Below are 72,089 nucleotides of genomic sequence, written 5' to 3'. Positions count from 1 at the left end.
AGGACCAGGACATAGGCCTATAGCCTGTCATGTTTAACTCAACAATGTTCCCTTCTGTCAGTTAGGTGCTATATACTGTAGCATATGTGAAGATATGTTATGGGACCAGACCTATACAAGACCTCAACACATTAGAACATGTTTCACATTACCTCTGCATGCCTCCCATTACAATGGCTTAACGATGACAGAAGCTGTAAGCAGGACATTTATGACGAACAGGCTACACATTTGGATACTGTATGAACTGAAGGGTGTTTTCTCTACCAGAACCATAGTATTTGCTCGCATTTGTACCAATTCTTTACTTAGGTCTGGATAGTGAAACAGAGCATTATACGTTTTGGATTCCAGGCTATATAGCTCTGCTCTGGCTATATTTAACCATAGTATGAACTTTCTTCTTTACTTGATTCCCATTACCTGATGCCTTAGCGACCACTAGTCTTCCTGAGGTCCACAAAACTAGGCTGGGAATGACCCTAGGTAGTGGCCATGAATAGTACCAGATCTCTATCTTAGTCTTTCTGTCTTGGCAACCTTAAGCTTTCGCTTGATTACCCGACTGTAAGTTAAGTGTAGCGAATGGGCTAATAATGTGTCAGATACCCCAGTCAGGTACAGAGCACCATTGTTGTCCAGCAGATGTTGACCAAGACTAATTCACAGAGCTGTTGGGTTTGTTTGTGTTTCTCTCCTTGTTGCCTTTTGAATTGTGTTGTTGGCACATGGAAAAGTCCATGGACAGAAACCAGCGAGACTAGGGCCACTGCGTACGTCTTACTGGGACCACAGAGCTACTGGTGGCTAATCAGATTAACAAAACACACACACAATTTATTCAAGCTCTATTTTACTCACTGCTTGTGTTTACGTAGAAGACTCATTATGGTAGTCAATGTAACAAATCCAAATACAGTGCCTTCAGAATGTATTCATATCCCTTGACGTTCCACATTTTGTTGTGTTACAGACTGAATTCAAAATGGATTAAATATATTTTGAAGGCCATCTACACACAATACCCCATAATGACAAACTGAAAACATGTTTTTAGACATTTTTGGAAATACATTTTATCAGGGCGTCATACTGAGATGAGACTAAGGTTTAATTTTACACATGAATGACATAAATTACAGAAAATACACGCATCAAAATATAAATACAAAATGCGAGCAGAAAGAAAACCATTTTGAAGATTGAAAATGAAATGCTGAAATATCTCATTGACATAATTATTCACACCCCTGAGTCAATGCATTATAGAAGCACCTTTGGCAGAGATTACAGCTGTGAGTTTTTCTGGGTAAGTCTCTAAGATCTTTCCAGACCTGGATTGTGCAACATTTGCCCATTATTCTTTTCTAAATTCTTCAAGCTCTTTCAAATTGGTTGTTGATCATTGCTAGACAACCATTTTCAGGTCTTGCCATCGATATACGTAGATTTAAGTCAAAACTGTAGCTCTGCCACTCAGGAACATTCACTGTCTTCTTGGTAAGCAACTCCAGTATAGATTTGGCCTTGTGTTGTAGGTTATTGTCCTGCTCAAAGGTGAATTCATCCCCCAATGTCTGGTAGAAAGCAAACTGAAACAGTTTTTCCTCTACGATTTTGCCTGTGTTAGCACCATTCTGTTTATTTTTTATCCTGAAAAACTCCCCAGTCCTTAACGATTACAAGCATACCTATAACACGATACAGCCACTACTATACTTGAAAATATGGAGAATGATACTCAGTAATGTATTGGATTTGCCCCAAACATAACACTTTGTATTCAGGACAAAAACAAATTGCTATGCAACATTTTTTTGCTGTATTATTTCAGTGCCTTGCTTACAAACAGGATGCATGTTTTGGGATATTTGTATTCTGTACAGGCTTCTTTCTTTTCACTCTGTCGTTTAGGTTAGTATTGTGGAGTAACTACAATGTTGTTGATCCATCCTCAGTTTTCTCCTATCACAGCCACTCTGTAACTGTGTTAAAGTCACCAATGGCCTCATGGTGAAATCCCTGAGCAGTTTCCTTCTTCTCCGGCAACTGAGTTATGAAGAACGCCTGTATCTTTGAAGTGACTGGGTGTATTGATACACCATCCAAAGTGTAATTAATAACTTCACCATGCTCAAAGGGATATTCAGTGTCTTCAATTTTACCCATCTACCAATAGGTGCCCTTCAGTGTGAGGCATTGGATAACCTGTGGGGTACAGAGATGAGGGAGTCATTCAAAGATCATATTAAACAAAATGATTAGTCCATGAAATGTATTATGCGACTTGTTAAGCAAATGTTTACTCCTGTAATTATTTAGGCTTGCAATAACAAAGGGGTTGAATATTTATTGACTCAAGACATTTCAGCTTTTCATTTTTAATTAATTTATAAAAATTTTGAAAACATAATTCCACTGATGCTTGAGTGCCGGAGGTTTGACAAGCCAGCGTTGGATTATTTGTCTGGTCGTAGGATGGAGCCACAGCCTGCAGCTACTGCAGATGTCAAGTGCAGCCAGGACATTGAGGCCTCTCCTGCCCTGTCTGCTAGCACTGTGCTAGTTCCATCCCTGAGGGTCCTGCTACCTCCAGACCTTCCAGATCTTACCTCTGGGAACCATATGGACATCACCTTGGGTGACCGGAAGTCACCCCTAATCTCCCCCCTGACCTAGACATCCAATTTCCTGCCACCACTGTAGGGTCAGAGTTCCCTTCCTTCACAGTAGGGTCAGAGTTCCCTTGCTGGTAGGGTCTGAGTTCCCTTTCTTCCTGGTTGAGTCAGAGTTCCCTTCCCTCCTTTTAGGGTTAGAGTTTAAGTTTCTTGCTTACCTGGCAGGTGTAAAGTGTCCAGGCTTTGAGTGTCCTCCCCCAGTGTATCCTGCCCCTGTGGTAGGTCTAGAGTTCCCTGCCTTCCTGGTAGGTCCAATCAATCCTGCATAATTATAATAATTTTCCTTGTCAGGTCCAGAGTCAGTTTCCCTGTCAGGTCCAGAGTCAGTTTCCCTGTCAGGCCCAAAGCTATCAGCTCTAGTATGTCAGCCATCAGCCATTTTAGCTTCGCTGTTTCCAGCCCTAGTCAGCCCATGGTCCGCTGCTCTGCCAGGCTTTCGGTTACCTGCCCCCCTAGGTCCACAGGCTCTGCCTTCAGTTGGTTAGCAGCCCCCAGCCTCAGTTGGTAAGCAGTAAGCTCTCTTAGTGCTACACGTCAAGTCCCCTGCACTAGTTCCAGGCCCTGGATTTCCTGTTCAGCTAGGCTCTGCGTCAGCTGTTTAGCTAGGTCTGCAGTCCCTGCCCCTAGTCTAGCATTTCCCGAACTCGGTCCTGGGGACTTCAAGGTCAAATAATCAACTCGCCATCAAGCTTGAATATTTGAATCAGCTGTGTAATGGAATGTGCACCCCTTGGGGTCCCGAGGACTGAGTTTGGGAAACACTGCCTTACCCAGTTCACAAAGTTACCTAATCAGCTTTGTTCACAGTCTACTGCCATACTTGGCTCTAAGCCTCCAACCTTAGTAGTCAGATCTAAATCCCCAGGGGGACCGCCCGCCTCCTGCACTGGAAGACCCTCCAACACTTGCACCTGGGAATCCACCTGACCTTGTCTCTGAGGCCCAACCTGTCACTACCTTCAGATCCCTGATGAGCCTCACCCAGGGCTTCCCACCTGCTCCACCGTGAGAGCCATCACCTTCAGCATTCAACTGCTAACGACAGTTGTCGCCGGCGTGCCACATTCCTCCATCGCAGTAGGCGAGCCATCTCCTCCAGCTGTGGCTAGCCTCCGGCACTGTACTCAGAATCCAAGAATGTGACCTGCACCAGCTGAGCACCCTGCACCAGCTAGTCCAGAGGATCCTCCTCCACACCCACATCCATGGGTTGCCCAGGACTGTCCTTGTGTCTCCGTGCACCTCCCTCATTGGGCTGCCTCTAAGCCCCTTGTGTGCACTGGAACCGGCACCCTACTGGTCCCCATGGTCCTCTAAAGAGACCTTAGTAATCAACTGCTCCTCTAGTTCGGCCAGATGCACACTAGGACTAGACCCCACCTTGTCTGGTCCCTTTGCTGCTCTGCCCTTTTTCCCTCCTGTCCTGTCGGATAGGACTAGGCCCTTTCAGGACTAAGCCCCCATTGAGGCCTTTTATGATGTGTAGATTTCCAACAGAAATCCAGAGGCCCCCCTGACATCTCACGTTAGTGTGTGTGTGTCCATGGCATCGCAAGAAGAAGAAAGTGTTGTGCCTACGGACTGTTCACGTGCTGTTTTCTAACCAAGGTGTTGTGTGCGTCCATTGAAATAAGTAATGCCCTGTTTATATTGTGATGTATTTCATTATGCTGTACGTTATCTTCCCGGAGTCTTGCCCCGTGATCTCTCGTCAGAGATTGCATTTCTTTTGGGAGATTGCAATATATGACTTTTTCATTCAAGACAGGATATTTTGTTTCAGGTGATAATAAAACATGTTTTGTTGACTTACTTTTTCCTCAACTTGTTACTCTAACTTTATAGCAAGTCAAGCTTGCACTGCAGAGCAGCTAGCTAGCTAGCTAACTGAAAGATAGGCTAGTTTGAAGATACCACTGTATCTAGTGACCTTCACCTAATAATTATTATCAAAAACAAACCATCCCAATAAACGGGAGGCAACAGTCATATAATACAATTGGCTTAACTTCTAGTTGCACACAATCCCGGATCCGGGAGCACCCTCATCAGTAAAAAAGCTGACTAGCATAGCCTAGCATAGCGCCTCAAGTAAATACTAGCATCTAAATATCATTAAATCACAAGTCCAAGACACCAGATGAAAGATACACATCTTGTGAATCCAGCCATCATTTCTGATTTTTAAAATGTTTTACAGGGAAGACACAATATGTATTTCTATTAGCTAACCACGATAGCAAAAGAGACAACTTTTTTTTCCACCATTTTTTTACTGCATAGGTAGCTATCACAAATTCGACCAAATAAAGATATAAATAGTCACTAATCAAGAAACAACTTCATCAGATGACAGTCTGATAACGTATTTATTGTATAGCATATGTTTTGTTCGAAAAATGTGCATATTTCAGGTATAAATCATAGTTTTACATTGCAGCCACCATCACAACTCTCACCAAAGCAACTAGAATTGTCACGTTCCTGACCTATTTATGTTAGTTGTTATGTGTGTTAGTTGGTCAGGACGTGAGGTTGGGTGGGCATTCTATGTTTTCTGTTTCTATGTTGGTTTTGGTTTGCCTGGTATGGCTCTTGATTAGAGGCAGGTGGTTTGCGTTTTCCTCTAATCAAGAGTCATATTTAGGTAGGGCATTCTCACTGTTTGTTTGTGGGTGATTGTCTCCTGTGTCCGTATGTATGTTTCGTACCACATGGGACTGTAGCGTTTGTTTGTTCGTTTTGTTTCGATGTCGTCTGTTGCCTGTTCGTGAGTTTACGTTTCAGTTATGTAAGTTTATGTTCAGGTTTCGTTCTACGTCGTTTTCTTGTTTTGTAGTTTGAAAGTGTTTTGTATTTGTTTTCGTTTTGCCATCGTATATATAATAAAGATGGCTTATTTCCCACAAGCTGCGTTTTGGTCAGAAGATCCTTCTCTCCTCACCTCATCCGAGGATGAGGAGAGCGTCACCCGTTACAGAATCACCCACCACGCTAAGACCAAGCGGCAAAGGAAAAATAAACGGAGTAAGGGACAGGAGGAAAACAAGGATTTCTGGACATGGGAACAGATAATGAATGGAGAAGGTCCCTGGGCTAAGGCAGGGGAAAATCGCCGTTCTCAGGAAGAGAGGGAGGCAGCTAAAGCCCAGGAGCGGTGGTTTGAGGAGGCAGCAAGGAGATGTGGCTGGAAGCCCGAAAAGCCGTGGGAGCAGCTGGAGGCACTGAGGAGAGCAGAGGCTACCGGGGAGAGGAACCGGAGCTATGAGGGAACGCGTCTGGCACGGAAGCCAAAAAAGCCCGTAAGTAATTCCCAAAAATGTCTTGGGGGGGGGCTAGGAGATAGTGGGCCAAGGGCAGGTAGGAGACCTGCGCCCACTTCCCAGGCTTACCGTGGAGAGCGGGAGTACGGGCAGGCGCCGTGTTACGCAGTAGAGCGCACGGTGTCTCCTGTACGAGTGCATAGCCCAGTGCGGGTTATTCCACCTCCCCGCACTGGTAGGGCTAGATTGAGTATTGAGCCGGATGTCATGAAGCCGGCCCTACATATCTGGCCACCAGTGCGTCTCCTCGGGCCGGTTTACATGGCACCAGCCTTACGCATGGTTTCCCCGGTTCGCCTACATAGCCCGGTGCGGGTTATTCCACCTCCCCGCACTGGTCGGGCAACCGGGAGTATTCAACCAGGTAAGGTTGGGCAAGCTCAATGCTCAAGAGTGCCAGTACGTCTCCACGGTCCGGTATTTCCGGCACCACCTCCCCGCCCCAGCCTAGTACCTACAGTGTATACACTACGCACTAGGCTACCAGTGCGTATCCTGAGCCCTGTTCCTTCTCCACGCACTCTCCCTGTAGTGCGTGTGTCTAGCCCGGTGCCTCCAGTTCCGGCCCCACGCACTAAGCTACCTGTGCGTCTCCAGAGCCCTGAACCCACTGTATCTTCTCCCCCTACTAATCCTGATGTGCTTGTCCTCAGCCCGGTGTCAACAGTGCCGGTACCACGCATCAGGGATAGAGTAGGCTTTGAGAATACAGTGTGCCCTGTCCCTGCTCCCCGCACTAGTAGGAAGGTGCTTATCATTAGCACGGTGCCTCCAGTTCCGGCACCACGCACCAGGTCTACAGTGCGCCATATCCGGCCAGAGCCATCCGTCTCACCAGCGCCATCTGAGCCATCCGTCTCCCCAGCGCCATCTGAGCCATCCGTCTCCCCAGCGCCATCTGAGCCATCCGTCTCCCCAGCGCCATCTGAGCCATCCGTCTCCCCAGCGCCGTCTGAGCCATCCGTCTGCCAGGAGCCTGCAAAGCCGCCCGTCTGCCATGAGCCTGCAAAGCCGCCCGTCTGCCATGAGCCTACAGAGCCGTCAGCCAGACAGGAGCCGCTAGAGCCATCAGCCAGACAGGAGCCGCTAGAGCCGTCAGCCAGACAGGATCTGCCAGAGCCGCCAACCAGACAGGATCTGCCAGAGCCGCCAACCAGACAGGATCTGCCAGAGCTGCCAACCAGACAGGATCTGCCAGAGCCGCCAACCAGACAGGATCTGCCAGAGCCGCCAACCAGACAGGATCTGCCAGAGCCGCCAGCGAGCCATGAGCAGCCAGAGCCGTCAGAGAGCCATGAGCAGCCAGAGCCGTCAGAGAGCCATGAGCAGCCAGAGCCGTCAGAGCGCCATGAGCAGCCAGAGCCGTCAGAGCGCCATGAGCGTCGAGAGCCGTCAGCCTGCCATGAGCGTCGAGAGCCGTCAGCCTGCCATGAGCGTCGAGAGCCGTCAGCCTGCCATGAGCGTCGAGAGCCGTCAGCCTGCCATGAGCGTCGAGAGCCGTCAGCCTGCCATGAGCGTCGAGAGCCGTCAGCCAGCCATGAGCGTCGAGATTCGTCAGTGAGCTGCCCTTCAGCTGCCCTTCAGCCTGAAAAGGCTAAATACCCAGAACTGCCCATCAGTCCAGAGCTGTCTCTCTGTCCGGAGCTGCCTTTCAGTCCGGAGTTGCCCCTCTATCCTGATCTCCCTCTCTATCTTCATCTACCTCTATATTCTTATCTATCCCTCTATCTTGATTTATCTCTCTGTCCCGGTGTTATCCTTATTAGGTATATTATTAAGAGAATTGTGTGGGGGAAAAAAGAGGGTGGACATTCTTGGAGGGAGGAAGTTAGGATGGATTATGGTGGGGTGGGAACCGCGCCCGGAGCCTGAGCCACCACCGTGGTTAGATGCCCACCCAGACCCTCCCCTAGACTTTGTGCTGGTGCGTCCGGAGTTCGCACCTTGTGGGGGGGGTACTGTCACGTTCCTGACCTATTTATGTTAGTTGTTATGTGTGTTAGTTGGTCAGGACGTGAGGTTGGGTGGGCATTCTTGTTTTCTGTTTCTATGTTGGTTTTGGTTTGCCTGGTATGGCTCTTGATTAGAGGCAGGTGGTTTGCGTTTTCCTCTAATCAAGAGTCATATTTAGGTAGGGCATTCTCACTGTTTGTTTGTGGGTGATTGTCTCCTGTGTCCGTATGTATGTTTCGTACCACATGGGACTGTAGCGTTTGTTTGTTCGTTTTGTTTCGATGTCGTCTGTTGCCTGTTCGTGAGTTTACGTTTCAGTTATGTAAGTTTATGTTCAGGTTTCGTTCTACGTCGTTTTCTTGTTTTGTAGTTTGAAAGTGTTTTGTATTTGTTTTCGTTTTGCCATCGTATATATAATAAAGATGGCTTATTTCCCACAAGCTGCGTTTTGGTCAGAAGATCCTTCTCTCCTCACCTCATCCGAGGATGAGGAGAGCGTCACCCGTTACAAGAATAATTACAGAGAGCAACGTGAATTACCTAAATACTCGTCATAAAACATTTATGAAAAATACACAGTGTATACAGCAAATGAAAGACAAAGATCTTGTGAATCCAGCCAATATTTCAGATTTTGTAAGTGTTTTACAGCGAAAACACAATATAGCATTATATTAGCTTACTACAATAGCCAACCACACAACAGCATTGATTCAAGCCAACAGTAGTGATAACGAATAAACCAGCAAAAGATATACATTTTTCACTAACCTTCTCAAACTTCTTCAGATGACAGTCCTATAACATCAAATTACACAATACATATATAGTTTGTTCGAAAATGTGCATATTTAGCGGCACAAATCGTGGTTATACAATATGAATAGTAGCCAAACAACAAACAAAATGTCGGGAGAAATCTTGGGAGAGGCACCTAATCTAATCAATAACTAATCATAAACTTGACTAAAAAATACAGGTTGGACAGCAAATTAAAGATACATTAGTTCTTAATGCAACCGCTGTGTTAGATTTTTAAAATTAACGTTACTACGACATACAGCGTGCGTTAAAGCGAGACCGCACCGAAATTAATGGCGGAATAATAGTTTCACATTTTTCAACAGAACAACGAATTAACATCATAAATAGTTCTTACTATTTGATGAGCTACCATCAGAATCTTGTGCAAGTTGTCCTTTGTCCAGAATCATCGTTGCTCGGTTGTAGTTTGTTGTCTTCAACTTAGGAATTAGCAGCAAACATTAGCTATGTGGCCCAGACGTGTCCAACTCTTCATAACGCAGCACAAAGAAAATTGCAAAAATCGCAATATACTGATATAAACTGATATAACTCGGTTTAAAATAACTACATTATGATGTTTTTAACACCTATATCGAATAAAATCAGAGCCGGATATATCTAAGGCCTATAACGAGAGCTTTTCAGAATGCCATCCTGAGGTCTGCTTTGCGCCATGACGAACGTTGAAAAGAGTGCACCCCCCGTTCCAAGAGCCTTTATACTGCCTCAGATCTACCTAGCAACCCCATTCCAATTCTCACTGCTTACTGACATCTAGGGGAAGGCGTATGCAGTGCATGTCGGCCCATAGATTACATGCAGATTTATAAACTGACCCTGGAACAGAGCCCCAGATTTCAGATTTTTCAGTTCCTGACAGGAAGTTTGCTGCAAAATGAGTTCTGTTTTACTCACAGATATAATTCAAACGGTTTTAGAATCTAGAGAGTGTTTTCTATCCAATAGTAATAATAATATGCATATTGTACAAGCAAGAATTGAGTACGAGGCAGTTTAATTTGGGAACGAATTATTACAATGTGAAAACAGCACCCCCCTATTGAGAAAAGGTTCAGACAATGTGTATTATTTAACATTACCATTACAATAGTACTCACTTATAGGAATATGTAATAGTTTACAAGTTGCTATCTATCCCATAAAGCCATCATATTTTCATCTTCTTCTGTGGTTTGGTAACTTCTGTTCTTCGACGGACTCTGTCTGGACTGAAGACAACGTAAAGTCTCGCAACGGAGCCTTCAACCGAAAGGGGGCATTGCGATTCCACTCCATTGTGGATGTATCCATTGAAATGCATGACATCCGGCGCAACGTAACAGAGTGCTTATGGGTAATGTGAACGAAGTTAAGTGTTGGAAATGTTAATGGAATAAGATTAGATGTAATCTTAGTGAGTGATGGCTACCTTACTGTGCAATGTAACTGTGTAGATAAGTTTGTAAGTAAGAGGTTTGAATTGTTGTTGCTAGCTCTGAGCTAATGGTAGCGCTGTCTGGTTATAAGTACCCTGTGCATGCTACCTCATCCAGTTAATACTGTTTATTCATTATTACAAGAGTGTTTACTGAGTGCAGCTAGCTTACTCAGTATTAAGTGTATTAACAATGGTTATATTGTTTACATGCTACCGCTGCGAAGTATAGCCTCACTCGTGCCCCCACACGTGCAGTTGTTAATTGCCTCAGATAAGATCTGTAGCCAGGCCATAGAGGGCCATACATCTTAATATCCCTAGACTCAGTTCTCTTTCCCTCTCTGCCAATATGTTTACATTGCTGATGTGTGAATAACCCTGTGTTAGCCTGTACAATTATTGCATTCGTTGATATGTTTTTAATCAGGTCAAATGTTAACACTTCCCGATCTCCGTTTAGAGTTTGCATGTCTGTTGTGTTGCGTCTATTTGTCTCAATAGCCTCCTGTGAGTGGATCCTAATGATTGTATTGCTCTCCCTTTTTAGAACCACACTTACATGAAACCCTTCTAATGGAAGCAGCTGTTTCCGTGTGTGTTTGTGGCGGGCCTCAAGTAATGGACCTCAACAGAACCAAAACCTTGGCAGAACCAAAACCAAGCAGCAGTAACTAGCGGGTGAGTGCATATCCAGCCAACTGACGTTCCTAGTTCTCGCCGGATTTCTCTCAAAGTGTATGGCTTTGGTTTTTACATTGTGTTCCTCTTGAAGTTAGATTACACACTTACAACATTTCAGGCTGTTAGTGTGCTAGACGTCATGTTTACACGACTAAAGGAGCCGTCGAGGAGATGACACCCATGTGGATACACTTTCCTGAGCAAAGAGAGAAAAGTGATTTGGCTGTTAATGTTGAAAACCTTGGGAATTGTCTCTCTATACACTGTGAGGCTATTGAGTTGAAGTGCTTTGCCCGCAGTGTGATGAACATGATTTATATCATAGTAAGTGTGTGACTGTTACTGTAGCCACGTTTACAGCTGCGAGTAGTTAACTCGAGAATATCAGGCTTGTCAATATTGATTCCCCAAAATGTCATAGACAATACTGAACACCGATAGATATATAAAATACTTCTGATATTTCTCAGTAATAACATTGTAATAACTTCCAATACAATGCTAGATTATGTTTGTGATCGTGTTATGGTTAACACACACGTGAACTTTGAAGAACAGGTCCAACTAGCCTGCCAAATAGCCCCTCTCCAGTGCTACCCTTATCTCTGTGTGTGTACATTTGATAATCCTCTGCGTTTGTCTGAGCTGTGATTGGCTAGGTTTGGGTTGGTCCATTGCCTGACAGCACGCCTGTCATGTGGCCTTGGCAGTTGCCTGCCCCCCGCGGTGGACGGTGCATTCCCCAGGAACCCTGGGAACTCTGAGAACTCAGGAGCTTGCCTTCCCTTAACCAGCCAGGCTAACTTTGATGTTATGAAGCCATACGGCTGAGAATGAGACTATTATCCCAGGCTGCACCTCCATGTTGTGCATCCCTGTAGCACAGCAACCACATCCCCTATCCGCTCGTAAAACTTTACACATCCCTTGCACGGTCTTCACATTTTGCTGCCTTAGAACGTCTTGATTGCGTATGTCTTGGATGCACTTTTGGCAGCCATTACAAGGTGTGAATCATTCTCAATAAGATTCTACCAACTTTGCACAACTCTTAGGGCAACATTTATCCAATGTTTTTTGTCAAATTTGCTCAAGCTCAGTACATTTGGTTGTGAGTCATGGATGGACAGCAAACCTTGTCTCTGATTTTCAAGCACATTTTCAAGTCAGATCTGAGTCTGGACCACTCATAAATACCCAACACCTCTTCGAAAGCCATTTTGGTGTGTCTTTGGCATACATGTCTTTGTAATTGTCCCACTGAAAATAAAAACTCTTCCCCAGGGTTAGGTTTTTAGAAAACTGAGGCGGGTTTTCCTCAAACTTTTTACCTGGGCTTTGCTCTTTTCATGTTTCTTTTGATCCTGATAAACTCCCCAGTCCATGCCGGTTACAAGCATACCAATAATATGATCCTGCCACCCACAATACAGAGGTTTTCACTCTGTTTTGTGTTGTGTTGGAGTTGACCCAAGCCTGTATTTTTTTTATTTGGACCAAAAAGTTCATTTCTTTGTCTTGTAGTATTACTACACATCCTTGTTGCAAACATAATGGATGATTTGGAGTGTATTTAAAAAAAAAACAGGCGTCATTCTTTTAACTTTGCCATACAGGCCAGTAATGTGGAGTGAATGCAATGCTGTTGATCCTCTGTATTTTCAAGTATAGTGGTGGCAGCATCGTGCTATAGGAATGCTTGCCACTGCCAGGGACTGTGGAGTTTGTCAGGGTCAAAAATAAATGTGACGAAGAAAAGATCAAAAGTTAAAGGAACCCTTGCCATAGGCTTCTGAATACCGAACCCTGGGATAGAGTTTTTCAGGGCTGAAAATGAGACAAATGTTAATGCAAAAGACACCCCAGAATGGCTTTCCAATAAATGTTGAGTGTTCCTGAATGGTCAAGTCTCAGCCCTGACTTAAATCTGCTTGAAAACCAGAGACAGGGTTTGAATATTGCTGTCCATCAATGACTCCCAACCAAATTCACTGAGCTTAACAATATGGATGTATGTTGAATCTTTTTCAAAATGTTTTGTGGCTGTATTCTTCATTTATTTTTTTTTTAATTAATTTGGAAAGCTTTACATTATTTTTTTGTTGATTTTGGAAATGTGGAGTAGGTTATGCACATTGGCAGATTTTCATTTTTTGATGTAATCCATTTTTAGATAAAATGTAAAGGCAGCAAGATGTGAAGCTGTGCAAAGGGTGTGTAGACTTTCACGAGGCGCTGTATATCTATGCTATCCATTAGCTTGGTATGCATTGCTAGCATATGCTGTACATTACTAGCATGCTATGCGTTAGTAGTAGCAATAGCAATGCTATCCGTTAGCAGTCACAGTCTCACTATGCTACCTCTGCATGTCTTTTCTGAAATCTGCTCTGTATATTCCTCCCGTCTGTGTTTACTAACCCTGGGCTCGGAATGCTAACCAGATATGTCACACACACATGCCCAGAGTGGAGGAGAAAAGGAATTTAGGGTTTGTGTTTGATAAACAATTCTGAGAAAATAATTAGATGAAAAGACACCACTTTCATTAACCGCAGGGACTCCAACTTCATATATCGCCTACAACCAGTCACAGTTAAAAGCCTGCCTAATATTACCATACCATATTCATTTTTAATCAATTAAGGACCTATAGGGGTAAATTAGAAAATGCAGATTTACTCCACTGGGATTGTGGGGGCAAGGACAATTTTTTTATATTTGCATATGGCTCATATTTACACTCATGTATACAGTGATCTGCAGTATATACAGTTTGAGTGGCTGTCTAATACCCTTTCCATACTAGTGAGCCAAGCCAAACTGTATGGTGCTGGCCTGGTTACGCATTCACCGTAGTTGTTGGAACTGGACAATGTTAAGAGAAAATATCTGAGCCAGCACAGTATGGTTCCACTTGGCACGATTAGAGAGTGGTTGTCTGCCATAAATGATGCGCCTGCCACTGCCGCTGCCTGACTGATGTTGATGTGTGGAGCATTGGCTTCTACACTGATAGTGTAGATGGGTCTACACTATCTTCTCCTTAGTGGGGGAAAGGTGCCAGAAAAGACTGTCTGGGCCTGAAATGCTGTGTCTGTCAGAGAGAGAGGGAGAGATAGAGGAGGAATAGGGAGCTGGCTGGTTTCTGGGCCCACTCCATGTTCTTACTCTCTACTTCTCTCTCTCATTCAATAAACAAATATGTGGAGTATTTCTCCCTCTGGTGTTCTTATGTTTCTGTTCTTTCTATCTCTTCTCTCTGCGGCTGGTTTGTGACACCTGAGAGTTGACCTGTATTAAGACGTCAAGAACAGCATGACGGTTAAAAGGGGCTGGTCTTAGTGCATATCTTCAAAAGCTTGTTAAAGAGGAAAGCTTTGGCAGTGATTTAGGGAAATCTGCTATTACAGTTTTAATAGGGTTCATCTAATCCATGCTGGCAGATTAGAGCTGTCTGGACATGGCCCAAATACTTGCTGCTTCACTTAATGTCTCCGTCTTCACGCGAATGCATTTATGAGCTGTATAGTATTCACTAAGGCAACCTGTTTCTGTCTCATCGGATGAATGAATCTCCAGAGCCAAGATCTTTCGAGTACTACTACACTGCTTTCCAAGTAACCTAATGCATTCAAGCAGCTTGAGGTAACGTTGTTATTGTGGGGGGGCCACTATCGAGATTTAAAAGCTCAATTTCTCCTCTCCTTTGCTAATGGGAGCCTATTCAGGGATTGTGTTTTAAGATCCTTGCGTTGACATCTGTCTATTAGGCCACTACAAATTGTAGTCTATCCTTGTCTCTCTCTCCCCTACCTTGTGCTTTGTAAACTTCTTCACGCTTATGGGAAAATGGGTTTCTTTCGGAATGGTTTAGCCGGTGGCCATCTGACAGTGATTTGCTGATCCTGTGCAATTTCATGATGGCTTTCATCCTCGGAGGCCACAGGGCCCCGGAGAGGCAGCCAATGACTGGCCTCGCATCCTGTGCTGTGTGCAATTATAGGTTAGTGTGTGTCACAGCATCATTGTTGTCAGTTTTTTTAATGCTTTTGTGCCCTGTTTCCCGCTGCATTCAGTTATATGTTTATTCCCGTTCTATTTTGACTGGGAAGACATCCAGTAAGGACATGGCCACTGTACTCAAGTCATTGTTGTGTGATGTGTTTTTGGAATACCGCTGAGTTACAAAGGGAACTGGGGGAGGGAGAAGCTGAATGGGTTTTCGTTGTGATGGGTTTTTCCCCCTGTTATTTTAAGGACTGTCACTGTCCCATTCTTTCAACTTGAAGCTGCCCATATAACTTCCTTATAGCTGCCCTTCCAGTCAATTTGCACTGTTGGCAGAAAAAAAGGACGAAAAAACACAAAAGTTTGGTCAAAAAATCACCCTAAATATTGCTGACAAGCCCTGCTTCGGCCCCTTAAAGACGTGGCCTCTTAATTAATTGGCCCTAACAAGATAATGGCACGGCAATGCACCCTCTGAGCAGCAGCAACATGTTTATTTAAATGTTGTTTTGGGATTGGGTGGGCTGCTGTGTGGGTGAGGGAGAAGGGTTTGCTGGTGTGAGCTTCAAAGGTATTCATCAACGGTCTTTCTAGGGCCCAGGATGTGCTATTGTCATCCAGCAATCTCTACCATGCACACAACTGATAACCTTCGCTTTTTTGCGATCTGACTTCCTCCCTGCCCCTATGTTGGTGCTTGCATGTGTTGCCTCTGGGATGTATAGATAGGCCTGTTTCATGGAACTCAAGGACAAACGGACACCTCAAATGTTGTTCTTGTCTATTGACGTGTCATCCTGCTGACAAACAAACCATTGAAAACCAGCAAGTGTTAATCTTACAAGACTCCCAATAACAATAGAAAACACATCTATAAAAGGTTATTTGGTTATTTTAAACATGACAGTACAGCAGAAGGCCTTGCTCCATTTTGCAATATCACCGGATCCCCCTATGGGACTGTGTTTACTGCCAGAAATGTACACGTAAAGATTGCAGCACTGTGTGCATCGGCCTCCAACGACCTCAGGCCTCTCTGCACACCACTCCTCCGCTATTCTGACCACAGCTGACGACCTCAGGCCTCTCTGCACACCACTCCTCTGCGCTATTCTGACCACAGCCGACGACCTCAGGCCTCTCTGCACACCGCTCCTCCACACTATTCTGACCACAGCCGACGACCTCAGGCCTCTCTGCACACCGCTCCTCCACACTATTCTGACCACAGCCGACGACCTCAGGCCTCTCTGCACACCACTCCTCCGATATTCTGACCACAGCTGACGACCTCAGGCCTCTCTGCACACCACTCCTCTGCGCTATTCTGACCACAGCCGACGACCTCAGGCCTCTCTGCACACCGCTCCTCCACACTATTCTGACCACAGCCGACGACCTCAGGCCTCTCTGCACACCGCTCCTCCACACTATTCTGACCACAGCCGACGACCTCAGGCCTCTCTGCACACCACTCCTCCACACTATTCTGACCACACCGCTCCTCCACACTATTCTGACCATACCTATCCTCCACGCTATTCTGACCACACCTCTCCTCCACGCTATTCTGACCACACCTCTCCTCCACGCTATTCTGACCACAGCCGACGGACACACAGAAAGAGACCGTCACCAACAGCGGCCTATGTCTTGGGAAGGTATTGTCATTTTTCCAAATGCCCCCCAAATGTGCTTTTAGACAAGGCCTGGGGAAGGTGACTTTCTCTGTCTCCTCTCATCACAAATGTGTAACAATGTAATGATGGGAAAGGTGCAGTATGACCCTGAATACGTTAGCCTATGGGCCAGTGCACTTGCTTTGTTCCCAGCCTGCGATGTAGGGCTAATGTTGCTGAGCCGTAAAGTGTGCGGTTTAATCCTGGAGGACAGTTTTGGCTCAGTGACGAGGGAAATTAGTTCAATTAAAGGTGCAACACTACCCAACATCCCCCACCGCATTCTCACCATACCTTTTTAGAAGTGCTCTCTAACTTCAATGGAACTTGGGATGATATCATAAGACACTCTCTACAGTACATACCCATTGGAGGGAATCTGCACCTTAAAGGTAGACTCAGCAGTATAACATCATTATGTACCGCTGGGTGACTTCCTCCTTAAGAAATCAACAACAACAATATTCCAATCTTCAAAGACTGCCACTAAGAAATTAAGATCACTTTATTGGTAAATTGCACACAAGTTCCAACCAAAATGTTACTTTTGTTTTTAACCCAACCCCTCTGAAAGACACAGGTTTTGAGAGTAGTGGGGAGCTGTTGTTGTGGGGGGTTAAGTGCCTTGCTCAAGGGCATAACAGCAGACAATGCATTTAGGATTTGATACCAGCTGCCAGCTCACTTCCTGACAGAAATAACCTGCTGGACCCGGGATTCAAACTGGTAACCCTCCGGTTGCTGGCTCGCCTCTTTAACCACTAGGCTACCTGCCACCCCATTGGCTATACCCAATGTGGACATTCCCCAAAGGAAAGATTCAAATTAGGAAAAGCTGTGGCAGGCTTGGCATATTTGATTTCGGTTGATGTCTGTAATTAAGAAATCGGCCCTTTTTTATTATGATGTCATATTGTTGTCTCCCTTTAACAACAGAAGGAGTCAGAAGTCACTCTCTCTCCCAGTCTCCCAGTTTCCTCTCCCCTCCCCACTCCCCTGGCTGTCCTGTGTTTGCACTGGCCTTGTTTTTATGACCACTCCAGTGACCCGTGGCCCGCTGCAGAGGCTGCTGGTATTACCACAGCTGAGGTGAATTAGACAGACTGTTGTTCCTGCCTCTTACCTGGCTCCAGGCTCTCTGCTTGCAATGCGTAGTGTTTTCCTTCCATCTCAGAGCAGTTGGAGATACAACACCACCCCTCACCACATCCAAGTGGCATCTCTCACAGGCTGTTGTGCAGTTAATTGCCCGTGGTGTTGTGTTCTCTTTAGTTCCCCTTGAATTTTTTACCTTTGAACCAGTGCCTATCCAGCAGCGAGCAGTGTGGCCAGATCCACTTGATCACAATTTAGTGAGATCTTCAATCCAGTCCAGGTGAGCAAAATAGAGCCTTGGACTGGATAGAATCCACCAGTATTTGATTTGTCATTGGTTCTGAGGGCTTTGTTGGTGGTATAATGGGCCAGCCAACTGCAGTAAAGGGGTTTTAATAATGTGGCAGAAGAAGTGATCCTGGGACTCAGTGCCAAAAGCAGTACAGATGTTTTGCCTCCTGCAGCCTGTCTCCTCTGTGCTCCATAGCTAGCTAGGCACAGCACACTGTGTGCCTCTCCTCCACAGTTGATTCCCCGGCTCTCCCTCGCTTGCCGTGGGGATATTGTCAATAATTAAGAGAGCCACAAGGGACTCAGTGTCTGACACTTATTTCCCATGGTGCCTTGCTCCTCATATTCTCCGCCTCAAACCTTTTTCTCTCCCAACTGAAGCGGATGCACCTTTCCTCCCCCTCTTCTCCCAGCCCCCTCACAATTTCTGTGATTTGGAAAGCAGTGGCAGTGACATGCATTCCAGCAATGACAGTGAACAGACTGGAGCCGCTCTTTGTACTGAACCTTTAACCATTCAAAGGGGCCGTCTGGAGGCTGTAACGCCCCATTGGCGACGCTCTCTGCGCCGCACTGCACTGTAACTCTATAGCCTCATTGTCACGCTCCGTGTCGCCCCAGTGACCCCCAGCCCAATTATACAGCTGACCTGGGGTTGATGACATAACCTTGGGCGGCTTTTGGGGGTACCGCAGCACAGAGGGGGTACCTCCTGTCTGTCATGCCGTGTCAACTCTGCATGCTAACAAGGCCCTTCCCACAGTGGTTCCACTGGATGTAGTGGAACCAGAACGCAGAACCTTAGACATCTACCTTAACTTATTCACCCACACACTCCCTTCAGAGGTCTTTTCAAAGATTCCTTTCATGATAGGTGAGACCATAATAGACACTTGAAGAGGGTACTTTGTAAATTCAATTTGACATTCTGTTCCTCTTTTGGTAGGACACTTCACTTAGAGGGTTAATGTAGTCACCTACGTTCCAAGTCAATTTGATAGAACTTCACTGGAGTCAGTGATGTCACTTTAGTTTAGATATTTTTAAAGAAAATACTAGAAGTAAACCCTTTATTCTTGTGATAATAGACAATATTAATAGGTCTATGTGTTTATGTGGGTCAATTAAAGGACAGCGCCAAAGTAGGGGTTAGCGATGTAGGTGGTGATATAAACTAATCTCAAGACGTTATTGTTTTTATAAGCTAGAAGAGAGCAGCTTGAAGCCTGAGGCGACTGTTGAATAATGTGCGGATATTTCACGGAGAAAGAGAAATGTTATGACTCTATATGTCAACTGTAATTGCTTGAGCTGGATTCCTTTAAGATTATCCAGCAGCTGAGTGTAATCTTAGATTCAGGGGGTCCTGTGTAGCAATACGTTGCATGATTGCTAAATGCTAATACAGCTGGACTTATCCGTGATATTCATACTCAGCAATTATGCTGTATTAATGTGCATTATGCTTAATACGGAGTTGAAGCTATAGGAACCTGTTACTTGATGGTCATGGGTTTGATATAGGATTCCAACGGAGATGTGGGTGGAGTTCTTTGCATGTGTCCTATTACTTGGCATTGGCTATAGCCACGTTTTATACCTGGTTCTAACATGCGTCCTTTGTCATGATCTTGTCCTCATTTTGATTGTGCTCACATTTTTAGACAGGTGTAGATGATTAAAAGATGCATTGTGAACTGATTTTGATCAGATATTGTAAGTGTAAATGGGCAAGATCGGGACAAGATAAGGACACATGTTAGTGGCAGGTATAAACGGGGCTTCTGACAGCCTTCTCTTGGGACCAAAGTTAGTTATTTTCTATAGCAGAGTTACAAGACTGGTAAACACGGGCATAAGAGCTGATGACAGGGCTGACTTGAATAGCTGTTGAATGTCAAATGCAAATATACATATTATAATTGTGTTATAATTTAATGTACACTACCGGTCAAAAGTTTTAGAACACCTACTCATTCAATGGTTTTTCTTTATTTTTAATATTTTCTACATTGTAGAATAATAGTGAAGACATCAAAACAAATTTCCTCCATGTCTAATGTTCATTGCTCATGTTTCTTGGCCCAAGCAAGTCTCTTCTTATTATTGGTATCCTGTAGTAGTGGTTTCTTTGCAGCAATTCAACCATGAAGGCCTGATTCACACAGTCTCCTCTGAACAGTTGATGTTGAGATGTGTCTGTTACTTGATCTCTGTAAAGCATTTATTTGGGCTGCAATTTCTGAGGCTGGTAACTTATCCTCAGCAGCAGAGGGTCTTCCATTCCTGTGGCGGTCCTCATGAGAGACAGTTTTATCATAGAGCTTGATGGTTTTTGCGACTGCACTTGAAGAAACTTTCAACGTTCTTGACATTTTTCTGGATTGACTGACCTTCATGTCTTACTTCAAGTAATGATTGACTGTCGTTTCTCTGCTTATTTGAATGGTTCTTGCCATAATATGAACTTGGTCTTTTACCAAGTAGGGCTATCTTCTGTATACCACCCCTACCTTGTCACAACACAATTAATTGTCTCAAACGCATTAAGAAGGAAATACATTCCACAAATGTACTTTTAAGAAGGCACACCTGTTAATTGAAATGCATTCCAGGTGACTACCTCATGAATCTGGTTGAGAGAATGACAAGAGTGTGCAAAGCTGTCATCAAGGCAAAGGGTGGACAATTGAAGAATCTCAAATATAAAATAGATTTAAATTTATTTAACACTTTTTCGGTTACTACATGATTCAATATGTGTTATTTCATAGTTTTGACGTCTTCACTATTATTCTAAAATGTAGAAAATAGTCAAAAATTAAAAAAAACCTTTGAAAGAGTAGGTGTTCTAAAACTTTTGACCGGTAGTGTACATACTTTAATTATCACACCCAGTGTCCTCTGCAATAATGCTGCAATGTTATCAATTGCTTTCAGTAGTAACACCCATTAACATGCCTCGTTTCGGAGGGACCAACGCAAAGAGGACAAAACACAATAGATTCTTAAAATAAGATTTTTTTAATATGACTTATTATCATAAAGATATATTTACACACTTTACAGAAATAGAAAATAAAAACACAAAGCTACGCGTGAAAGGAAAAAATAAAATAAGTACTCCAAGAGCTAAAGCTTATATTTTATAAATTAGAAACCAAAAGTTCAAATATGTACACAGTATTTCAACCATTTCTGACACACTTGTTTTCTTCATTTATTTGTTTAATTTTTGCCCAGTTTAACATCAAAACAGAGACAGGGACTGTACAGTTGGCCTGGTGAGTAATATGAGCACATACCTTCGACAGTAGTAAAGAAGTTCAGGTGTAATCGTCTTTTTAACTGCAGTTTGCTTGTGACCTAGTAAGTAACACTGTTGCAATGGCATTTCAGCCTAAACACTCTGGAGCTCCCTCAACTACTTTGAATGGTATTGATGGTGGACCCAGTTTGCCATGTAGATGGAGAACATTGTCATAATCAATGGGAGGAGGGGCCTTCTCTATTCTGGGGTATGAAGGACTCATTTGAGGCAGCGAGATAATGACAGATAATTTTCATCTCCCGCGGGAGATCAAATCTAGTTATCCTTTGGATTGTCCCGCCTGTGGAATTGTGTGACTGCATCGGGATTGAATCTTAGCCACTTGATCCTGCAGATACCCCCACTCTGTGTGTGGGGTGTATGACGGGTTTAGATGCATAAGGTAAAACCATGGAATGTATTGCATGCTAGCTAAGTCGTTTTTCTTGGTGGGTCGTGTTACGTTTGGAAAGGAGTTTTACTGGAGCTTGTCAAGAGCTGAGAGAAAGTGACAGCGACATCAAAGATTAAAAACCTAGTGGTTTTGATTGACTCTTTGTGGGGACTGCCTACAGCTCGAGCGAGACAGTGACCCATGGTTAAGCTGCAGTTATCATCACTAGCTTGCTAGACTCCTTTCTCCACCAGTCATACACATTTATCCCTACTCCATACTCCATACACACTCCCAGCCAAGTGCACATTTCTAAAAGTGGAAAATGAGCTGAGCACAAACATGGTACGTTCTTCTCGGAACAAACAAACCAGTGAAAACATGCTAACATGTGCATAGGAACATTACTCAGGCCTTGTGATGTAACAAATAAGAGGATTGAGAGGAAACAAAATGAGAGGATGGGAATCGTTTCTCTTGCGTGAGCTTTGCTGGAAAAGACCATTAAGGAAAACGTATTGGTTTCCCATTTCAGTTTGAGCCTGGATGTGCTTGTCCTTCTACACCACAAGCTCCATTAACCTAAAATGGAGGCCTGTGGGGTATGTTGTATAGGAGAAGAATGCGTGAAGCTCTCACCTGTCTACAACATATTGTACTGCAGACAATATGTTCTATTATTGTTTACGACCACGAAATATACAGCTGTATTCCACACTGTATTTAAAAAAAAGTACGCTTTGGACAACCAGCTAGACAAGAATCAGACGACCAAAAATTGTCACAAAACACTGGCGAGCCATTTTATACCAAGGGTTTTCAGTTTTTTTTTTTACCAGCAGCATAATGGAATTGCAAAAGTGCAGCCTAGCTTGCCCGTACAAAGAAGTCTTGGAGCAAAGCCAGGTGATTGATATTTGGCTTTGGAAGTTTGGATCCAACTGATAACCAACCAGGGTGGACTAGCAGTGATTTGGGGAGACCAAGACTCAAATTGTACTCTATACATAAACATTGGGTCTGCATTTGGAGGGGCGGCTCGGCTGGTGCAGAAGGTGGGGGATACATTCATGAAGAACAGTGCGGATACAGACGTTGCTCTGCTCCCTTAACACTAGCTTCTCAGACCGGAAAAGAGTGATTTTTAAACCTATTATTTTGAGCCAATCCAGCCCAACTCTTGTGGCTTAGAATGTCCATCCCCAGCTCCTATCTCCCTACTAGCTACCTCCCCCCATAATAATACGTGAGCAAAGATACTGAGCAAACACTGTCTTTATTTAGAAGGAGCAGTAATGAATGCTCTGTCTGAGAGGGTATGAAATAATCATGGTGCGACTGAAATTATGATTTCACAGTGCCCTTAAGATTGAATACATTTTTAATCAAATTGAGCTCGGCCGGGCGAGTTACCACTGTGATTTGAGATGCTCTCTTATTAAGAGCGTCTCATGCTGGGAGGCAGAGGTGCCGGGAAACTGCTTTTAATTCTAATCTCTGGGTGAGAAACAGTAATGGGGGAAAGATAACATATTGGATTTCTTGGTTGAAACCAAGCAGGTTAAAAAACAACCTTACAATTTCCTGTCTTGGTCATGTGTAAAAAAATAAATAATTGGGGGGTGATTGTTAACAGTCTAGTAGTGAAAGCCATTTTTACTCTAGGTTGAAACCAGATTTGGATTAAGAGACCAACCGAAGAAACAGATTTCCCCCATCCCTCCACATCTAATAGCAAACTGGATGCTGATTGGATGGCATCTGCTCCACATGTCCCAATTGTAGCATGTAACATAAATCAACAGGGGGTTTAAGGTTGTAGAGGGGGGGGGGGGGGGTTCCAATCTCCGCCAATTTGACAATCAGCTCAGCCTGTGAGTGGCCCCTGCCAGCCTATGGGGAGGCTCATCTGAGAGAAATTAGCCATGGGATTTGATGAACATCATGATCAAAGCCATGACCACCTGTGCTGTGGAAGCGCAAGCTAAAAAGGCAACTGTACCCAACAGAGGCATAAAGAACCATAATGACTTAGCAAGGACTGAATCTGGATACATGGCTATAGTGGTGTTATACATAGGCAGGGAGAGTAAAGATACAGTATACGTCAATATGCTTATCATATATAAATGTTTGTGTGTCTTAAATAAATGTGCAAAATAGAGACTGCTCTGGCACAAGCTTCTATCACAGCACCCTGAGAAAAAAAGAAATGAAAATAGAAACAAAAATCTGAACAAAACAGTAATATATTCCAGTATGATGGAAAGGCATAGCACATTCCATCAATCAAAGATCTCGGTCAAAGGGTCGAAACAGCCTCACACTAAACAGTCAGAGAAGAGAGCACTATTGGTAGGCTGAACATGGTGGTAGATTTACTGAGCTGACAGCAAGTTTGCTTGAAACGTGTTTTTGGTCTAATTTAACTGGACTCCTTGCTACCACTGCCTGTAAAATGGGATTTTTCTTGTTGTCTAGAAATGTATCATAATGCATATGTGTCAGTGTTATCAAGACTTCAAACGAGAGGTAATGTGTTTCTCATTTCTCTCTTCCTTTCGTTCCTTCGTTCCTGGCAGCATTGTGGAGTAGTTTATTATTTGGCACTTCATTAAAAGGCAAGGGAGTCTGTCGTTCAGAGAGCAGACCAGACCACCCCTGCCAGTTAACAGTCGTGTAGAGAAGCTACCGGGGGCTTCAGAGTGGCGAGGAGGCTGAGGATTGGGAATTGGGATCAGAGGACTCTTATCTCAGGTGGGACAACGTGTCTGTAACGTTGGGAAAATTGCTTAACCCCCACCGAGGTGTTAATGGGGTTAGTAACATGTAAAGAGCTTTGGATTAAAGAATCTTTCAGGTGAAGTAATTATCATGATTGTTTTGACTACATGTGCTGTTTCAAATGGTAAAATGGCATCCTCACTCGGGTCCAATTTTTGTTTACTTCTTTTGCTGAAATTATCATGAAATAAAAAGGATAACGATTTTATCCTTTCTCTACTTTCTGAAAGGAAAACCTCGGATTGAGTTTTGCTGCAGACAGGTGAGAATGCCTTGAGTGAATTTGCTAACCTGGCTTTAATGGATCTGCGAAACCATGTTGTAGAATAAATGCAGTCAACTTGTGGAACTCTGCCCCTGCCTTTCCTCACTATCACCACCCGTTTACTAGTAAAGCCAGAAGCAGTTACACGGCAATGGAACTAATGGCTGTGGTCACCTTGGATCTGAGAGGATGGGAATACCACACCATGGAGAAGTGACGCTTTAAGACTAAGACTGTTTGGAACCAGGCTCCCTGTCAACCACACATCATGCAAAGTGGGCAACACCGACGAGACCAGCTATGACAGGGCTCTAGAAAGCAAATTATAGAAAACACGTGGGGGAGGAGACAGAGATAGGGAGCAAGGGAGTGAGAGAGAGAGAGCGAAATAGAATCTGATAGCTTGGGCTCAGTACCCCCCACCCCCCCTTTCCCTGCCCCCAATTCTTCTTAGAGCTGAGGGTGAGTGGCTTGTCCTGATTGTTTTGTGGACAGAGAAGAGTTGCTTGAAGAACCAGCAGGTGCTATGGGACATCACTCTTCAGGCTGGGCAAGCGTAGGCCCATCGTTGCAAGGCCCCCCAAGGCAAAGGAAGAGCATAGAAATCAGAACTTGGGGGTGGGCGCTCGAAGCAGTGCCTGCAAAACAAAAACAGAGACGACAAAAGTGCCGTAAGTCGAGGGAAATTTTCATGAACATTTATGTGAGTCATGCAGCCATTTTATTTCCCCCTTTACAATAGAAAGCCCTCTAGGATTCAGTGTTGGTTGGTGTAATTTTCACAACATTTGTTCTTGAGTTAAATAATGCAATGTTTGATTGGAAATAGTAATGTCGACTCAAATCGCCCTCAAACACAAAGATTTATCCAGCTGATTAAAACACAGAAATTGCAGTTTACTGTCTGAAGGGATAAAAAAAACAATTTAAAAAAACCATTGTGGTAAAGAACACTACTTGTTTCTATTGTACTATGCTTATGGCTAGGGATGCCGTCTGGGCCGGCAGCCTTGCGAGGGTTAACACGTTTAAATGCTTTACTCATGTTGGCTGCGGTGAAGGAGAGCCTGCAGGTTTTGGTAGCGGACCGCGTCGTTGGCACTGTATTGTCCTCAAAGCGAGCAAAGAAGTTGTTTAGTTTGTCTGGGAGCAGGACATCGTGGTCCGCGACAGGGCTGGTTTTCTTTTTGTAGTCCGTGATTGACTGTAGACCCTACCACATACCTCTCGTGTCCGAGCCGTTGAATTGCTACTCTACTTTGTCTCTATACTGACGCTTAGTTTGTTTGAATGCCTTGCGGAGGGAATAGCTACACTGTTAGTATTCGGTCATGTTTCCGGTCGCCTTGCCCTGATTTAAAATCAGTGGTTTACACTTTCAGTTTTGCACGAATGCTGCATTCAATCCACGGTTTCTGGTTGGGGAAGGTTTTAATAGTTGCTGTGGGTACAACATCACCGATGCACTTGCTAATAAACTCGCTCACCGAATCAGCGTATTCATCAATGTAATTGTCCGACGCTATGCGGAACATTTCCCAGTCCACGTGATCGAAGCAATCTTGAAGCTTGGAATCAGATTGGTCGGACCAGCGTTGAACAGACCTGATTACAGGCGTTTCCTGTTTTAGTTTCTGTCTATATGCTGGGAGCAACAAAATGGAGTCGTGGTCAGATTTTCCGAAAGGTGGGCGGGGCAGGGCTTTGTATGCGTCGCGAAAGTTAGAGTAACAATGGTCCAAGATTTTTTCCACCCGGGTAGCGCATTCGATATGCTGATCAAATTTAGGGAGTCTTGTTTTCAGATTAGCCTTGTTAAAATCCCCAGCTAAAATGAACGCAGCCTCAGGATATGTGGTTTCCAGTTTACATCGAGTCCAATGAAGTTCATTCAGGGCCATCGATGTGTCTGCTTGGGATATATACGGCTGTGATTATAATCGAAGAGAATTCTCTTGGTAGATAATGCGGTCGACATTTGATTGTAAGGAATTCTAGGTCAGGTGAGCAAAAGGACTTGAGTTCCTGTATGTTGTTATGATCACACCACGTCTCGTTAATCCTAAGGCATACCCCCCCCCCCCGCCCTTCTTCTTACCAGAGAGATGTTTGTTTCTGTCGGCGTGAAGAAACCAGGTGGCTGTACCGACTCCGATAGCGTGTCTCGAGTGAGCCATGTTTCCATGAAACAAAGAACGTTACAATCTCTGATGTCTCTCTGGAAGGAAACCCTTGCTTGGATTTCGTCTACCTTGTTGTCAAGAGACTGGACTTTGGCGAGTAGTAAACTCGGGAGCGGTGGGCGATGTGCCCGTCTACGGAGCCTGACCAGAAGGCCGCTTCTTCTGCCCCTCCTGCGGCGCCGTTGTTTTGGGTCGCCGGCTGGGATCCGATCCATTGTCCTGGGTGGTGGACCAAACAGAGGATCCGCTTCGAGAAAGTTGTATTCCTGATCATAATGTTGGTAAGTTGACGTTGCTCTTATATCCAATAGTTCCTCCCGGCTGTATGTAACAAAACTTAAGATTTCCTGGGGTAACAATGTAAGAAATAATACATAAAAAAACGAAATACTGCATAGTTTCCTGAGAACGCAAAGCGAGGCAGCCATCTCTGGCGGCGCCGTATGTTATCCTCGGCGTACACATCACGGACAAACTGAAATGGTCCACCCACACAGACAGCGTGGCGAAGAAGGTGCAACAGCGCTTCTTCAACCTCAGGAGGCTGAAGAAATTCGGCTTGTCACTAAAAACCTCACAAACTTTTACAGATGCAAAATTGAGAGCATCCTGTCGGGCTGTATCACCGCCTGGTACGGCAACTGCTCCGCCCACAACCGTAAGGCTCTCCAGAGGGTAGTGAGGTCTGCACAACGCATCACCGGGGGAAAACTACCTGCTCTCCACGACACCTGCACCACCCGATTTCACAGGAAGGCCAAAAAGATCATCAAGGACAACAACCACCCGAGCCACTGCCTGTTCACCCCACTATCATCCAAAAGGCGAGGTCAGTACAGGTGCATCAAAGCTGGGGCCGAGAGACTTAAAAACAGCTTCTATCTCAAGGCCATCAGACTGTTAAACAGCCATCACTAACATTGAGTGGCTGCTGCCAACATACTGACTTGATCTCTAGCCACTTTAATAATTAAAAATTGGATGTAATAAATGTATCACTAGAGTCACTTTAAACTATGCCACTTAATATAATGTTTACATACCCCACACTACTCATCTCATATGTATATACTGTACTCTATACCTTCTACTGCATCTTGCCTATGCCGTTCGGCCATCGCTCATCCATATATATTTTTATGTACATATTCTTATTCATTCCTTTACACTTGCGTGTATAAGGTAGTTGTTGTGAAATTGTTAGATTACTTGTTAGATATTACTGCATGGTCGGAACTAGAAGCACAAGCATTTCGCTACACTCGCATTAACATCTGTTAACCATGTGTATGTGACAAATAAAAATGGATTTGATTTGATGAGTTCCTGTCAATGGGACAATCTTTTATCTTTCCCTGGCCTTTTATTATGTTTTGAGATGGTTAGTGCTCTCGGTGAACTTTGTTGCTCGACAACAGGGTTCATTGATTGACGAGAGCCCGTCATTTTTTCCAGATGGCATATTTCTGTGGTTGTGTAATGAATCTACTCATCCTCTGGGTAATTGTTTGTGTCTGTACTCTATTGTTTATTTGATCTGTGGTATGATATCAGTATGGTAAGATTCTCTGAATGTATTAGATAGTCAGTGTCAGGGGTGCAAAGTGCAGATTGACAAAGTGTAGCGAACTCTATTCTTTGGGCAGAAGAGTTATCATTTCTTGTTGCAAAAAGGTCAAGAGGTATGGTTTATGTGAGACAACGGCAAGATTTTTCAGTAAGTCTGACCGTCATCACAATCCACCACGGCAGGTGCCTGTTAGCGTGCTAGCTAGAAAAGTTATTTTGTGCTAGCCATATCCAAGAGGTAAGTTGAATGAGAACTTTCAATAAATAAATAAAAACATTTTAGCTTGATTGCGAGCTTGCTAACTAGCAATATTTACTCTGAATAAGCATATTTAACAAATCATTTTTGGACAAAAAGTCGCAGACAGTCTCTATATTGTTTTGATAGAGAGCTAACTGTACGACTCATTTGCCCAATTTATGGAGACTCCCTAAGGAACTGTTGAAAACTTGCTTCTGTTGCAATACTGTCGTTCAACATTTTTGTAATCCTGTAGCACCTTCTCAGCTTGGAGACTCAACAGCATCTCAAAGGGATGACCCGGGTCTCAGTCTCCTCTCTAATATTTCCGCACATCTCGTTTGTGTAACGTGCTAAAAGTCAAGTTCACCTCCCTCTTGCCTGAGGTGTCAGAATATAATGGATGAGCTGCCTTTGACAATGAAACGGAGGGAGGTGGAGGTTTTGGATCTGGTGTGGTTTAAGTAGAGTGATGGATATTGTCAAGTGAAGCACCTTCCCTACTCACAACGTACACTAATTAGGGCCAATTATGACTAGGATCCATATTCTGGCATATTGAGAAATCTATTTTCTTCTCCAACTCGTGCCTCCGTTGAACTTGGTTGAGCTTAGATCTTTCCTCCAGGGTAAAACAATGTGCTGCAACAGCTTTTTCTCAAGACATGCATCCTACCATCAGAAAAAGAAAAGAAAGGAGGAGACAAGAACAAAGACAGTGGTTTCAATGATGCCTGCCGGCTATATCCCTGCTGGTTATCAGGCCTCGTGAAGAGATAATTCCCCAGACTGCACTCAACTGGGGGAGAATGTTTCATTTATTCTCTGGTTCAGTTGAACATGTTGATAAAAGAAGATTCTTTTTTTATGAAGGGTTTTGATGGTTTTATCATGGAGTCAGTGGAGGACAGTAGACAATGGCATCCTCCTATAGGGTCTCCTAACTTTCTCAACATTCCAACCAGGGCAAATTTAATGGCTTGATTGGCATGCTGGTCAGGTTGAGCTAACTGGAATGCCTTGTTAGGAGGATGCATTCAGAAACATAACGTTAACTTTCACTGCTATGCAGATGACACACAGCTGTACGTTTCGAGGAAACATGGTGAAGCCCCAAAATTGCCCTCCTTGGAAGTCTGTGTTCCAGACATAAGGAAGTGGATGGCTGCAAATGTTCTACTTTTAAACTCGGACAAAAGAGAGATGCTTGTTCTAGGTCCCAAGAAACAAAGAGATCTTCTGTTGAATCTGACAATTAATCTTGATGGTTGTACAGTCGTCTCAAATAAAACTGTGAAGGACCTCGGCGTTAATCTGGACCCTGATCTCTCTTTCGACGAACATATCAAGAGCTGTTTCCTGTTTCAAGGACAGCTTTTTTTCCATCTACGTAACATTGCAAAAATCTGAAACTTTCTGTCCAAAAATGATGCAGAAAAATGTATCCATGCTCTTGTCACTTCTAGGTTAGACTACTGCAATGCTCTACTTTCCGGCTACTCAGATAAAACACTAAACAAACTTCAGTTTGTGCTAAACAAGGCTGCTAGAATCTTGACTAGAACCAATCTTGACTAGCCTGTGACAGGGGCTGAGTCACAGGCTTACTAGTGCTCTTCCATGCCGTCCCTAGGAGGGGTGCGTCACTTGAGTGGGTTGAGTCACTGACGTGACCTTCCTGTCCGGGTTGGCGCCCCCCCTTGGGTTGTGCCGTGGCGGAGATCTTTGTGGGCTATACTCGGCATTGTCTCAGGATGGTAAGTTGGTGGTTGAAAATATCCCTCTAGTGGTGTGGTGGCTGTGCTTTGGCAAAGTGGGTGGGGTTATATCCTGCCTGTTTGGCCCTGTCCGGGGGTATCGTCGGATGGGGCCACGGTGTCTCCCAACCCCTCCTGTCTCAGCCTCCAGTATTTATGCTGCAGTAGTTTATGTGTCGGGGGGCTAGGGTCAGTCTGTTATATCTGAAGTATTTCTCCTGTCCTATCCGGTGTCCTGTGTGAATTTAAGTATGCTTTCTCTCATTCTCTCTCTCTTTCTATCTTTATTTATTTTTATTTCTCTCTCTCGGAGAACCTGAGCCCGAGAACCATGCTTCAGGACTACCTGGACTGATGACTCCTTGCTGTCCCCAGTCCACCTGGCTGTGCTGCTGCTCCAGTTTCAACTGTTCTGCCTGCGGCTATGGAACCCTGACCTGTTCACCGGACCTGCTTCCTGTCCCAGACCTGCTGCTTTCAACTCTCTAGAGACAGCAAGAGCAGTAGAGATACTCTGAATGATCGGCTATGAAAAGCCAACTGACATTATACACCTGAGGTGCTGACCTGTTGCACCCTCAAACTGCTGTGATTATTATTATTTGACCCTGCTGGTCATCTGTGAACATTTGAACATCTTGGCCATGTTCTGTTATAATCTCCACCCGGCACAGCCAGAAGAAGACTGGCCATCGCTCATAGCCTGGTTCCTCTCTAGGTTTCTTCCTAGGTTCTGGCCTTTCTAGGGAGTTTTTCCTAGCCACCGTGTTTCTACACCTGCATTGCTTGCTGTTTGGGGTTTTAGGCTGGGTTTCTGTACAGCACTTTGGGACATCAGCTGATGTAAGAAGGGCTTTATAAATACATTTGATTGATTTGCAGGGAAAAAAGCTCTAAATGAGGTGAACTATGAACTTAGCAAGGCGAGAGGAGCCAGAGAAAATAGAAATCATCGTCTTGTTGTGATTGAAGTGATGTTAGCGGTGAAAGCATTGTGAGTGTAACGGGTGTCCTCCTCCTCTTCAGACGAAGAGGAGGAGTAGGGATTTGACCAAAACGCAGCGTATGTGGAATCCATATAGATTTATTTACAGACGAAAACGAAAACACGAAAAACACTTGAATAAACTACAAAACAAATAAACGATGTAGACAGACCTGACTATGAGAACTTACAATAGACGAAGAACGCACAAACAGGAAACAGACTACATACATGAACGAACGAACAAACCGAAACAGTCCTGTGTGGTGCAACATACACAGACACGGAAGACAATCACCCACAAACCAACAGTGTGAAACGCCTACCTTTATATGGTTCTCAATCAGAGGAAAACGTCCAACACCTGTCCCTGATTGAGAACCATATAAGGCTAATTACACCTGACCTAAACATAGAAACCCAAAACATAGAATGCCCACCCCAACTCACGCCCTGACCAACTAAACACATACAAAATAAACAGAAAACAGGTCAGGAACGTGACAGTGAGTCAGTGAGCCGTTCTCTTCTATAGAGCTCTACCAACTTCCTGAAGTTTCCCTCATTGTGCGGCCGCCATTCTGACAGTGAAAACAAGCCATTGACCGCACAACGCTACATTTTTTTGGGCTACGCAGAGCATTGAACCTTCGAGGTCCTGTGTTGTCGCACGAGCACGTGTGCCCTAGTTTGGTGCTTGTTCCTTGCGTGCACCTTTGTGCCACTGTATCTGACGTTCCCCTGGGCTTGGAGAGGAAAGTCTAAATAATTCTCTCTCCAAAAATGCTACATATAACAATAACAATCCATAATTTTCCATAGATTGTAAAACCCATGTGGGGACAAAAGAAAGTGGAGCTTCTCACCTTCTAGGGCATTTATCCACTTCCCTTTTAAACTGATTAAGCATGCCTTAAGGGGAATGACACATCTGCCTCATCCCAAGCCTCGTCTATTACTGGGATTCATTTATGGCAGGCTGGCGTTGTGTGGCTGGCACCTCCTGCAGGGATGTTGTATCCTGCCAAGCTCCCCCTGTATCTCATGTGGTCTGGGAGAGACATGTGTCTCATGTGTGACAATGGGTCTTGGGTTCCTCAATTCATGGCAGTTCTTGCACATGCCTGGGCGAATGGCCCTCCATTCAAGACCATCATGGTAGAACATACACTACTGTTTAGAAGTTTGGGGTCACTTGGAAAAGTCCTTGTTTTTAAAAGAAAACACATTTTTTGTCCATTTAAAATAACATCAAATTGATAGGAAATAGTGTAGAAATTGACAATGTTGTAAATGACTATTGTATCTGGAAACGGCTGATTTTGAATGGAATATCTACATAGGTGTACAGAGGCCCATTATCAGCAACCATCACTCCTGTGTTCCAATGGCACGTTGTGTTAGCTAATCCAAGTTAGTTGGAATAGCCTTCACTTCTCAGAACAAGAATAGACTGACGAGTTTCATAAGAGTTCTTTGTTTCTGGCCATTTTGAGCCTGTAATCGAACCCACAAATGCTGATGCTCCAGATACTCAACTAGTCTAAATAAGGCCAGTTTTATTGATTATTTTATCAGCACAACAGTTTTCAGCTGTGCTAACATAATTGCAAAAGGGTTTTCTAATGATCAATTAGCCTTTTAAAATGATAAACTTGGATTAGCTAACACAACTTGCCATTGGAACACAGGAGTGATGGTTGCTGATAATGGCCCTTTGTACACCTATGTAGATATTCCATTCAAAATCAGCCATTTCCAGCTACAATAGTCATTTACAACATTAACAATTTCTACACTGTATTTCTGATAAATGTTATGTTATTTTAATGGACAAAAAAATGTGCTTTTCTTTCAAAAACAAGGACTTTTCTAAGTGACCCCAAACTTTTGAACGATAGTGTACCCTCACCAGTACTATCGGTCAACAAGAGCACACTGAGGCTTTCGAATTACAGCTCTGATTACGTATATTAACCACGTGCACTGATTGTCTGCTCAGATGCTAGCTGTGGCGTTGTGTGATTTTCATGAGTGCTATTTTTCCCATAAACCTGCTTGGAGTTAATTGAATGACACGGTATGTTTTTGTAATAGCATTGAAAAGTGTGTGCAGACATTGCCGGTAGAAGGTGAAAAGACAATATTTTCACACATTTTGGGATGAAAGACGTTTCTCACAAAGTCTTGTTTTTCTTGACAGAAAGTAAAATATTCTTTCATGTGAAAGATACACTACTGTGGCACTGCTACGAACTCAACCCCGCTAAGTATTATCTTTTATTTTAATTGACATTATCAGATTGAAGGCAAACGTTTGTTCCTCTAGAGTTGACTCACCCAGATTATGTTTCTGAGTATAATCGACCTCCCTCAAAAAGCAGTATATTAGCTTTCACTGTGTCAACAACCCTTCTGGAGTAAGATGAATACATTAAACCAGTAGGCTTTGCCTGTGCCAACAATAACGTCCCTGTGTTGTGATTAAGTTGAGAGGGGAGGACGTGATAGCCATTTACAGATGTCCTTTTCTTCCTGTTACAGTTTAACTTTTCCACACACTGACTAAACATGCTGAGTGATACGTCCAAGAGAGGGATCAGTCATGAAGGCTGGATCTCACACTAGACCTCCGTTTTCATCATCAGCCCTGATGACCAGATAACGGGTAAGATACTCTCTTGAAAGGGAATGAACTTTGGCAACAGGGGCCTATGCATCGAGACGTGTGGTGCGGTATGGAACTCACCTTGCTCTAGAATGGCATGGGCCCCTTGTGGGAGAGACGGGGTCGTGGGCGTCTCCTCTTCCAGCCGGCCGGTCTGTGGCTCTGGCCACCCCTGCCGGGGTTCTGCTGGACCAGCCTTCTCACGGCGCCCGCCTCTTCTAGTGCTGTGCCATGCTCCGTGGAGGCCATGATGGGACCTGTAGAATGACAAACTCTTGTTAGCACCCCAAAATGGCCACCACTACACACATGTACTTTATCAATGAGTTTTGCTACTTCTGTAGGACCAGAGGTGATGCATGTTAGCACCCTAAAATGGCCTCCCTGTAGACATGTACTGTATGTAGCCTATCAATGAGTCTCACTACTTCTATCCTCAGCTAGATTGATCCTCATTTTGATTGTGACTTCCGTGATCTCACTCTCAGTCATGTGTACATAAGACACAAATATGGATAAGAGCTATAGCGGATGAGGCCAATCGAAGATATGCCAAGGTAGCATGTGTGTGGGCCTCTCTTAGCCCACCCATGCATTGAAGTTCATCAATTCAATGTGGTGGAACCAAAACACAGCAGATGTAGCTCGACCTCGGTGAGAAACTCAAACCGTAGTGTCTCATGTCCCGTGTGACTCACTTCAAGATTACAGATGTCTCACACACCAGGTTTGGTGAAGGTACATACCACAGCACCCTGTGTTTGACCCAAGATTAGGGACAGGCTAAAAAGTAGTATGCGTCCCACAGTGTGTGTGTGTGTGTGTGTGTGTCAGAGAGTGAACCCAGATGTTTCTAGTCATTTCTCAATAAGTGTGGCTTGATCTTTTAAGCCTCTACTCCAAATGGTTTGATCCACCTCAGTGTCTCCGTAACCTCTTCGACCTTTTTGCAAACTCAAAGACGTTCTTGAGAGAGTACAGACTTTCAAGTTTTTTTGTTGTTGAGTATCTCGATACCATTATATGATATTTAATGTGGGTGATCTTTCACACAACCCCCTTAATTGCTTTAGTCGCATAAAATGTCAGTACTTAGTTTAGTTGGAATTTTTGTGTGAGCCTGTCAAAAAGATTGAATGTCTCACAGTGGAAAATTCCAGTAAGGCTTTGTTAAAAAATAAATAAAAGAAAAAAACTATAGTAACTAATAGATGGATGAAATCAACTCTTGTATGCAATTAATTTACAATTTGCTAACCTAATTAACTGAACAAGTTGACAACCTCGTAAAACACGTCATCCATCAATCACAACCCTTCCTAGCTAGCGTATAATGTTCTTAGAGCTTGGTGAAAGCGTGGTTGTCCTATGTGTTATTTTGCATACAACCTTCCCACAATTGGAAATGGTGTAGGATAGTAGCTTGACTTTGGAACATTCTCAGCACATTTTAGGAACTTGACAAGTAAATGTTATTTTCTTAGTATTTCATGACTTTTACAGAACTTTTCCTAAAAGTTCAAACATGGTTACATTTAATCACAATTGTGGTAATGTTCTAGGAACGTTCTCCAACTGGTTGGACATTGGGAATTTTCTTAAATAGTTCAGAGAATGTTAAGAAACAACATTCCTCTGTGGGAATTTCAGTACTTGACGATAACATTGCCTACACAGGTTTCCTCATGGTTCTATTTAAAGTCATGTTCTCAAATTGTTCCGAGAACATTAAGAAACCTTTCCATAAAAAAACACACAAAAACTTTTGTAACGTTCTAAGAATGTTATTTAAAAACCTACATTCCGTTCTCAGAACGTGAAAAAAACGTTCTATAAAAACCACAAGAAAACTTTTGTAACATTCAGAGAACGTTCTAAGACTGTTATTTTAAAACAGATACATTCCGTTCTTAGCATTAACAAAACCGTCTATCCTCTATCTTGTTAAGTGTGTTCAACTGTGTTGGCCACACCGACTGATTGGCCACAACTGATCTTAACTCAACACTGAAGTTGGAGACATATCTCCCTCACTAACTTTAAGCGTCAGCTGTCAGAGCAGCTTACCGATCGCTACAGCTGTACACAGCCCATTTGTAAATAGCCCATCCAACTACCTACCTCATCCCCACATTTGTTTTAGTTTTTCTTCTCTTTTGCACACCAGTATTTCTACTTGCACATCCTCATCTGCACATATATCACTCCAGTGTTAATTGCTAAATTGTAATTACTTCGCAACTATTGGCCTATTTATTGCCTTACCTCCTTACTTCATTTGCACACACTGTATATAGATTTTTTCTATTGTGTTATTGACTGTACGTTTGTTTATTCCATGTGTAACTCTGTGTTGTTGTTTGTGTTGCACTGCTTTGCTTTATCTTGGCCAGGTCGCAGTTGTAAATGAGAACCTGTTCTCAACTGGCCTACCTGGTTAAATAAAGGTGAAATAAAAAATAAAAATAATAACTTGTAGGAATTGGTCTATATGGATACAAGACTGAATCCAAACATTACATTTTTAAAATTTTATTTGCGTTTTACATTTCCTGTGTGAAAATACTCTGGATACATTAAGTAACATAAAAATATTATTGAAAAACTTGGGGTAGGTGCAACATGAGACACAAGAAATGACAAAGGTTTGAGTTAGAGGTCAAACTGGTGTCTCCAAGTGTAATTTCATGCACTTTTATGACTCAAAGAAGAGTCTTCGACCATAAAGCGCTCTCCTAGCTGTGCTGTTGAGGAACTAGAGCAATCACTGCATCCCCACCATCACACAAGTACTGTTGTTGTTTACGCAATCCAAAAACGGTCCATTTATATTACATTGATTTTGAGATATGGAAGTTTGAAGTGCTCATTCGGCTTGTGTTTGGCTTGCTTTCAAAGTACATTCAGTCCTCTTAATTTACAGCATTTCCCTCAGTCAGACAAAAATATTTGCAAAAGTTGCCAAATTTGTGGGAGTGATGGGGGCAGAATGTCTGTCAGTCAAAACCCACACAGAGCTGTGAAGCGGAGAACCTGAGCTCTGACGTCATGTATAGCATGTTACCGTACAGCCATTGCCTTTCAGTTTAGGCACTTGTCAGTGTTCAAATCTGCCATTTTCAACCCGTATACAGGTACGAGTGTAAAGGGTTAATGAGTGCTTGTTTCCTTTTGAAATGTGGTCTGTTTGAATATAGAAACATTAACAGCTTTGTATGGCGCAGTGGATAGAGAACAATGTCAATGATGCCGTGTCACAATAAAAAATAAATGTGTTTGCATGATTAACGCCTAAGGAAATTCATTTCCATGTGTCCTATCTGTGCTTGGAGTTCAAAAAAGTCAACCCCAGATAACCTAGCAGTTGTTATGAAAAGTCTTGTTGAAACATTCAGTGAACGTTTTAAGGAACTTATTCAAACACCTGCAAATAACCTATCATTTGCATTCTCAGAGCGTTAATAAAACCTCCCAGGGAAACCTTCACGGAATCACAGTAAAACCTTTTAAGGACCTCCTCTGCAACCTAACGAACGTTCCCAGAACAGTTCAAAATGTTCACTTCTGTTTTCAGAACGTTTAAAAATCTTTCTGTTTTACCGGTCAAGAAACATCTGGCTTCATTCCCACAACCAATGTGAAACCAAAAACATAGTATGTTCCCAAAACGTCCAAGGAACCAAATGTGCTAGCTGGGTTATTTCCGAGACCCAGTGAATATTTTTTGCATTTTAATTCTAAGCTATACTTCGTCTATCAGAATTCGTCACACATTTCCGTTCTCAACTTCACGATGCGTGTGCGTTCCTAAAAGAGGCATCTTTTGCTGAGAGACACATAAATACCTTTCCTGAAAAATAAACAACAATTCCCATTAGGCTTTTCCTGTCAAAAACCAAAGTGACATCACTCACATGGTGTCATGACATTCCAGGCTCCTCCCATAGGCGAGACTGGCAGCATTTTTAGAATTCTCCTGGGAAGAACCTTCCTTTTAGGTTTTATGTCTTCTCCTAAAACTGGACAATCATCCACATCCTCCCGTACAGGTGGGAAAAGGAGCGGAGATACTTAAGGGCTGCAATAGAGCAGTTGTCAAAGTCATGATTACGTTAGCCTCTAGTGATTCTCCTAATTGACTAGGTTTATGGAAAGTGTCTGGAGACCATTCCTGTCTCCCCATGTCTGCTTCCTGTATCCAGCACAGCAAAACACAACTGGAGAAACTGAGGCTGATGAATAAACTAGCAAGGGCTGTCAATGGGGTGGTGAATGGTGGATCCTCATTTTCTGTTAAGGAGCTTTCAGACTAGGGTTTAATTAACATCTCTCCGCTGCACACATGCGGACCCCTTCTCCAGCTGACAAGGTAAACTCATTTGAATGGGGAACAGCTTTTGCCTGAATTGAATTCATTATCCACATGCCATCACAGTGAAAGCACACGTATCAGCAGACATATCATGTACATTGGTTGAACCCTCACCATGTTTTGACACTTTATATTCATTGATTATGTTCTAAAAAGTTTAGAATAGCATTAGAATCAGGAAATCGAGACAGCGCCACGATTTGAATGGTTTTACACAATGGTGAATTACTGTTATTGTACCAGAAGGCAAATGTAATTAAAAAAAAATGTTTTCCATGTATATCCCCATGAAATGCCAGACGTCTCAAGTTTAATTTCCTGGGCTAGTCTTCTTCTGGGCACATATAGCATATTTGCAGGAAACAGTGGGCTAATTCATTTGCACCGGGGAAAAGGCTCTGCTGCGTATTTCAGCATCTAAAACAGCATCCCCCCACTACGGCTGATGTGTGAAGGCTGTGCTGTTGGAACTGGCACTTTGACATATGCGCACACGTACACACACACACACACACACACACACACACACACACACACACACACACACACACACACACACACACACACACACACACACACACACACACACACACACACACACACACACACACACTGTAATTACACCTGGGCCGGCTGTGCTGAACACAACTCATCACCCGCTTCCCTCCTCTCTGGGTCGCTCAGTCTGTCATAACCCGGATCTGTAATGAGACAATTTAGATGTTTCCTGCCACGGCGAGCTGTCAGCCGCTGCTCAACTCTGGGCTCTGAGGGGAGCACATCTCCTGACAGATCTCAGCCCTACCGCCCGTCTGGCCACAGGAAAGAAAGGTGTAATGAAAGCTTCTAAAAATAAGCCAGGGCCCAGTGATAAGACTGGCAGTTATGGATTGACTCTTCCCACCAGGAGAGAAGGTATCAAGCTGGCCCAGACATGATATAGCAACTTCCAGTTCCAGGCATATATCTTTAGCCATATCTGGATAGATGGGATGAGAAGGCAGCCATCCAAATGACATAAGACCTTGTAATTGAGGCCCAACTCAAAGTAATCATTTGTTAATGCACATTTCATCTCCATAAACAAAACCCACTATACTATCGTATTGCTGTGAAATTGGATCCAGCATATGTAGCATTCCATTTGATATTTTCCCACGGTGGGATTCCCACAAACATGATAAGCGGGTAAGGAAGCAATATGGCAGAGATGAGATATTTCTCATGATACCACTCCTCCTTATCTCAACATCTGACCCCAGAGCCCAGGCCCTCATCACAACCAAAGGCATTTCTCCCCCTTCTGGTAATTCCCTAAGTAAACTCGAATTAATAGGGAATTTCTGGAATGCCGGAAATATTGCAGCTACCGCTACCAGGCCTATCTGAGAGGGAAGTGGTGAGAGAGAGGGAGAAAGAGAGCGAGAGCAAGACTGAGAGAAGCAGAGCTGTGTCACAAACTGGCCTGCTTCCAGGCTTAATGATACATGGCCAGGCGGCTGCTATCTAATTCCCCTTCCTTTGTTTCACCACACTCCTCAGGTGCCATCCATTACGTTGCCTTTTTCACTTTATCTCATTTCAGAACCGGCCGATACACAGCGTTTCTGACAGCCCTTCCCTGTCAATGCCCCTGCAGCCCCATCAACCGGGCAGAGTTGTACGTCTCCCAGCGCTCGCCGTTCTGTCAGAGAGAGAGGGGAGTAGTAGGGAGAAATGGATGCCTGCTGTCTGGTGCCAAGTCTATCGATCGATAGCCGCATGGGTAAATTGGATATCACATTGCTTAGACGTGGCACGCCGATGGAGGAAGCACACAGGGAATGGAGAATGAGGAGCACTGTTTCTTTTGTAGAGAAAAGCTGATTTGTGTAGGATGCCAAGAGGCCCACATAACATATCTCTGGTCTTGTACATTTCCCAATGGCTTTAGACTTAACTCGGTCGCCAGGAAATATGACATTTTCTCTCTTTCCAGGACGATGAGTAAACCAGCAACAGGTGGGAAGGTTGAACTGGTTATTTATGGATTGATACAGAATCAACAAGGTTCCTCAAGCGTGTCGCACTGAAATTGAATCCTTGCAGTGTTTCATTTTCTGTGCGTAAAAGCGAACTAATACATCGTTTCAACTAATCTTATCTGTTTCTTAACTGGAATAGTCTTTGCTCATTGCTCAGCTAAACTGATTATAAATCAGTGCACTGTCTCATCGATTATCTTTCACGGTTCACAGAGCGATTGGAAAACAATCCCTCTTGCTCTGTTTTCTCTCTTTCTTCATCTGTCCCTCCATCCCTCCTTCCTCCTGCTCCTCCACACCCTACATCTTGCTCTCCGTTCTATCCTTCCACGAAGCAGAGGATGAGGCAGCTTGAGTGGCCCTTGATGTGTAAACAAGCAGCTGCCATAGAGTGGAAACGAGAGCATCGGACTGGAACTGGGCTCTGCTCTGTAGTAACCATGGCGAGAGATGAGGGTGGAGGACAATGAGAGAACAGGAGAGAAGAGAGTGGAAGAAAGAGGAGAGGAGAACAGAAGAGATGAGAAGGGGAGGGACCAGAAGGTAGAGGAGAGAACAGGAAAGAACAGAAAAGAAGAGAACCTGCATCCTTGCTTGGTAAAACACTGGCTCCAGTGCCTCGCCGCTTGATGCCACATCTACCATGGGGCATCATCAGGCTCCTATTTGATGCTGGCAACGGCTAAGTGCCTCATGTCACAGGTGACAGGGACGTGATAATGAGCTCCATTGATTCAGACAGAGATACATTTTCTGTTCAAAACCGACTGAGCCAGAGGACCATGGTTCAGTGCAGCTTACAGTACAGCATGTCCCTTTTCCGTGGAAGTAATAAGCCATTAAGTAATAACCATTAACATCATCTGCAGCATTTTATACACATCATTGTATATACATAGTCTGTAGCTGTATATACAGAACATTGAGACAGTTTGCTTTGTACCTAATTCCGTGCATTTGCCTGGGTGATCCGTATGGGTAACACTGCTAGGGATGTGTTTGCGTGAGAGTAAGAGCAAACACCCTAGTGAGTGAAGCTATGGTTATTAGTGTGACGTACGGTAAGAGGAGTGAGCCCACACTGTCTCCATCACATGCTTCCCTCATTCACTAAAACAAGGCATGGACCAGTGATTCCCTGTGTGTTTAGTACTCCCACAGACACACTAACCCACAGACCCAGACACACACAGACTCACCCCACATACTGTGCCCAGGGATGCACCCTCCAGGAGGCAGAAATGATATTTAGGCAGAAATGAGACATGTTAATCATGCAAGTACATACAGCACAAGCCAACCCGTTTTCCTAGCGTCGCTATTTTAGCCCTAGCATGAGCAAAGCTTCTGCTGATGCTGCTAAAGTATGGTGGTGGATTTGCTAGCCGTCTGCTAGTCTAGCTTTCGCCTTTGCATCTACCACTACCTCAGATATGGAAATGCAGTGGAAGAAGCAGACACCCCTGCCCTGTTCAGCATTCAGAACCCCCATTTGGAAATGTTCTGCCTGTTGAAGCCGGAGTCTGTCAGTGTGCTGCTAATCGCATGGCTACCAGTAACTCTGGGCCTAGGCAGAAACTGGTGCCATTCCCTAGCGGACTTTCAGACCCACGTTACCATGGCAGCCACTGTGAAAGGCACTCAGGGAGCAAAAAGAATGACATTGTCAGTTGGAATGGATCAGGTTTCACCGTTTACAAATTTCAGCGCATAATTAACCTGACTGGGCAGCTTATTTTTTTTTCAACCGTTTCCCCTGGGCGAGAGGGCTTGGGTCCTGTATGTGTGTGTCAGCCCTTTGCTTTCATGGCGAGCAGAGTGTTCCAAGCAGTGTGTTCCACTGCTGCTCGGCCCTGTTTGATATGTAGTATTGTGGTACTTGTCTGTGGTAATAATGGGTTGTGGGGGTGAAATGAAGGCTGGCTTTGTCCCTAACCACTCCCTAGAGGAAACGGAAGTGCATTAAACATAGCGCCCGCTGCATATTCCCAGCTCTAACGTAACCCCCTTTCTAAACTACGCTAACTATCGCTCACTTAAGTTGAGGGCTCCGAAAAATGTGAACAGATTTGGCAGACCGCTCTGTTTCTGCAGATGTCCCTTTGAGCATGACCTTACCCCCTATGTCGGCTGTGAAGTTGCAGCCCTTTGAGTGAACTACACATGCTCCCAAATTAGTGAGAGTGTTTCGTGATGAGGTGTGAGACGGGGCAGCCTGCTCTGGTAGCTATGATCAGAGCTCTGCGTGTTCAAAGGGCCTCGGGCGGCGGCAGCGACGCTGAAGGGCCAACTAATGAAGCAATGGAGTCCACCACTGGACCGCCTGGCTGCTTTCATTCATCCACCATCCAACTCAATGGATTGGTGTGAATCTATGGCTAGGAGTTTACTGCATTTTAGGGTCTTTTAAATGCAGGCAAAACCAGAGAGCCGATCATGCATAGCATTTGAAGAGAGATTTCTCCCTGAACTGGCCTCCAGGACGGTAGCAGGCTGCTGTCTGAAAGAGGATTTAAAACCCCAAGTAGGAGACTGGAAGTAGCAATAGGCGAATGGCGTTTTAGACCTGGATATTCCAGTAAGCAGTAGTGGGCTGAGGCCCAGCACGTCGGTCGGTATGTAGACTAATCAGCGAGGAGGTGAGGTGGGTGTCGCCTTAATCTCCAGAAACAGCGTGGCAAGGGCAGAGGGATCCTCCAACCGCCCGTTTCCATGGGCACGCTAATCAAATGTGAAGCACCAGCTCTATCCCCTCCCCTCTTTTGTGTCATCACTGCCCCCCTGCTGTGAACTGACGTGCCCTCTCCCATGTTATAGGGGAGGTGTGTGTGTTTGTGTGTGTGTGTGTATGTGAGACGCCAAAGGTTCACTGCAGCTCTGCTACTTTAGGGATCAGTGCTTCTCCCATAGGGTAGGATTTAAAGGACAATAGCGTCAACATTGCATAAGGCTGTTTCTCAGCTAATGAGGGCATTTTGACGTCATGGTTAGGTAAACAGCAAACGCACACATAGGTGAACAGCCAAGTCAGCTACTCTTACCTGACTGGCAGACATCCTAGTAGTAGTAGGACTTATGCCACCTGCATTTATAACAACATTAGTATAAACGTTCGAGTCAAGGGGTAATGCTTTTCTGAAAGGGTTTTATATACAAACTGGTATACCTGTCAGATACCTGTCCCTTGGGTCACATTGTGTCACATAAAACTGAAATATATAAGCTTCTTAAGGCGTTTTGTTGACAAATGTACTGCACATGCTAACCTGTGTGTGTTTGTCCTGAAGCATCCGTGAGATGTTCCGCCGCTACTTGACTCAACGTTCTGCCTGAGCGAGATATATGGTTATGTATCCCGCTTCTTGTTTTCCCCTTTCACAAACATCTGTTCATGGTCAGGGGCCAGCAAAGAAAGGAGGCAACCTTTCTCTCTCCTCATCAGTAAATGAGATCGAGAAAGAGGCACTGTGGGAGGTCCAGCCCTACACCAAATATAGCCATTAGGACACATATTGAGAGATTCCACCTATCAGTCACAGGCTGATTGACCCACATTGTGGCTCTCTCTTTTGCATGTGTGGAATAGTCAAATATCATTAGTTAACAAACTACGCACAATGGCAACTTCCCCCCGCCATGAATAACGTATTGTTTCATAAATGAATGATTCCACGTGTAGCCCACTTGGGTATAGGAAGGGAAAGTGATCTAATGGTTTCTAGTTCCATGCATTTCATTTCAATCGGGAGGGGTGGGGAGAGAAATGACTTGACTTTGTATGTGTGTCTTTGAGAAAATAAAGAGGTATAGCCGCAATAAGGATATCCTGTGGTCTAGGGCCTGGGAGGTAAGACTAAACACGGTGGGGGCACTGGTAAGGGGCACTGGTAAGTGTTCCCAAACTCTGCTAAGCCCCCTTTGCATGGCCCATCGTTCCAATGCATGATCCACTACTTCAGAGTTCGCATGAATCTCCCCAGTCCTCCTTATCTATAACAGTCCCTAACAAGTGCCAGCTGTGTCTTGCTTTGGACCAGGTGTCCGTAATGAATGTACTGTACGTGGTTTTAGCATTAATAGGGATACAAAGTTGCCTTTGGTTATATTTTCATTCCACTCTCTTTCTGTTTTACCTCATTCTAAAGTGATGTCCAGCTGCTCCTATATTTCCATGCATTGAATTATGGATATCTGTCATGAAAGAACGAGATGAAACAAAACAATGTTTGGCCACAAGAAATGATGGGAAATGATATCTGTGACCACCACTGTTCAAGAGTAATATTTTCCCATTCCATGTTTTGCGTAAATTGACCGTGTAAGTAATTAAAGCTCCATTCATTCATTCCAACGACTCCAGAATATTTATTCAGGGGTTCTTGGTGTGCTGTTAATAAAAATGTCCACTCCGATCGTATCACAATTGACACCCACTTTAAATGTAACACTTAATGTTTGAACAGGGAGTCATAAATCACGTTAATATTGAGCCCCTGGTGGAGCTAGCGCAGGTTTTGAAAATATCTGGCTTTGATTAAGCTATTGGGTGCGAGAATGGGAGTAACCTGGGCCTGGGGATAGGGATCTGGTGGTGCTCAGAAGAGGCCTGGCTAGCATGGTGGGTAACCCCAACCATCTGCCCCAGGGCAGCATTCTCATAGCTCTCATATGAGGGAGACAGACTAAGGCCCGACTCCGGAACAGCTAGGGCCACATAATGGATTCAGGGTCAGGCAGAGGCAGAGAGCGTTTCAAGACTAATTGTTTTACTACCGTTGCATGCCACCTTTTATTGCTCTTGTTCGTCCACCTGCAGAAATTTGGGAAGGCAAGTGAGACCACCAGCTGTGAAGTTTTTAGAGGCTTTTTAATATTTCAGTGTCGTGCATGGCGCTCCCCTCGCCACTGAAAGCTTAAACGACCCTTGTGCTCCAAGATGGCCGCTCTCTCTCTGTCTTTCCTTTCTTTTTTTCTATTTTTCGCTCCCTGTGTCTTTCTCCTTATGCATAGGCCTACACTTCTGACCGATGTTCTAAGTGAGTTGATTTATTCATTCAAAGGATTTCTGAATTACATTACAGCGCCTCAGCAGTCGCATATGCTAACGTCTTGGAGCCTACCAATTGACTTACGATTTCCCCCCACAAATCTCTTCCCTCTCCTCTAACGCAATTGTGGACGGTTTATATGAAGTCCACGGTGAGTGGGAGTTATACCAATGTACAGTATAAAGTGGCTTATCACAAACAACATTAATAAAGTCCCAAGACTTTATTATTGAAGTCAACAAGACCAGACTGTTTTTTCAATACAGTAAATCGCAGGCTATGGGTTTTTACTAGGGATTTAGGACTTTATTTCGGTTTCTCCATGTTTGTCATTCATTTACATGGCAGAGTGCAACAAGTAGTTAGCAGTTAGTAGAGATTGCTAATAAAATAATTAGCTCTTCCTGATTTGGGGGTTGAAGAATGAAACTAGGCCTACATGATGTGTCCATTCAGGATTGCCACCATGCACCATACTATAGCCAATGGTCAAACATTCTTGCTGTCTATTGAGCATGTCTGGTTGCCTCTGTAAAGAGACAGAGCCGTGAGTGTCTGTGTCGCGTCTCTCAGACTAGCTGTCCTATCTCGAAACTGATGGTTTGGCTCTGATTCTCTGCCAGCGTTGCGAAGAGAGGAAATCCAGGTTATTCACAATGTGTTATTCTTCATGTGTATCTGTGTGTGTGGGAGAGAACAAGACAAACCCAGCTGCCACTCACTCGCCCAACTAAGCTAGCCCCCGTGCCTCAAAGACCCTCTGAATGATTCCCCGTAATCCCCTAATAACCTAACTACTGCGCCCACTCTGTCGCAAATGTTTGCCTACCATTATTATGTTATTGCAGGACATCTGGAAAAGTTTTCCTGTTTCTGTTCTCTCTACGGCCCATATAATCACTGCAGCAACAGCGGACACAAAAAAACTCTTTACATGACCAGAGCCAATGTGAAGGAGCTGGGATTATGATTTAAGGCTTCCTGGGTACTGTTAGCATAGGTCCCATTGATGTTGTTTCACCAAATATCCTGGCTTTTCCTCGCCGCCTCCCTTTTCCCTTTTTTTATTGTTGAAAAGAAACATTGTGTGGATGTAGGTGCCTTAATGAGGGCCTGTATTTATTTTCTCCGGCCTCTCTGTGGCTCTCCCTGACCCAGAACGCACCACAGGTGCAGCTGAGTTGGGACTATGCTGGTGCCGAATCCCGAGAACCGACAATACATCAAAGTTTCACACGGAATAATAGCATTGCTGACAGCTCACGGGAAATTGCCTCCCTACTGTAAGGCAGATGATTTCTCCCATATATAATTCCAGTAAGAGGAGCCCCCCTATCATGCCCACCTCACAAAACCACCAACCACCTCACCTGTTCAAATGTGCCTGGGTCTCAACCCGGAGTCAACCAGGCCTCTAACATCACACACCTCAGAAGCATTGTGCCTTTTGAGAGTGTGTGTGTGTGTGTGTGTGTGTGTGTGTGTGTCAGCATCTGTTGTTTTCCTCCTGTACAACTCTCTGCATTTAGGGATTTGGGCGGAGGTGTTTCCGGGCCTGTGAAAGATGGGGTTTTGATATCTCGGCTGACAGGCCTGAGAGGCCAGACTGTTTCCACAATACGGATTGTTTACATACCAGCCCTTAAGAGTTAGAGGGGGAGGAAGACAAGTGATCGCCTTCAGAATGAATCATGAATACCACATCTGAGGCTTTGCCTGCTCTCTCTTGCTTTCAAGGTAGACTGTGCCTTTTTGAAGATGGGTAATTGAGGTACGGTATGCTGTTCAGGGATGGTGATATAGAACCAGCAAGGCCACTGTAGTGCTACTGAATCTACTCAGTGACACCGAAGGACTGCCGGAGGGGAGTGTTAGATTGAGGTTCTGTCGCCTGTTGCACCATGAGCTCTGACTGACAAACACACACGCACAGGCACACAAGCAGGCACATACACACACAGGTCCCCACCCTTTCTCTGCCTGACCATGCCAGTGCTTCAGCCTACACACACACACGCCTGAAAACAGATAACCCGGGAAAACTCCTGGTGAACTGGAAAAAGCATTTGTCTCGAGATGAAAGGCTTCACACCCACTTCCTACACACAGAGCCTTCTCCCGACACCTTCCCGCGACAGCACAGCGCATATAGCAGAGGCTGGTGCTGCACAGGCACAGACACAGACTCCAGCTCGAACTAGCAGCATCCATCTCTCCCCACACCCACTAACGCTGCTATACAGTAGCCTCCCCTTTCTCCCTCTCAATGTAGACAATACTACAGTACCAGCTAGGGAAACAGGCAAGGAGAAAGAGCAGATACAGGCAGCATGTCCTGAAAGACGTAGAATCATTTGAATAAGCATTTTTGAGCCCACACAGCTTCTTTTCCTCCGTCATCAGAGCACAGGGAAGGGGAAGTGTAGGGCGGTGCTGAGCTCTCGGGCGTCGAACATGGTCAGACACACGCAGGGGCTGTGAAAAAAAACGACACTGACCGTATAATGCAGGATAATTGCTTCCCATGTACTCGTGTGGCCAAGACAAAAATAGCACGTCACACACCGTAATGAATGCACCGCTTGGAAGCATGGGAGACGATGAGCGTCTCACTGCTGCACCTTGTAGTTTTATACGCCAAGTGTGGCCAGTACACCTCACAGATGCATGTACAGTCAGGCACGTAATACAAGTAGATATACACAGATACACAATTATGAACACGCACGTGCCGACCAGCAGTGGTTAATAGATAGATGTCGATCCTCAGAGAGGTAGCTAGAAGCATTAACACAAGACCCACTGTTGTGTTTTCACACACAACTGTTACCTGCACCACATCTGCAGGCTGGCCAACGGTCAGCTAACTGCCCCCCCCCCCCCCCCCCCACCCCTCCCACATCACTAAAGGCTCCTACTCCCATGAGCCACCACTGAGAAATACCTCTAGACACCATGCTCCACGTTCGTTGTGGCTTGTTGTAATTTGTACGCACAGGGATTCTCATTTCACACCCGAGTCCAACACAATGGCTCCAGAGCTGCGGCAGCACTTTACGGAAATGTACTGTGACAAAGGAGCACAAATTGAGCTCCTCAAGAGACCATCCAACCATGCATCTAGGATTATGTGCCTCCCCCATAGACATTCTAAATACAATCCTCATCAACAGCACACCAAATGAATCAGAGCATTGGATTACCACGGGAACAGGCATGCTGTTGCTATAATGTGGTGAAAAACAATACACTAATACATTATAAATGCATTTAGTCAGGTGGAATTAGGATTGTACAACCAGTTATGCCTCTACCAGCTATGGTTGATTTATTTCCCCACACTACCTTGCAGTACATGTGCCATGTCCACTGTCCATTTCATAACAGTCACAACAGTCCTATAGCAACACAGCCTTGACAACACTCAGCCACAGCACTCAGCATAGACAGCAATGACCAGCAATAAAAGCCCCTAAATATTTCATATGAGCCACAATCTCTGCTGTCCCTCAAGCCGAATCAAGTGAAAAGCATATGACCTAGAGCACCTTATACACTTCAATACAAAATACAGCCCCAGCAACAATAACATGGAAACCACTGCACTGCAGTACTATACACAGTCAGGTGCTGAACAGATATTCCTTCCCTTTTAGTGGCACACAAGGCTAATCACACTGGGTAACTGATCAACTACAGCTGCCTTAGCCGAGCCTTAGGGCCGATAACGAGGGAGAAAATAGAAAGCATAGGGAGGCTACAGGCAGAAGCCCGAGCGAGCCCTGTACTCACCAGCACTGGCAGAACACAGCAGAGACACCAAGAGCACAATCACCAGCGTCAGGATCTTCACATTCATTTCTGCACTCCCCTCTGGCTCTCCGGTAGTCGCTAGCTGATATACTGTAGTGTTGTGTGTGTGTGTGTGGATGGGAGGGAGGGAGAGAGGCAGAGAGAGCGACTGAGCGAGCAAGGGAGAGAGAGAGGGAGAGAGGGAGAGAGCAAGACTGTTTGCTTCTCTCTCTGTGTGTGTGTAAGAGTGAGTGTGCGCGTGCCTCTGTATGCACCCTGGTGCGTGCGTGTGTTTGTGTGCCTGGGAGTGTGTCTGGATGCCTGCCTGCCTGCCTGGTGCGTGTGTGTATTTCTGTATGTGTGTGTGTTTCTAAATGCGTATTTGTATATCAGTGTGTGACAACGCCACTCCAAGACTGAACGCAAGTCTTTATCTGAGCTCTCCCACAGAGGTGTGCAGTTCTTTTTTCCTTCTCGGAGAACAGGGCAGCCAGTGCCAAGTTCAGTAGAGCTGTGAATGCGCTGGGAGTCAGCTTGTAGTTCGAAGAAGGTCTGTCTGGCTGTGGGTGTGTGCAAGTCCTCTGTTTGCCTTGGATAACAGGAGCCCAGTCGGTCATGTGGCTTATGTATCATTGACTCTGTGGGTCCTGGAAAAGGGGGCCACTCCACCCACAATGTTGCCCCCCACGCACACATACATCGACCCTCCCACTAAAGGAAGAGAGGGAAGGAAAGGCAGGCGGGGGTAGGAAAGGAGGAGTTGTGGGGGGTGTCCAGGTCATCATAATAACCAACCACATGCTCTTGTTGATAAAGTAGTCTTTGAATGTAGCTCCCTTTCCTTATTCTCTGTCTAAAACTCCAGTCCTTAGAGACTAAGGGCATGGCGTTAAATGTTTTGCGGTATTTCAAGTCAATGTCCGCGACATTGGGAGTACCCTTAGGAAAAAGTTAGCAGACTCATTGGCTTGATCCAATCTCTTGTTGTTTGTTTCACTGACTCTGAGTAATTTGTTTGGTTTCGTTTCCAATGTTATATTCTTTGGTGAACAAAGCAACCAGAAAGCTACCCTCCCTGTAAGGCTCTAAAATAAATGCACTTGTTTTTTCATTTGTTTATTGGACGGTAAACAGGAAAGGTTGCATTTCTGGTACTGAATTGTGAGAACTATCCGTGCGACCACTACAACTGTAACAAGTACTCTTATCAGCTTTGTCCATAGATGGGAGGAATAAGTACCCCACAAGACATGCCACCAGAGGTCTCTTCCCAGTCCCCAAGTCCAGAACAGACTATGGGAGGCACACAGTACTACATGGAGCCATGACTACATGGACATTTTTCCCACATCAAGTAACTCATGCAAGCAGTAAAATTAGATATAAAAAAAACTGATAACAATGCACCTTAAGGAACAATGGGGACTGTGAAGCAACACAAACATAGGCACAGACACATGCATACACTGTCACACCCTGATCTGTATTCACCTGTCTTTGTGCTTGTCTCCACCCCCTTCAGGTATCATCCATCTTCCTCATTATCCCCAGTGTATTTATACCTGTGTTCTCTGTTTGTTTGTTGCCAGTTCATTTTGTTTTGTCAAGCCTACCAGCGGTTTTTCCCATGCTCCTTTCTGTCTCTAGTTTCTAATTTCGACCCTGCCTGTCGTTCTGTACCTTTCGGACTCTGCTCTGGACTACTGACCTCTGCCTGCCCTTGACCTGTTCTTTGCCTGCTCCCCTGTTTTGGAAATAAACTTTTGTTACTTCGAAGCTGTCTGCATCTGGGTCTTCTCCTGAGTCTTGACTGCAGGGTGTATCTGTCCTTCTGCCTCCCCTGCCGACGCAGGGTTCTTCTTTGTGGAGAAGGACAAAACTCTGCGCCTGTTCATCGATGACATCACAGTGAAGAACCGCTACCCGGTACCACTCATCGCCTCGGCCTTCGAGCCGCTCCAGGGGGCCACCGTTTTCTCCAAGTTGGACCTGTGGAACGCCTACCACCTGGTGCAGATACGGAAGAGGTATGTGTGGAAGACTGCCTTCAACACGGCCAGCTGTCACTACAAATATCTGGTCATGCCATTTGGCCTTACCAAAGCATCAGCAGTGTTACAGGCCCTGTAAGGACGTTCTCCGCGACATGTTGAACCGGTTCGTCTTCGTCTACCTTGATGACATCCTCATTTTCTCCCACTCAGCCCAAGAACATGTGCTCCACATCCGACAGGTCCTCCAGCACCTCCTGGAGAACCACATTTTCTTGAAAGCGGAGAAATGCAAATTCCATCCCCTTCCTTGGTTACATCATCGCTGCAGGGAATGTACAGATGGATCTCGGGAAGGTGAGAGCGGTGGTGGATTGGCCCCAGCCTACGTCTAGAGTGCAGTGCAATGTTTCATGGGATTTGACAACTTTTATCGCTGCTTTATCTGGGGCCACAGCACCCTGGCTTCCCCCCTTTCTGCACTCACCTCTCCCAAGGTTCCGTTCACGTGGTCCCCAGTTGCTGACCGGGTGTTCCGGGACCTCAAGCACCACTTCACTACAGCTCCCATATTGGTTCATCCTGACCCGTCCCGTCAGTTCGTGGTGGGGGCCGATAATTCGGATGTCAGAGGGGGGGCTGTCCTGTCCCGTTTTTTCCCTGGACCTCAACTTACATCCCTGCGCCTTCTTCTCTTATCGCCTCAACGCCACGGAGAGGAATTACGATGTGGGAAATCGTGATCTTCTCGCGGTGAAGATGGAGTTGGAGGAGTGGAGACACCGGTTGGAGGGGGCGGAACATTCGTTCATTGTGTGGACGGATCACAAGACCCTGGAATATCTCCGCACCGCCAAGTGTCTCAATTCCAGGCAAGCTAGGTGAGCCCTGCTTTTCACCCAGTTGAACTTTTCCCTCTCCTACCGACCGGGATCCAAGAATATCAAGCCGGATGCGCTGTCACACCGCTATAGCCCCGCGGCTACACCCTCGGGCCCCGAGACCATCCTTCCCACCTCGTGCCTGGCATTGGCACTCAACCGGGGAATAGGGAAGTAGGTCCGTGAGGAGCAGCGTTCCCAGCCGAACCCAGGCGGGCCCGGATTACTGTATGTTTGTTCCTGACTCTGTCCACTCCTCGGTCCTGGAGTGGGCCCACTCCTCCAGGCTTGCCTGCCACCCTTGACACACACACACACACGATAACATATGCACTATACACACACGTACACATGGATTTGTGTTATAGATACAGTATGTGGTAGTAGATTAGAGGCCTGAGGGCACACACGTAATGTGTTGTGAAATCTGTTGTGAATTTATTGTAATGTTTTTAAAATGGTATAATTGCCTTAATTTTGCTGGACCCCAAGAACAGTACCTGCTGCCTTGGCACCAGCTAATGAGGATCCACAATACATACAAATACACCTGGTTGATTTCCAAAAAGGATATGTATATTTTTGGGGAGTAAAAACATATTTGTTCTGATCAGAAATATCTACATAATTTCACCCTTACCCAACCCTTCACATTGGTTTTTCAGGTTTGCTTAGGTCCACCCTTTTCAGCAGAATACAGAAGCTGCAGTCAAAATGTGACTGAACAATCAATGTTAGCGATCGAACAGGGAAATGGTTAACACCAGATAGAAAATAGTTCAGAAATTGGAAAGCGTAGCTCATTATTTGACCTTTCAATCATTCAAACACAAACCACGTTTGCTATAATATGTAAGTTGATATGTGGTGGTTGATATATGGTGACTCTCTAGCACTGGTGGCCTACAGTGCTAGAGAGTCACTAAAGGGGGAACAGTGACACATGATGGATGCTGTGCCCTTGGTCACAACCATGTGCTGTCACGAAAAAAGGGACTTTACTGCTGTAGAGACCTGAGAACGGCCCCCAAGGCCCCGCCCTAAACTTCACATAGCCCAGCCTTTGTCTCTTGAAGCCCCTCTGTCCCAGGGGCCAGCATGTCCGCGCCACCCACTTGAGAGCCAATAACAGGAGCACCTTCCATTTTTACATACAGCACTTGAAACCTTCACTTTATGTGTGTAGTAGTCCTCTCGCCTCGGGGCTGGCTGATGACTGAGGCCAAGCCTAAAGATATTTTCCCATCAGCCTTTACTTTTTGTTGTTGTTGTTGCCTTAATTAATAAATGTTTTTGTTTTGTTTTTGAGTTAATTAATTTGAAGAATCAGTCCAAGGCATGCATTATCCCATACAGGTGCTCTCATTACCACTTTCCCAGAAAACATGTTTTTTCCTGAAGTTGCACAATGACTGACATTTTGGGAAATAGCATATTCCCTGCTCAGTCTGGGGTTGGGCGTATATTTCCCACATTCCATCATACACCAATTTTTACATGTTCCGTGTTTTAGGACTAATTTCTATGCCTTTTGGGATGACTGCATTAAGATGCTTTAAAAAAATGTACTGCCGAATATCAGTAGGGATTTGTCTGTTTTTATATTGAGTGAGCTTGTGCATACTTGCGGGGATCCAGGTGCATCTGGCTGCGGAAATGGACTGCTTGTGGATTTACAAATCGTTAAAACGTCCCGAGTTATTAACATAAGAATGTATGAGTCGACACAAACTTGGCAATAAAGATCAAAACATTTGCAATCGTATTATCTTTAATTAGGTTTGCGTGAAGAAAAGCTTGTAATGTTGAAATAAAGCTAACGACGAGAGAGTCGGAGATTTCCCCAAAATGCCGTCTCAGGATGCGGTCTGTTGTGGTGACATGAGTGTAAGCCAGTAGCGCTCTGCCTGATGGGCCAGTGGAGGTCTTCCTGATGGACCAGTGGGGATCTGCCCGATGGGCACCTCCCGGGAGCAGAGTGAGTCAAAGAACCGCAATACAACCACATCTGCCCTGACACAGGAAGCACTTGGAACAGGAAACCCGTCTGATAAAAAGAATTCCATCTATGCTTGGATTTGGTCAGCAATGACGATACTGGTGATGCCCTTGTGGTCTGTAAATGACTAGGCTTTCCTGATTTGTTAACTTGTATTATTAATAGTTCTACTTGAATTCCATAATTCCAGTGACGTGTGTAATCGGAAGGAGTGGAGGAAATAGGTGCTTCTCTCCGAAAGCATGTTTATCCATTCCTATCCATCATTACTGTGGAACAATCAACAGGTTCCCTTTAATATACAGATACAACGAGGTCACCGATCTGTGTGGAATAATTCCGGCATTATTTTCCCGATTCAAGATTGTGCTTCCTGTTTACTATCGGACTCTAAATTAAGAATCTGAAAGTCTGAATGTGCCAATGGCAGACCTCCTGTCTCGAAAAGATGTCTGACCTTAAGCGGGCGGATGTTTGTTTTAATTGTCCCGATGATTGAATGAGCAGAAGGGGAGGGCTGTTGTTGTTATTGTTGTTGTTGTGCAGAGGTGAGAATACCTGACCATCCGCCACTATTCCCCAGGCCCCCGTCATAATCAGCCTACTGTAAAATGGAGAACATATCGAGACCGAGTAAGGTGGAGTCTCATTCACCAACCATAGGCACAAAGCCTGCTACTGTATGCAAGTTGTTAGTAAGACAGTAAGTAAGATGTGGTTCTCTTGTGATCCGTAATGAGAAGGGGGAACTGTGACGTCTTCATTCAGACTTGTTTAAGTCTGTCTTATGAAGGGGATCTGAGGGAGCTGAGCCATCGCTCTCCACTTCTTCACAGATGCTTTAAACAAACACGATACTCCCCTCAGGCGGCACAGTGCTTCATATCACAAATGTCAAGAAACACAGGGCCGGTGGATTAACTTCTCTGCCTTTTAATCGTAACATTATCGGTGGCTCTGAAATTCAACTGAGAAATGTGCTCTGCTCCCCGAGGCCCTGGATGGAAGATTGGCAGAAAATTGCTGCCCCGTCTTTGATTCTAACTCAGTCACCTCGCCTCTGAACAATCACAGTACCATTTCTTCCATAAGGTCACTCTCAGTATACAGTAGCACCGCTGCAGTAGTATGAAGGGTTTCTAGGAACAACAGGCAACAGGCAGAGGTTGCCTGGTCTTGAAATGGTTTAGTCTGCTGTGCTAACGGAATGAAAAATGTGTGAGATGCTCTGTTTTTGTCTCTATCTGGCAAGATGTCTGGGTTTTATCTTGTAAGTCTGGGGGGTCATGAACAAATACACACAAAGCCCTTAAGAGTAATCATAGACACTTCACGTACACAGTTACTCAACGTGTCCCCAAACGTTTCTGTATTCCCACCAATTCCGCAATCCCAACAATAGATAACAACCCTCCATCCTAATCTTTTTCTTCTTCCTTTCCCCCCTCTTCCTCTTCCCATTGTAACAAATGCATACAACATCCTCAGTAGTGTTGACGTAGGAAGCAGGCGGGTGCAAATGTCACAAGATAATGGCCTTCTTTTCCAACATCCAAATAATGAATGAACACTCTTGCTTTTCTACTGACCGATGGGAATATTTGCCATTCATCCCATCACGTATAAGGTAGAACATGGGGCTTGTTTCACATATCCCCTCCCTACCCAATATCTAACACACACTTTCAGCCGACCCAGGGACAATTATCCCCTATGACCATTTGCTCCGGAGTTGCGTGACTCCACAGCTGCTGTCTCCATAATCCAGGCTATCCCGTCCCAGAGCAGTAATTGAGTCTCCGATATGGGAATTGACAGTTTAGCGCCGCGTCGACAGAGGGAACGGAAAGGATCACTGGGAAACTGTGCACGCTACGAGCCTTTCAAGTAGTTTAATAAATCATAATGTTTATGTTAGGTGACTTCCGCCTCTGCTGATTTGTGGTAAAGGGACCAGAGTTCGTCTCCTGTGATGTTGCACCTGCAGGAGTCGTCTCTTTTACCTATGCACTTACGTCATGGAAGCCTGCTGTAAGCGTTGGTCGACGAGCACGCGTGTACTGTGCACGTGTTGCTCTATCCTGCAGCTGGGGCATGATCAAACCCCAAGGGAATGTATAAAAACTGCTCCACGCCCTCATGAGCCTGTCAGATTGAGATTCTCTATAGATATCTTAAAACAACAAACAAAGGCTGGCTTTTGAAGGATTTCCCCAGTGACTCTAATCAAACCTTAGATCTTCGGAGTTTTTTCTCTCTCCAGGTGACAGGTAAGAGGAGCACTGCTCCTGCCGTCACCTACGGTACTGTACGTCTCAGTGGCAGTGTTGAATGCCCTGTGGAAGTGACCAGGGTGCCAGAGAAATCATCTGAAGCTTAGAGTTCGATCCTCGCTCCTGACTTTGCTGTACTTGTGGGTATGGGTGTGTGTCCTCGTCGAGTGTGAAAGGCTGCCAGCTTTTCACCTGCCTCCATGCACTTCAAGTGCACTTCATGCTTAGAGTATTTTCTGTCTCTTTCTGGCGAGGAGATATGTTGATCATCCACAGTTCCTTTATTGTAGCAGGAGATCAAATGGAGTCAAAACAAATTAAACGGTTGGTGTGAAGTAGCCAAAGCGGATAGTGCTCTCTTCCCCTCCAATATTGTTGTGCTTATCGGGATTTCTATCTGTTGAGCGCAGTGGCACGCAGTTTGGAAACGGACTGCTTGTTTCTTATGGATCCCGGGATTTAAAGTGCTGGGGGTTTGGAGGGAGGGGGACCGAGCGTGCTCTGGCTTGGTCTCTCTGACACATTGAGAGGCGGAGAGATGCGACTTGACAGATGAGAGATAAGAGGAATGGGGGAGGAAAGAATAGGCAGACAGGCGTAAGGTGTTGCTGAATGGGTTTTTGAAAGTGCACAAAGCCCGAGCCTCCATCAGTTAATAAGAGCTTGAAGATTGCTGTCTCTCTACGCTCTCTACACACTCAACCTTTCATTGGAAGTTTTTCCTGTTTACATTTTTTTCTTCCTTTCTGATACAAGTTCGGAAAAGTTCAAGGATAAACGCAGTTCTGAGCATGAAACTCGGCTAACATGTCCCAAAAGATGGTAATCTAAGGCTGGCAGAATTACCTGTTGAACAGCACCCACTGGGCACAGATTTCAGTTCAACCCTGAGTTGTCAATTCAAAGGGAAATCTGCGAAAAATGTAACCATCTCATTGGATTTAGAGTAAAAGTTGGGTGAAGAAAAGACGACAATTCCCGGATTCCTTTAAGTTCATGACTTTTTGTAAATCCAGTCCATTTCCATGTTGATTCGTCATCACAATACATTGTTTTGTTGAAATGGCATGGAAAAAAACGTGGATTCAACCAGTTTATGCTCAGTGGGCAGCCTTAAAATCCCTCAAAAAGTAATTATAAAAACCAGCATGTTATTGTGAGCTGATTTGGCCCTTTTTTAAATGATCCTTTTCCAGTCCTCATTACCGCTGTACTGAGTCGTGTTGTAAATTTCATCATTAGCCAACGTTCTCTTTTCGATGCTTTGCAAATGCAGAGAGACTTTCACAGGAAAATCGCAGCCATTCTCTCAGAGGTGATTCTGGTGCTGATGCAACCAGGCCAAGGTGAACAAAAGCAGAGAGAGGGAGAAGAGTCAATAAAGAGAAGGGTTTAGCGAGTGCCGTTACGGGGTATGCCGACTTAAAAAGAGGTCTCTTTTTTTTCACGACCTCCTTTCTGCTGAAACCGCCCTCCTCTTGGACCGCTCGTTGATGGTTTGCCATTGTGCTACTTTGAGTGCCCCCTGTGTCATGGTCAGAGATTCGCGTCTGAGTTTGGCGTGAGGTAGAAGGAGCAGTAGGATGAAATGGGAAAATGTTCCTTTTCGACTTGAGTCAGTGGAAAATCAACTACAAAAGCCACAGCAGACCGGCGGTGTTTGAACCCATTGTTTTTTCGTCTCTTATGCCTTTGTGAAGTTTGTCTTTGACGCGCCGTCACTTTTTCTTCAAATAATTGTCTTTGCTCACATTTGGGAAGAATAATATCCCGAGTCACAATTCATAATGAACCATTTTCTCTGCTATATGGCGTGTAATAAAAGTCATTTATATTCCGTCACGTGTCAAGTCAAAGCCAATAGGTCTTGTGACACTTTTCCCCCCAGCTGTGTATTGTTATCAACTGAAAGAGAAACGGGCATGATAAGGCAACTCCATTGATGACCTATGTGTCATGGCCAACTTGGAACTTCAGATATCCCAATCATGAATCATTTATTTTTGTGTTGTGCCACTCTGGTCTTCACCTGCCTCCGGCAGTATAGTCTCCAGGCATTTCTCAACATGGGCTCAAGGACCCATTAAGAAAAGTTTACTTTGTACCTCAACGAAATACAGATGGAAAAACCTGAACGTTTCCCACATGGCAGTTAAATTCAATAGAATATATAAAGCAGCTACATTTGTTTAAGAACTGTAGTCTAGTAGTTGAAGGCGTGTTTGGTTTGGTAGAAAAGGAAGGATAGGGCCCCTAGAGAAAGGAAAACACTAGACCTAAATAACTTATTTCTTCACAGTTAAAGATACATATCAGTTCTCGAGTCAAGTCCATGTCCTTCTCACAAAGAAGAAATAGGGTTGTTTCTTTGTTTTGTGAGCAGTTGTTAAGGTTTTAAAGAAACCTTTGCAATGGAGTTCAAAATAATAAAATAGCAGAGAAAGAGACAGAAAAAGGGAAATGTAGCCAGCGAAGGATGTGTTGTCCTTTGTGTGTTTGGCACGTTGGCGGCACTTGATAAATGGACTTCTCTGGTGAAAGAACAGCGTGTATGACCCTTCTCAGTTACGTAGAAACTAGACTTTCGACAGGAATTGTATTTCACATCATTTTTGTCTATTAGCGAACACAAATCATAAATCTAAGTGGGCATGTGTTCACATTTTCTTCACATTTTCTTGAACCCCATGTCAGCACTAGTAGCAATATCTAAGAACACAACGTTTCCCACCAACCCCTCAGACTTGACTGTTCTGATCTCATGATAAAAGTGGACAATTAAAACATTTGGGACATTTGGGACAATTTAAAACATTTGGGACAATTATTCAAATATTTGTCATTGTTTAGTGAAATCAACCCCCAAAAATCTGATTTGAAGTGCATAAATGTTACCAGTTGAATCAGACAATTTATTATAAAATAGACTTTAATTCAATGGCTCCAGGCCACCATCCAAAGCAATTATGAGAAAAACATTTATGGTTACTGTACTGGGAATTCCAGCCTCCCAATAGATTATGCAATCACCGACTTCCAGCTTGAGAGACTCTGTGTGGAGTCGTTTTGCTGTGAGGTATGCCGAAATGCCTGCTCGCTAAATTTGCTACGTTTTGAGACCGAAAGCCAAAAACTCATCCTTGGAGGAGAAAAAGTACAAGGATCTAAAATCGAATGAGCACAAACTGGAGGCTAGCAATTTCAATTTCAGCAATTTCATCAGAGTATGAGGCCGACCAGGAAAACTATGGGGAAATGAAAACTAGTGTTGGTAAGTCAATTCCTTGAGAGGGCGATATTCAGAGACACTTACAATCCAAAACCGTGTTGACACACATGAGACGGCAGCCTATCTCTGTAACCACTGACGTTAGAGGACTACTCAGTTGTTGTGAGAGTGAAACTGATGACAAGGCTGTCACTTAAAGCCCAGCGTGTTTTGAATCTGGGATCACACCACATCCCGAATGCCAGTGCCTCATGTCACAGCTATCGGGTTCATGTTTAATTTCACTCGTGCCAACACAACCTCTCACCACCCAATAGGAAACATGGCTCAGAACCTTACCCTGCCCATGTGGCATAACCCGCCGGTTACAAACCATGGAAGAGGAACGTGGCTGGAGTGTGTAGGGTGTGGAGTCCCCCAAATTCACTATACCTTGAATTACAGTTTACAACTGATGAATTGAGAAAATAAATGGACAGTCATTATGTAGCCTAGGTCAAGAGCACTGTAACTGACTCTTGACTGCAACTTAAGGGCTGTAGGACAGCGCATGATTGGGTCATTGGTGGACATGTTCCCCCATGGTCACATGGCTCACTGTATTCTGTGTCATTGGGTGTGGATCCTTTGGCCCTGGGGTCTCTCACTGAGAAGAGTGTTCCAGATCTGTCTCGCCACCCCAGCCTTCTGACAGCCCCTGTCTGTCCCGGAAGGGTGTCGAAGAGGGTGGGAGGATGACGTTATCCCCCAGGCTGCAAACTGTGTTAAAGTCTATCCAGGGCAACAGCTGCATTTGCTGGGAAAGCAGCCCCGTGTGTGCCTGGCAAGGGCTCCAGCATGGTAGCACATTCCTTTCCCATCACTCTGGCTACTGCAAACATAGTTGAGTGAGCAGGTTTAGGTAGTGGGGTCATCACGCTGGCTACTACCAACATAGTTTAGTGAGCAGGTTTAGGTAGTGGGGTCATCACTCTGGCTACTACCAACATAGTTGAGTGAGCAGGTTTAGGTAGTGAGTCATCACTCTGGCTACTGCCAACATAGTTGAGTGAGCAGGTTTAGGTAGTGGGGTCATCACTCTGGCTACTGTCAACATAGTTGAGTGAGCAGGTTTAGGTAGTGGGTCATCACTCTGGCTACTGCCAACATAGTTGAGTGAGCAGGTTTAGGTAATGGGTCATCACTCTGGCTACTGCCAACATAGTTGAGTGAGCAGGTTTAGGTAGTGGGGTCATCACTCTGGCTACTGTCAACATAGTTGAGTGAGCAGGTTTAGGTAGTGGGGTCATCACTCTGGCTACTGCCAACATAGTTGAGTGAGCAGGTTTAGGTAGTGGGGTCATCACTCTGGCTACTGTCAACATAGTTGAGTGAGCAGGTTTAGGTAGTGGGGTCATCACTCTGGCTACTGTCAACATAGTTGAGTGAGCAGGTTTAGGTAGTGGGGTCATCACTCTGGCTACTGCCAACATAGTTTAGTGAGCAGGTTTAGGTAGTGGGGTCATCACTCTGGCTACTGCCAACATAGTTGAGTGAGCAGGTTTAGGTAGTGGGGTCATCACTCTGGCTACTACCAACATAGTTTAGTGAGCAGGTTTAGGTAGTGGGTCATCACTCTGGCTACTGCCAACATAGTTGAGTGAGCAGGTTTAGGTAGTGGGTCATCACTCTGGCTACTGCCAACATAGTTGAGTGAGCAGGTTTAGGTAGTGGGTCATCACTTTGGCTACTGCCAACATAGTTTAGTGAGCAGGTTTAGGTAGTGGGTCATCACTCTGGCTACTGTCAACATAGTTTAGTGAGCAGGTTTAGATAGTGGGTCATCACTCTGGCTACTGCCAACATAGTTGAGTGAGCAGGTTTAGGGAGTGGGTCATCACTCTGGCTACTGTCAACATAGTTGAGTGAGCAGGTTTAGGTAGTGGGTCATCACTCTGGCTACTGTCAACATAGTTGAGTGAGCAGGTTTAGGTAGTGGGTCATCACTCTGGCTACTGTCAACATAGTTGAGTGAGCAGGTTTAGGTAGTGGGGTCATCACTCTGGCTACTACCAACATAGTTTAGTGAGCAGGTTTAGGTAGTGGGTCATCACTCTGGCTACTGCCAACATAGTTTAGTGAGCAGGTTTAGGTAGTGGGTCATCACTCTGGCTACTGCCAACATAGTTTAGTGAGCAGGTTTAGGTAGTGGGTCATCACTCTGGCTACTGCCAACATAGTTTAGTGAGCAGGTTTAGGTAGTGGGTCATCACTCTGGCTACTGTCAACATAGTTGAGTGAGCAGGTTTAGGTAGTGGGTCATCACTCTGGCTACTGCCAACATAGTTTAGTGAGCAGGTTTAGGTAGTGGGGTCATCACTCTGGCTACTGCCAACATAGTTGAGTGAGCAGGTTTAGGTGGTGGGGTCATCACTCTGGCTACTACCAACATAGTTTAGTGAGCAGGTTTAGGTAGTGGGTCATCACTCTGGCTACTGCCAACATAGTTGAGTGAGCAGGTTTAGGTAGTGGGTCATCACTCTGGCTACTGCCAACATAGTTGAGTGAGCAGGTTTAGGTAGTGGGTCATCACTCTGGCTACTGCCAACATAGTTTAGTGAGCAGGTTTAGGTAGTGGGTCATCACTCTGGCTACTACCAACATAGTTGAGTGAGCAGGTTTAGATAGTGGGTCATCACTCTGGCTACTGCCAACATAGTTGAGTGAGCAGGTTTAGGGAGTGGGTCATCACTCTGGCTACTACCAACATAGTTTAGTGAGCAGGTTTAGGTAGTGGGTCATCACTCTGGCTACTGCCAACATAGTTTAGTGAGCAGGTTTAGGTTTGTGGGTCATCACTCTGGCTACTACCAACACAGTTGAGTGAGCAGGTTTAGGTAATGGGTCATCACTCTGGCTACTGCCAACATAGTTTAGTGAGCAGGTTTAGGTAATGGGTCATCACTCTGGCTACTGCCAACATAGTTGAGTGAGCAGGTTTAGGTAGTGGGGTCATCACTCTGGCTACTACCAACATAGTTTAGTGAGCAGGTTTAGGTAGTGGGGTCATCACTCTGGCTACTACCAACATAGTTGAGTGAGCAGGTTTAGGTAGTGAGTCATCACTCTGGCTACTGCCAACATAGTTGAGTGAGCAGGTTTAGGTAGTGGGGTCATCACTCTGGCTACTGTCAACATAGTTGAGTGAGCAGGTTTAGGTAGTGGTTCATCACTCTGGCTACTGCCAACATAGTTTAGTGAGCAGGTTTAGGTAATGGGTCATCACTCTGGCTACTGCCAACATAGTTGAGTGAGCAGGTTTAGGTAGTGGGGTCATCACTCTGGCTACTGTCAACATAGTTGAGTGAGCAGGTTTAGGTAGTGGGGTCATCACTCTGGCTACTGTCAACATAGTTGAGTGAGCAGGTTTAGGTAGTGGGGTCATCACTCTGGCTACTGCCAACATAGTTGAGTGAGCAGGTTTAGGTAGTGGGGTCATCACTCTGGCTACTGTCAACATAGTTGAGTGAGCAGGTTTAGGTAGTGGGGTCATCACTCTGGCTACTGTCAACATAGTTGAGTGAGCAGGTTTAGGTAGTGGGTCATCACTCTGGCTACTGCCAACATAGTTTAGTGAGCAGGTTTAGGTAGTGGGGTCATCACTCTGGCTACTGCCAACATAGTTGAGTGAGCAGGTTTAGGTGGTGGGGTCATCACTCTGGCTACTACCAACATAGTTGAGTGAGCAGGTTTAGGTAGTGGGTCATCACTCTGGCTACTGCCAACATAGTTGAGTGAGCAGGTTTAGGTAGTGGGTCATCACTCTGGCTACTGCCAACATAGTTGAGTGAGCAGGTTTAGGTAGTGGGTCATCACTCTGGCTACTGCCAACATAGTTTAGTGAGCAGGTTTAGGTAGTGGGTCATCACTCTGGCTACTACCAACATAGTTGAGTGAGCAGGTTTAGATAGTGGGTCATCACTCTGGCTACTGCCAACATAGTTGAGTGAGCAGGTTTAGGGAGTGGGTCATCACTCTGGCTACTACCAACATAGTTTAGTGAGCAGGTTTAGGTAGTGGGTCATCACTCTGGCTACTGCCAACATAGTTTAGTGAGCAGGTTTAGGTTTGTGGGTCATCACTCTGGCTACTACCAACACAGTTGAGTGAGCAGGTTTAGGTAATGGGTCATCACTCTGGCTACTGTCAACATAGTTGAGTGAGCAGGTTTAGGTAGTGGGTCATCACTCTGGCTACTGTCAACATAGTTGAGTGAGCAGGTTTAGGTAGTGGGGTCATCACTCTGGCTACTGCCAACATAGTTTAGTGAGCAGGTTTAGGTAGTGGGTCATCACTCTGGCTACTGCCAACATAGTTGAGTGAGCAGGTTTAGGTAGTGGGGTCATCACTCTGGCTACTGCCAACATAGTTTAGTGAGCCGGTTTAGGTAATGGGTCATCACTCTGGTTACTGCCAACATAGTTTAGTGAGCAGGTATAGGTAGTGGGTCATCACTCTGGCTACTACCAACATAGTTGAGTGAGCAGGTTTAGGTAGTGGGGTCATCACTCTGGCTACTGCCAACATAGTTGAGTGAGCAGGTTTAGGTAGTAAGTCATCACTCTGGCTACTGCCAACATAGTTGAGTGAGCAGGTTTAGGTAGTGGGTCATCACTCTGGCTACTGTCAACATAGTTGAGTGAGCAGGTTTAGGTAGTGAGTCATCACTCTGGCTACTGCCAACATAGTTGAGTGAGCAGGTTTAGGTAGTGAGTCATCACTCTGGCTACTGCCAACATAGTTGAGTGAGCAGGTTTAGGTAGTGAGTCATCACTCTGGCTACTGCCAACATAGTTGAGTGAGCAGGTTTAGGTAGTGGGTCATCACTCTGGCTACTGCCAACATAGTTGAGTGAGCAGGTTTAGGTAGTGGGGTCATCACTCTGGCTACTGCCAACATAGTTGAGTGAGCAGGTTTAGGTAGTGGGTCATCACTCTGGCTACTGTCAACATAGTTTAGTGAGCAGGTTTAGGTAGTGGGGTCATCACTCTGGCTACTGCCAACATAGTTGAGTGAGCAGGTTTAGGTAGTGGGTCATCACTCTGGCTACTGTCAACATAGTTGAGTGAGCAGGTTTAGGTAGTGGGGTCATCACTCTGGCTACTGCCAACATAGTTTAGTGAGCAGGTTTAGATAGTGGGGTCATCACTCTGGCTACTGCCAACATAGTTTAGTGAGCAGGTTTAGGTAGTGGGTCATCACTCTGGCTACTGCCAACATAGTTGAGTGAGCAGGTTTAGGTAGTGGGGTCATCACTCTGGCTACTGCCAACATAGTTGAGTGAGCAGGTTTAGGTAGTGAGTCATCACTCTGGCTACTACCAACATAGTTTAGTGAGCAGGTTTAGATAGTGGGTCATCACTCTGGCTACTGCCAACATAGTTTAGTGAGCAGGTTTAGATAGTGGGTCATCACTCTGGCTACTGCCAACATAGTTTAGTGAGCAGGTTTAGGTAGTGGGGTCATCACTCTGGCTACTACCAACATAGTTTAGTGAGCAGGTTTAGATAGTGGGTCATCACTCTGGCTACTGTCAACATAGTTTAGTGAGCAGGTTTAGGTAGTGGGTCATCACTCTGGCTACTGCCAACATAGTTTAGTGAGCAGGTTTAGATAGTGGGTCATCACTCTGGCTACTACCAACATAGTTGAGTGAGCAGGTTTAGATAGTGGGTCATCACTCTGGCTACTGCCAACATAGTTTAGTGAGCAGGTTTAGGTAGTGGGGTCATCACTCTGGCTACTACCAACATAGTTTAGTGAGCAGGTTTAGATAGTGGGTCATCACTCTGGCTACTACCAACATAGTTGAGTGAGCAGGTTTAGATAGTGGGTCATCACTCTGGCTACTGCCAACATAGTTGAGTGAGCAGGTTTAGGTAGTGAGTCATCACTCTGGCTACTGCCAACATAGTTTAGTGAGCAGGTTTAGATAGTGGGTCATCACTCTGGCTACTGCCAACATAGTTGAGTGAGCAGGTTTAGGTAGTGGGTCATCACTCTGGCTACTGCCAACATAGTTGAGTGAGCAGGTTTAGGTAGTGGGGTCATCACTCTGGCTACTACCAACATAGTTTAGTGAGCAGGTTTAGGTAGTGGGTCATCACTCTGGCTACTACCAACATAGTTTAGTGAGCAGGTTTAGATAGTGGGTCATCACTCTGGCTACTACCAACATAGTTTAGTGAGCAGGTTTAGGTAGTGGGTTCATCACTCTGGCTACTGCCAACATAGTTGAGTGAGCAGGTTTAGATAGTGGGTCATCACTCTGGCTACTGCCAACATAGTTGAGTGAGCAGGTTTAGGTAGTTGGTCATCACTCTGGCTACTGCCAACATAGTTTAGTGAGCAGGTTTAGGTAGTGGGTCATCACTCTGGCTACTACCAACATAGTTTAGTGAGCAGGTTTAGGTAGTGGGTCATCACTCTGGCTACTACCAACATAGTTTAGTGAGCAGGTTTAGGTAGTGGGTCATCACTCTGGCTACTGCCAACATAGTTTAGTGAGCAGGTTTAGATAGTGGGTCATCACTCTGGCTACTGACAACATAGTTTAGTGAGCAGGTTTAGGTAGTGGGTCATCACTCTGGCTACTACCAACATAGTTTAGTGAGCAGGTTTAGGTAGTGGGTCATCACTCTGGCTACTGACAACATAGTTGAGTGAGCAGGTTTAGGTAGTGGGTCATCACTCTGGCTACTACCAACATAGTTTAGTGAGCAGGTTTAGGTAGTGGGTCATCACTCTGGCTACTGACAACATAGTTGAGTGAGCAGGTTTAGGTAGTGGGGTCATCACTCTGGCTACTGTCAACATAGTTTAGTGAGCAGGTTTAGATAGTGGGTCATCACTCTGGCTACTGCCAACATAGTTTAGTGAGCAGGTTTAGATAATGGGGTCATCACTCTGGCTACTGTCAACATAGTTTAGTGAGCAGGTTTAGATAGTGGGTCATCACTCTGGCTACTGTCAACATAGTTGAGTGAGCAGGTTTAGGTAGTGGGTCATCACTCTGGCTACTGTCAACATAGTTGAGTGAGCAGGTTTAGGTAGTGGGTCATCACTCTGGCTACTGCCAACATAGTTGAGTGAGCAGGTTTAGGTAGTGGGGTCATCACTCTGGTTACTGCCAACATAGTTGAGTGAGCAGGTTTAGGTAGTGGGTCATCACTCTGGCTACTGACAACATAGTTGAGTGAGCAGGTTTAGGTAGTGGGGTCATCACTCTGGCTACTGCCAACATAGTTGAGTGAGCAGGTTTAGGTAGTGGGGTCATCACTCTGGCTACTGCCAACATAGTTGAGTGAGCAGGTTTAGGTAGTGGGGTCATCACTCTGGCTACTGACAACATAGTTGAGTGAGCAGGTTTAGGTAGTGGGGTCATCACTCTGGCTACTGCCAACATAGTTGAGTGAGCAGGTTTAGGTAGTGGGTCATCATTCTGGCTGCTGCCAACATAGTTGAGTGAGCAGGTATAGATAGTGAAGTATCTGTCCCTGCGAGGCTTGTTCACTGTCAGGACACTACTTCGTACTGTGTTAGGGTGTAGTTCAGATAAGCCTGGAATGCTTTCTATAAGTGTTACTCTAAAATACGCATCGATTTTGTTTGTATTGAGAAGTACCCTTTCCCATCAAAAGGGAGGTTCTCTTCCTCGAGCATCATTTGACAGTTTTCTCGAAAACGCTCCCTTCAGAATTTCTTTCCCGGAGTGTATGTGAAAAACTGTTTTATCATCTTTCTCTTTTTTTCTGATGCTGTTGCTTTGCTTCTCTTGTCCATTTTCACACTTAATCTTCCCTGGCTGCCAGCTGCAGCCTGTGCCTCGGTGGTTTGCTGGAATGGTTTGTTTGTTGTACATGAAAGAAATAGGCTTGAGTGCTCCTCAACAGATGTGTATTCACCATGGCACATTCACCATGGCATAGGAAATCTCCAAGAGAAACCTCCTTCTGTGGTTTGCTGTTGGTAAATGGACTGCTTTATTTGGCTGTGGAAGATTGCACACAACATTACATACTTGGATAAACTACTGTATGTCTGAAATTATGTGGGTTCAAATGTCATGTTTATACCCAGCTATGACAAGCTTGACTATCTCCAGGAGACTTTTGGCTGGTTGCACCACAGTTGTAAATAGCTGTATGCTTGACAACTTGAAAACAGGCAAGACAATACAAGATATTTATACTGTAAAGAAAACAAAAATCTGCTATGAATGTGCTCCTGTATGCATTTGGTGATGCTTTTGGGTGTATATTTCAGCAGGTCGTTCATTTCTTGGTCTCTGGTATTCCCATCATAATTTCTCGTGGTGTGGAATATGACATCTTTGGCAATTTGAGGAGAAAATATGTTTTACCCCTTTTTCTGGAGCCCTCTAACCACAGGAAATAATGTATCCACATGGGAAGAACATGGAGGTGTCAATGTAGAACATGTCAACAACATAGCTGGAGTTGTAATTTGTTATGTATTGAATTACAGGCATGTACTGTATGTTTATATTACAATAAGATCAATCTCCCCACACGTATACTATGGCATATATCCTTATTATCGTTTGAGAATTGATGAGTCACCGTCTCTTTATTACCGTGATAGCTAACACAGCAAAGAGGGGGCTGTCAGACATTCTAACCATCAGGTGTGCAAGTCAAAATTCTCGGTCCCTATTAGCTCTCTGAATCCTGGGCATTTGTAGTAACATGACAAATTAGCAATGCTACATTTGCCACTGATAATGCCGAGCTCAGACAACCTAGTTGTGACAGAGAATGCCTTTCTTGTTGGTGACGCACAAAAGAGGATCTCTATAGAACTTGCCTATAGTTAGATAATACATGAGTCAAACTTACAACACAATGGCTGTTCAATGACAATTTACAGTGCCTAAAAGAGATTCAATGACATGTTTTTCCTACTGATCTAGGCAACCTGCTCCAGACTTTCAAAGTGAAAGAAATGCAATTGACCATTTTCGAAATTAATTTCAAATAAAAAACCACGATGTCTTCATTGTGTATGTCTTCAAACCCCAGAGTTAAAAAGGCAGCAAAATTGGACAACCGTGCAAGGAGTGTGTAGACTTTTACTAGGCACTGTAACTCTTTTGTACTGTGATCGTGTTCATTGAATCCAATGCATGTACTGTACAACACTACAGCGATGTAGGATACAGGTATAGGCCTACAGAGTCACACTGCAGATCGGGGCTTCAGACTAACATATTTCCCTGGTAGCACTGGTGCCACTAACTTTTTCAGTTGATGGCACCAGCCCATGATTTGGTGGCACGGCACCTCCCCCAAAAACCATTTGCAGGATCGCACAATAGAAACATTTGGAGTAATCATCTCATAAAGTCCTTATAAAGTCTTTCACAATGCTTAACTAAGAAGTGTAATAGGCTACTGAGATGTAACCACATATTTATTGAATGCCATCTAATATGTCCAAGCGGGATAGCATGATTCAAATTGTGATTGTTATGAATTTTGGGTTGACAATTAGAATATTTTTGTTAAATTTTACCCTGAAAATAGAGCTCCATAATTTTTTATTTTTGTTCAACAGAGATGAATTTGCCTTCATCTTTATGTGCATTAATAACATATAAAGGCCTAATTCAGTTGGTGCTCATTCACCACCTGAGGAAGTGGAAACTCAAAACACATTAGCTAGTTTGCTAACTCTAAATATACCCACAACTGCTAGTAGCCATGTATTAATCTAACAGTGAACGTAATATCCAAAAAAGAACTTTGCAATGAAGCCCAGTGCACTCGAGATTGGCCGATGCGTATTTTGCTCACTTCGTATTTTAAAGCAGCTATACCAGATATCTTGATTGTAAAACCGTGTGCTCTAAGCTCAATAATGATAGTTGAGGGGAAAAATGATACCTGCAGAAAGCTGAGAACATCTTCTCTTTAACATGGACAACTAGCTGTGTTTGTTAGGCACAATTACATTTTGAAATGTTGAGGGTGGAGAGAGATTGTCTGAGGCTCTTCTCATCATTACAGCAGCTGGCCTCAGCGAAACAGGCAGGCACAGCGGCGATCATGAGGATCATGCACTTTCCTGTTTCATGATTTTATCCGCCTAACAAATAGGACGTTTTGATTGAGATGCCCGGGTAGAATGTGCAGCTCGCCACAGTGCAACCAATATTTTTTTTCAAAGGTAGCAAAATGTGACTAAATGTATACAGCATAATGTTGCATATTGGAGGGGTCAACACCCTTCCAGGTGGGCAATATATATATATATTTTAAATAGCTGTGAAATGGTTGTTTCTGTTGAATTCTGAAGGTAAAATACATCCCACACTTTCCTGATAGTTTGGTCAATATATCCCAACCCACAACTGAAATACCAATAATTTCTGTATTACTTTAACCTGCTGGTCTAACTCTAACAGTTCAGAAAGTAACCATGCTTGGCAATTGTTTTGTTGACCAAATGTGAGAAAGTCAGTTCTGGTGAAGGTTCAGTTCAAATGAACGTTTGCTACGTTTGTGTAATGGCTTGTACTGAACGACACGTTTCCCCAAAACGTTCTTCAATGTTCTTGAACAGACTTTGAGGTAGTCTACCTTTTCTCCATTTGGTGGGTGTGGCTTGAAGCAATGAGTCACATATTTGAAGGGCAGCGGTGCGTTTTCAACCCACAACCCAACCCCTGCCCGTTTTTCAACTGGTCGTTCAGAACAGCACCGTTTCCATTTCATTGAACGTTCCATTATGTTTTTTCATACTGAATGCAGCCCTGGTGACTTTTCTACTCCAAAATGTATGAAAATAAAATGATGGTGACATCATTAAAATACTTTGTCCCCTAGCCGAACAACATACTGGTCCATATTATCAGGCTGGTGTGTTTATTTAGCGATAAGCATTATTACCTGTACATTATTACCTATAGCCCAACAGATAGCATAGTGGCTATAAATAAATAGGTTGAAGCATGGGGTTGCCAATCTGTATTTTTGCATATCATTAGTAAATCAGTACTTGCCAAACTTTTTCAGCCATGACCCCCTTTCATCATGGGGGAACATTCTATATATATTTATCCCAATATAACCATTACCAATTATCACTTGTTTTGAGAAATAGCCCACTGGGCACAGACATCAGTTCATTTATACTGAACACTAATATAAATGCAACATTCAACAATTTTAAATTTTTTACTGAGTTAGTTCATTTAAGGAAATCAGTCAATTGAAATAAATTCAATAGGTCCTATTTTATGGATATCACATGACTGGGGGGCCGGGGCACAGCCATGGGTGGGCCTGGGAGGGCATAGGCCCATCCACTGGGGAGCCAGGCTCACCCACTGGGGAGCCATACCAGTCAATCAGAATGAGTTTTTCCCCACAAAGGGGCTTTATTGCAGACAGAAATAATCCTCAGCACCCACCCTCAGATGATCCTGCAGGTGAAGAACGCAGATGTCGAGGTCCTGAGCTGGCGTGGTTACACATGGTCTGTGGTTGTGAGGCCAGTAGGACGTACTGCCAAATTCTCTAAAACGACGTTGGAGTTGGCTTATGGTAGAGAAATGAACATTCAATTCTCTGGCAACAGCTCTGTTGGACATTCCCATAGTCAGCATGCTAATTGCATGCTCCCTCAAAATTTTAGACATCTGTGGCATTGTGTTGTGCAACAAAACAGCAGATTTTAGAGTGGCTTTTGATTGTCCCCAGCACAAGATGCACCTGTGTAATGACCATGCTGTTTAATCAGCTTCTTGATATGCCCCACCTGTCAGGTGGATGGATTATCTTGGCAAAGGAGAAATGCTCACTAACAAGGATGTAAACACATTCGTGCACACAATTTTTGAGAAATAAACTTTTTGTGCTTACGGAACATTTCTGGATCTTTTATTTCAGCTCATGAAACATGAGACCAACACTTTACATGTTGCGTTTATATTTTTGTTCAGTATAGTTTTGATTTACATTTGGTTGCGTTTTTAACTAACATGAATTCAACATAAAATCAACAGCAAATGTCACCATGTCATTTGATTTAGTTTAAATTGAAATGACGTGGAAACACTGCTGATTCAACCAGTTTTTGCCCAGTGCTCACATGCAAGATCTCATCACTTGGCAATAGAAACTTTCTCCATTTGAAAAATATCCTATATAATTCTTATTCTTGCTTATGAATTTACCATGTCAAATGTGACTGTCACGCCCTGACCATAGTAAGCTGTTTATTCTCTGTGTTGGTTGGGGCGTGATAGTGACTTGGGTGGGTCATCTAGGTGTTTTTGGATTTCTATGGTGGCCTGATATGGTTCC

At 44.6% G+C, this 72,089-nt stretch overlaps 1 protein-coding gene across 1 annotated transcript; it reads right to left on the bottom strand.

Moving 5' to 3' along the window:
* Positions 1-20,959: 20,959 nt before the first annotated feature.
* On the bottom strand, positions 20,960-49,947 carry apln (apelin). The gene is made up of 3 exons (XM_055889391.1): positions 49,349-49,947; positions 34,194-34,369; positions 20,960-25,347 (listed from the first exon to the last, which is right to left on the bottom strand). Exons 1-2 carry the CDS (start codon positions 49,413-49,415, stop codon positions 34,200-34,202), a joined length of 237 nt encoding a protein of 78 aa, XP_055745366.1. The 5' UTR covers positions 49,416-49,947; the 3' UTR covers positions 20,960-25,347; positions 34,194-34,199.
* Between the last annotated feature and the right edge of the window lie 22,142 nt (positions 49,948-72,089).

This window comes from Salvelinus fontinalis, chromosome 29 (assembly GCF_029448725.1).
Source record: "Salvelinus fontinalis isolate EN_2023a chromosome 29, ASM2944872v1, whole genome shotgun sequence".
In the NCBI taxonomy this organism is placed as follows: domain Eukaryota; kingdom Metazoa; phylum Chordata; class Actinopteri; order Salmoniformes; family Salmonidae; genus Salvelinus; species Salvelinus fontinalis.
This window is presented reverse-complemented; position numbering and strand designations above follow the sequence as displayed.

What these genes read in the sequence shown, in the direction of transcription:
- apln (XM_055889391.1), bottom strand. Translation starts at nt 49,415, where the DNA reads ATGAATGTGAAGATCCTGACGCTGGTGATTGTGCTCTTGGTGTCTCTG. An exon ending in GCTGTGTTCTGCCAGTGCTG is followed by an intron (nt 34,370 to 49,348) that starts GTGAGTACAGGG and finishes GTCATTCTACAG; the next exon opens with GTCCCATCATGGCCTCCACG.